This window comes from Vipera berus (genome assembly GCF_964194415.1).
Source record: "Vipera berus genome assembly, chromosome: 1".
Taxonomy (NCBI): Eukaryota; Metazoa; Chordata; class Lepidosauria; order Squamata; family Viperidae; genus Vipera; species Vipera berus.
In genome coordinates, this window is record NC_138202.1 from 196,659,265 (window position 1) to 196,731,353 (window position 72,089).

General features: G+C 41.6%; 2 protein-coding genes and 1 long non-coding RNA gene across 3 annotated transcripts; 2 read left to right on the forward strand and 1 right to left on the reverse strand.

Moving 5' to 3' along the window:
- Positions 1-6,106: 6,106 nt before the first annotated feature.
- On the reverse strand, positions 6,107-41,390 carry SERTAD2 (SERTA domain containing 2). The gene is made up of 2 exons (XM_081313665.1): positions 41,283-41,390; positions 6,107-7,257 (listed from the first exon to the last, which is right to left on the reverse strand). The coding sequence occupies exon 2, from the start codon at positions 7,251-7,253 to the stop codon at positions 6,294-6,296; it is 960 nt and encodes a 319-aa protein (XP_081169791.1). The 5' UTR covers positions 7,254-7,257; positions 41,283-41,390; the 3' UTR covers positions 6,107-6,293.
- LOC308659735 (peptidyl-prolyl cis-trans isomerase A-like) lies at positions 30,798-31,634 on the forward strand. The gene has a single exon (XM_081313666.1). The coding sequence runs from the start codon at positions 30,943-30,945 to the stop codon at positions 31,435-31,437; it is 495 nt and encodes a 164-aa protein (XP_081169792.1). The 5' UTR covers positions 30,798-30,942; the 3' UTR covers positions 31,438-31,634.
- Positions 41,391-41,812: 422 nt separating the features above from the next.
- Positions 41,813-46,011, forward strand: LOC308659736. Its single transcript, XR_014024595.1, has 3 exons — positions 41,813-42,238; positions 42,696-42,964; positions 43,818-46,011. It is a non-coding gene; the product is annotated as an uncharacterized lncRNA (long non-coding RNA).
- The last annotated feature ends 26,078 nt before the right edge of the window (positions 46,012-72,089 follow it).

Sequence of the window (72,089 nt, forward strand, 5' to 3'; positions counted from 1 at the left end):
TTGCCCTTCATCTTCACTCATTCTTTTCCATTTCTGTGCAATTTGGAGTTGAGGACTCCTATTAAAAAAAAACTGAAGCAAGACAACTAGGCTTCTTTTTAAACTGTTTATTGTATAATATAAAACTACAAAAGTAAGACTGCTCATTTCCATGTAATTTGCCCATTTTTATTATTATTACAGCCCATACCTACAAGTGAATACAGTAATCTGGTTTCAGATGTATATGTCTGTAATATTGCATAGAAAAGGCACAGCTCTAAGGTCTGTCGCGGGATAGGAAGGGGGGGGGCACAGGGAGAAAATACCAGCGTTTGGGACAAAACAAGCCTTGTTTTAAAACAACCATGCACCAAATATATCCTCATTTTTACATCTTTCTCTTCCCCCTCCCCTGAAATCTCTGCTTTAAGAGAGTCTTGTCTGTTGTTACAATGTTAAGCATCTGCAAGGTTTTAGCTTACAAAAAAAACAACACCAAAATCAGCATTAGAATTATTTTTAACATTGAAAAAAAAGACTATAAAATGAGCGGAAGTCCTCCCCCCCCCCCACGCCAAAAAAAAATAAAAAAAATTCAGACACTTTTATAAGCATATTAATAAAAGCAAGGTCTTGGATTTTCTTCTTCTAACAATCAAAATTACATTCTAGATCCAATGAGCCATTATAGGAGGGCGCACGTCCATTTGCTCATGGTTGTTATCGAACTGTAAACTTTAGATTCACAAGTCAGGTTCTACAAGACAATCGGGCGGGGCGGGGGGGGGGTGAGAAAATCACATGGTACAATTTATTCTCATCCTGGCTTCTCTGAAAAGGCAGCCTTAATTCTGTCTCTCACTGTAAAGCAGAGCAACTAGCAGGAAGAGTAACGTTGGTGGCAACAATTTCCATGTGGGAAGTCTCTCTCCTGCAAGTAACAGAGAAGGAAGAGGGACTTCGGGGCACTTTCCTTGGCACCGTCTACAGAATGCCCACAATTCTGTCCGAGAATCCTAAACACTGCCTGCTGGAGAGTCTGCTCGCTGGAGCCATGGCCAGGCTAGACCTTCAGCCTTGCTTCCCAGCATAGTTGATGTTCTGAAGCAGGGTGGGAGAAGTGACTCCGGGGCTTCGAGTCAGTTCATCCAGCCTGTCAAACATTCTTCATTCCACCGACTGAAATGACTCCCCTGCAGCATTTTACCCAGGGTCTTAAGGTCCGTTTGCGCATGTCTAGAAACTCTTCCCTAGGAAAGGTGGAGGTTGTTAAGGTCAGATTTGCCTCTGTGCTGAAGAAACGATCTTAAAAAGCGGAAACAAGGATCTCTCTTTGAAACCAATAGGACAGTCTTCCTCAAAACTTGTTAGCGCTTTCAGCATGGCTCACTATACCTATTATGAGGCCCTTATTAATCCTTGGAAATTTGGGATAAGCATTTGCACCAACAAAGCTACATTTTGGTCACCTATCTGGGCATTCATAGTTGCAAAACCCAACAGAAATGTGAATGCAAATGCTTTGTTGATTTTCGATCAGATGAACATATTCTTTCACAGATTTTGTCCCACATTAACTTCTACAATGTTGCTCCTAGAGGCTTCCTTGTTCAATTTCATAAGTCTAGGACAGTTAATCTGAAAGCTATGTAGCAGCTAGCAGACAAGGAGTTATTGCAAATTGTGTCCTACAGCTAGCTCTACTCAGACCTAAAAAATCAACTTTGTCATGGAATTCCACACTTTCCCTCTTTTACTGTTTTCTGCACTGCTGTTTTCTCCTGAGAAGCCTCATCAGGACATGGTACTGGATGCACGTGTTAATGCATACAATAGTGCACTGTACATTTGCCATATTTGATCTACAACAGGTCACTTTCAACAGTGCTCTTTAAACAGCTACTTATGCATAATCATTTGAAGGGACAAATAGGGACAAATTATAAATATGCATTTTTGAAACAGGTTGTGTTATGCCACTTTACACTCTGCCTCTGCAGAAGAAAAGGCACACTTCTGTGTAAAGGCTAATCTTACCTTAAGTTGGTTAAGTTGGCAGCCCCTCCCCCGCTTAAAAATTCCTGGTTTTAAGCACTAGCAACTCGAACTGAAACTCTGGGGGGAAAAATAGATTGCTGTGATGTGAAGCTCAGGTTGCCAAAGCAATTGAACTGTTCGGTCAGGAAGCTGCTTTCACCTTACATCATTCTTCCATTGCAAGAAGCCAGCTTGCTCTGCCCAGTCTCTCTAGGATGAATCTTGTGTGGTGCACGCTGCTTCTGTGCAATTTTGAAGGAAGAGAAATCTTAAACACTCTTCCTTTATCCATCAGCAAACATATATACTTAGGCTAACATGAAACCTTATTCAGTTCCAGCCACCAGAGTGAGAATATACCACTTTAGGCCTTTTAAGACTGAAATTCTGTACGGGCTTATTCAGGAGTAAGTTTAAACTCAGTGAAGCTTACTCCTGAGTAGACATTATGCAACAAAGTCCCACTGAAACCAAAGCTGTATATGGCTGTCTGAACTAGGATCTGGCCCATTTGAAATACCCAGCGATAACAAAGTTTGATTTGTATAACAAAAGTTTGTAGTTCTTTTTTTTCTTTTTCTTTTTTGCATGTCCTATAGAATCAAAGTGACTCTCAGTAGAGAAAAGCAGGAGAGGCGGGAGAGAGATCTGATGAATGACATGTATTCTTGAACAGAACCCAGATAATACATCACCAAATCTAACTTTCAGTTCCCTCTTGTATGGATTTCACATTCCTACAAGAGAATACATTCCTACCATACATTCTGTACATGTTACAACCCAGATGCTGTTAGCTTCACAATAAAATAAATATATTTACAAAAGAAAAATAAAATGGAATAAATAACTTACGAGAAACAAAATGGAAAAAAATCACTTCAAATTCAAACAGCTCTTTTTAATTCTGCTCTCTTCTTGTCACTTCATTGCATGCTTTCTATCGTTAAAAACGTCCCCAGCATTCAAGATGGAATTTGGAGAGTGGGGAAAAGAATAATTTGTAGTCCGGTGAGTTCTGATCCTTTATGGGGGGGGGGGCAGGGGGAAGGTTATATTATAGAGACAGAAGTGTTTAAAATTGGTATATCTGTGAGGCACTCATCATACTGGGGTATCTAATTCTATTGGGTGGATGCACTATCTGCCACAATCATACTCATTTGCATCATATAATGTTGCGTAGGACTGATTTCTGCTCAACATTTCAAATGCCTTTGCTCTGTATGGCAAGGTTAGCATTTGGAAAACAAGCCTACTGTTTTTTTCTAAAATGGTGTTAATTTGAACTTCTGCCCAACATGTGGAACTTGTTTACATACTCTATTACCTCGTCCAAAAAGGAAAGTATTGTTTCTGGATTACGTGTAAAATCAGATTTTGACAATGGTAAATCTTGTTTGCTTTTTTCCTTGACATTTTAATTTTACTCTAAACCTAGACTGTTCCAGCAAAGGCTTGGGATGCTGCCATCCTGATTAAGTGATTAAAACTAAATTGAGTGTTTTCTAGCATTGCAGATATCTATACCCAAGATTATCCTCCTTGGCTAGTAGCACATCAGCAAGCATCTTATTTCATCTTTTCTACCATATCTGACCACCGTATCTAGTTCTGCAAAGATCTGGACAACCAAAAGGTGGAAGCAAATAATTTTTTGCGATGTGTTTGCTACAGTTTAGTGGCATTTTGGATTTCTGCAGCCCAGATTTGAAAGACCTCATCTTCTCAAATCCACAAATTCCTAATGAAATTGTAATCGTTGTTTTATACAGTACCAGCGATATTCCTAGTGATTACCAGACTAACAAAAGAGAAGAGATCTTTGTTCAGGGCATTTTGCATTTAAATGAAATAAACTTTTTCAAGAAAGATAGCAAAATCTGATTAACATATTAGGATTTAGTTGATAATTTGGCATGGCATATTTAGTGGAGGCATGCAGCACCCTAATTACTCAGATAGTTTGAACACAAATGAAACACTTTGTGTGTGGATTATATATAATAAATTACATGCATTTTAAATAAATATATATGGCCCGTTCTAAAGTGCCAGTTTATAAAGCTGCCATCTTAAAGGCAGAAAAGACCCAATTTTTAAGAAATCCATGACAAGAAGTAAGCAGAACCAACTGAATATTGCCAAATTACATAAACATAATTTAAATTTTCTTAAATAAATATAAACGTTATTCCTAAAGAAGCCATATGCATATCAACAGTATAGTTTGTAACCTGCACTCAATTAAGTACCATTTAAAATTAATACGCCATAGCAATCTCGGCAACAGGCATGATAACATTGCAAGTTTTCTTTAACACAAATGTACATCACAATGAACAGAGAGAGAAAGAGAGAAAATTGCAACAGGTGCAGAAATGAGACGACTTAAGTGGGGAGGAAACATGCATAGAAGACTGCAGTTTCAATACATTGTCAAACAGGCCATTATAAAGTATAAAGCAAGGAACAGAGTTGAATCAGGAAACCAACCCCACCCCACCACAAAAGATACCAAGTGTTCAAAGCACAACTAGCTCCAGTTTTAAGAGCAATGGATACTTGAGTGAGTCCATCCAGTGCTGATAAGAGATGATTTCACTGCGGTAATACTGAAGTTAGACTTTTTTTTTCAGCACTTGCCAACAGAGTGAATAAGAATATTAACGTTCCAAGCAAAGGGCAAGAATAATCATAAGAATGATTAGAAGAACTCAGGTACATTAGAATTACTACACTGTCACAGAGACAAAGGGCCTTTTCCCACTCCTGATCCTAAACTCAAGTTTCTTGGAAGGAATCTCCACTGATTTCAACACAACTTACTCTCAAGGCTTTAAACAAAATAAAAACCCAAAACAATCAAACAAAACAATCTGCTACAGCCACAGCATGCTTCTCCTTAAAACTGGTAACTGCCTAAAATTGTGACTCTCTAAAACTAGATGCCATTACTATGGTAATACCTCAAGACAGAGTAAAGTACACCGATGCTCACCCATTTCTATGGTTTCGAATCTGAACGGGGCACTCTTGTCAACTGCACTCACCCAAAAGAAAGCTATTTCCAGGAACACAACTTTCTCACTAGGAAAGCTGTAAAATATTAGAAAGTTGAGCTCAACAGACGTAAGGACACTCTACTCTGTCAGAGGAAGAATGGAATCTGTTTTCAAGTTTTAAGAAAGCTTGGTTTGAGGGAATATATTTTTATTTCTTGATCCTTTCGGAGTGAGGGAAGGGAGAACAAGGGAGTTTCATCAGAATAAAGTTTCACAGCTATTTCTTGCCAACTGTTTGACATCAGTGTTGGAATATACATGGCTCTAAGGTTTTTGTTAATCACAGTAGTAGGCAGCAGGGAGTAAATATCTGTGAAACTTTTAAGGGAAGAGCCCTTGGTCTTTTCCTTCAAGCATGGGTGTCTGGATTCAGGGAGGCCAGCTGCAGACTGATTTGATCCAAACTTCTCTTTGCACCATTATATGCATATAAAACACTACAAGTCTGTATAAAACTACAAGCAGTTCTTGTACAACAGAAGGTATATGCAGGAATGGGGTGAGCAAATCCTACCAAAATAACTATTTCCTTTTTTGTGTGTATGTGAGTACAAACAGCATTTTGTTTTGTTTCTTTTTCTTTTTTTCTAAGAAAAAAACCCAATATCATAAATTGCAGAATCTATACAAAAATATAAAATAAATTTGGGTAGCAGTTTCTAAAGAGCCATGTAAATGCAACATTTAAAGAGGAATCGTTAATACCTCTAAAAAGGCTGGATTGCTAAGTCAACCTAGACAGTGCTAAAATGCCAAAAAGGTACTGCAATTATCTAAATAATATTTTAACCTCTTGCAATAAAACTTATAGAAAAAATAGACAAATATGCACATGCAATTTACAGCTTTTTCCCAACATAATCCTTGTGCTTAGCTTTTACATTTTTTGTCAAACATATTTATGTTTTACAATATGCATTTTCTTCCTATATTAGGATTTCAGGTCTCCCTTGAGGAACCACTTTCAGTAATACATTAAAAGTGGTCATACGTGAATGAAGGCACTCCAACTCTGCTTGAAGCAAAAACAAGTATGATCCTTAAAAAAAAAGACAAGCAAAGACGCATGCACAGTGATGTGTGTATTTGCGTGCGTGCATATTTGTGTGTGTCTATGTGTTTCTTGGTAGGCTTGGAAGGAGAGGGGGCCTTGTGAAAATACTACCAAGGGTTTATACTGGTGCATTTAAAAAGTTGCTATCTATCTATCTATGACCCAACAAGCACCTCCATAATGTGATCCAGTTCTGTAAGGTCCATTTTGAAAGGCTGATTGGGGGTTACTGGCTGGGTACTGTAGGGTGCCAGAGTTTTGAGGAGGTCATCTGCGGAGACAGGAGCCATTTTTGAGGCAGCCCCTGTAGAGGATGTGCAAGGGTCAAAATCATACATAGACGTATCAATGTCTGCAAAGAGAATATCATCCAGGGTCAAGTCTGTAAGAAAACCTGTAGAAGTTGTGATCTCAAAATTGCCAGGTAACGAGTCCATGAGTTTAGGCTCACTCATTCTGTTCTCCTGTATACCCTCAGGCTTTTGAATGCTGGATTCACTGGAATTCTCCTTAGAGTTATCTGGTGCATTTGTATCTGCTGCTGCTGTAGTTACTACTGCCTCAGCGGAGGTAGGTGTTGGACAGAGTTCCTCAATTTCATCCAAGGCTGAGGAGAAGCTGTCCTTTACTGGTTGGATCGTTGGAGGTGGTAATTTTGGAGGACCATCTAATGAGATAGTCTGGGAAGTGCAAAAAGTGTCATCCTCAAGCAGAGAGGCAGGGGTGAGGCAAGACTCCAGTGGTGTAGGGCTTGCTAAGTCAGTGGGGTGGACTGGCGGAGAGGCCAGATGGCTAAAGGCAGGCTGAGCTTCTCGAAAGTTATCTCCAAGAGGATCTGTAGGCTGTGATGGGGTGAGGAACATAGGCCTCAAGCTGCCTTCCTGTTTGAGCTCCTCTTGGATCCGCCTCAACATGTTGTTGATTAAAACGGTCTTTTGCAGGCTTGGCTCTGTTAAGGGCCTGTGGTTATAAAGTTTCATAAGGGAAATGTTGAAGATAGTCTGGCGCTGTAAGGTGTAAGACACCTTAGATGGACCATCGGTAGGAGACACCACTTTGCCTTCCAGCCCATCTTCATGCTCATCAAACTTCCGTTTTCCTCCTTTCCCCAACATATATCTGAAAAAAGAAGAGAAATATTGACTAGTACTCTCCCCCAGAATTATAGGCACTCTAGTTCAGTCTATTACAAAGTGAAGCCTTTAGATATTTTTCGCTTGAGCTGTAGCCCCAACATATTGGAGAAAACCAGATATAGGAAGTTGGCTCGCAATCATCTTGAGAAGACACAAAGAAAACAAATCCAAGTATTGTCAATCTATTTATCTTGCCTTCAAAAAAAGTCATTGACTATTTAATCTACCTGTCAACTGCAACCAAATAGTGAACTGGAAACTGAACCAAGATTGTAATCTCACAAAAACTGGTTGATGATATAGATGCAAAAGCATCATATTATTAACAGAGTAACAGTAATCCTGCACATTTTTATCTCAGACCAGTCCTAAGACTTTATATTCCAATTCATCAGGACTCTTATTCTAACTCATAGCACATTAAAAAAAAAGGATCACATGGTCAGAGATGGGTAACTCACCCTGCATTTCAGATCCCTTCGCTACCAAGCAATTTAACAAAAGCTGATCTTTTTTTTCTGAAAGCCTGCCAAGCAGGAAGAAATAGGAATATATGAAAGGTATGTAGAGAAGAAGGTGTAAATGGGATGTCGAAGAAAAAGAAAATGTATAACTGCTTCCTTTTTGGGCTTTAGTATGAAAATTCATTATTATTATTATTTATTTAAATTAGTGTTTAAACTTGGCTTTTGAATGATGTATTGAAGGCTGCACTCCAAAACCACAGAAAGGGCCATGACAAAAAAATAAGACTTGGTTTCCTATGAAGATTACTTCCTAACCCAGTTAATAATTGTCCTCTTTAAATTAAATAACATTAAACATTAAAGTAGCCATTTAGCAACATGTTTTGAAGGTGACAACCCATATTTTCAAGGGCTACTTATAACTTTAGGGCTCCTTCTCTACCATTTGCTTTAGCTTCTCCTTCCTTACCATATCCTCCCTCTCCCCAATAAATTGCCTTCAAGGGGTAAGTAGAAAAGACACACCCATCCAGGAGGTCACTAAATATACTAGCAACCATAATAGCACTTAGACTTATATATCGCTTCACAGCCCTCTCTAAGTGGTTTACAGAGTCAGCATATTCACCCCAACAATCTGGGTCCCCATTTTACTAACCTCAGAAGGATGGAAGGCTGAGTCGACTTTAAGCTGGCAAGGATCAAACTCCTGGCAGTGAGCTGAATTAGTCTGCAATACTGCATTCTAACCCCTGCGCCGCCACAGCTTTAATACAATGGCACTCTTAACTATTGTATCAGTCAGTGATGTCAATGTATTAATAAATAATTTGCTAATTAAAAACCACACTCCTGTGACCCTCGCAAGAGCAGAAACGCTCAAGCAGTTCAAATCCTGAAATGCAAATGAAATTTGAGAGTCCATCTGAATTGGTGGTTTTCTGGAAGATCACACAAGAGCAAGAGCAGGAAATGCCTTTCACATTATGGCCACATGTCAGAGCCAGCTACAGTGTGAGTGTAAAATAGCCTTGAAGGTTCCAGGCCTGGCCCGTTCTGTATTCCTCCCATCAAGTCTTTAACAAATTGCTCGTATAAAGTGAAGGAATTTTCCAGCTCCGAGAGTTACAGAGAGAATGCTGGGCTGAACCTGGTTTCTATTAAGACAGCTGGAGTTTCTCTCTGATGATTGTGGAATGGGGTTTCTTTTTCTAGCCTGGCTCTGCTAAAACTGCCTATCAATGTCCCGTGATATCGAAGGACTGACTCCCTATGCCCCTCCCTAGCCCGTAACTCAGGACGTCGAATACTGGGGGAAATGGCAAGGATGTCGCATGAAACAATAGGCACCTCAAAAACAATCCGTGTGAACGCCCATCGCTGAATTCTAAACTATTACTGGACACGCAGGTTACCACACTAGGAGTTACCTGGGGATTTTAGGTTCTTCATGTTCTTTTGTATATAGCGCACAAAAAGAGGACTGTGTTGTAGTCTGTTAAAAGCTTAAAGGGACCGGTAAGCAGGTGCCTCTATCTGCTTTGTACCACAACACCCATAACCAGCAGGTGTTTAATAGTAGGTTTATAAAAGTACACAATGCCTAATGACTTAAAAGGCTGTGGAGTCCTTGGTATTCTTTGAGTTTGGTTGTTGAGTTTTGTACATACATTTCATCATCCAGCTAGGTAGCATTTTCAGTGCTAGAAGTTGGGGTAACACCCCAGAACCAATGAAAGAATCCATAGCAGCAGTACCATGTAACATACCCAATCTAATCAAAAACAGTAAGATCTTAATACCCAGAATCATGGACCTTCTCATCCCCTGCTTCACTATCTACTTTCAGTTTGATATGCAAATATATCAATAAATCAGAGGAACACCTTAGGACAGGGGTAGGCAAACCTTGGCTCTTTTATGACTCCTGGACTTCAACTCCCAGAATTCCTGAGCCAGCCATGCTGGCTCAGGAATTCTGAGAGTTGAAGTCCACGCTACCCTTCCTGGATATCCTCATCAGCAGAGGAAATGGTGGCAAATTAGAAACACAAAAATCTATCATAAAACCACCCACCCTAACCAAGTGATCCACCTCAAAAATGCTAGAGCAGTGACAACATTTCCTAGCCAGGTAACGAACACAATCAAGCTCAGAAAGCATCAAGAACTTCACAGTTCTACCCTGTGCTACAGACATTCTTTTCTATTGGAACTTAAAAGGCATAAACCATGCATGATTCTGAATTACTTGCCTACCTGCCTAGGTGGACCCTGAGTTGCTTTCCCATCTCAAATACAGCTGCCTACTTCGTATGTGGTGGAATGTTTCTTAAGCTCCAACTATCACAGCTAGAACCCCTGGGCTATGAAGTTTCTTAAAAAAAAAACCTATCTCAACTGAATAAGGTACCTCAACCTTGGAACTGCAGCTGTAAAAGTTCTCTCTGGAATTATTCCAAAGCAGAAAATACAAGCACGCACAAAGCATTCCTTCAACTGCACACACCCACACGTAGAATAGAAATGAAAATAATTATGAAACTGCGAACCTGATAACATATAAGAAATACAAAAGGTATATTGCAAGTAGAGGGGAAAAATAATAAGGGTACTGTAACTCAACTGTAATATTTTTAGTACTGACTATTAACTTTGTTGAGACTGTCTATAGGCTTCTTTTCCATTAAAAACTCTTCACAAAGCAATTTATAAATTAAAACATGCAAAAAGCTGAGTCAGTACAATTGAAATAAGAAATAAAAAATTAACATCCATTCCAAAGATCTGGGCCCAACACAGAGAGAAGCTCTAGGTGTTGAACATATTTTACTACTCTTATGGTATATGAAAAAAAGTTCTCAAGATTCTATCATTTAAGCAAATTCATACAACATAATATTCCTACAATCTTAATATTTCTAGAAATCAAAAATAGTGTCAGTTATAGATATGGACTGGCTTGTTCATGCTCTGTTCACCCAGTAGAGTAATAACAAGCTTCACAGGTTAGAGAACCAAAAATCTACCGTACTTTATAAACCTAAGACATTTTAGACTAGGACGGCATTAAGATATGACAGTACTGATTTTCATATATTAGAAAAAATAAAATAAAAAAGGTAAAGTGGTCCCCACAGGTTTTACCCTTGTTTCCCTGACTTTAAGGTGCTGTGCTCATATCCATTCCTTAAGCCAAAGAGCCGGCAGAACATCACTTTGCAGCACAGAGCATATGGCGAAACATGGAATGCTGTTACCTTTCTATATGTTTTTATTAGAAATAATATTCCAATTTTACTTTGGGGCTAGATGTGCTCTAAGTAGTTCAGGGTGGAATTGATCTACTTTATAAATTTCTATTCTGCCTAAACAAATAAGATCCTGCCACGATCAGTTAAAGATGTTGGCTGTTATGTATCATTGCAACCAAGTTCTCAAGAGTCAAAGATTGGAATTTCTGTCATCCTATTCTACAAAAAACTTGTTACAAAGAAGCAACTGCAAAAATATCATAGGTCTCCTGCAGAACGTTGTGTAAATATATGAGGGTATAATAAATAAGGCATCAGTGTGTATTTAGCATGGTGGCACAGAAAATCTTTTTTGAGTTCCATAACTCTCTATAAAGGGACGCGGTGGCTCAGTGGGTTAGGACGATCAGAAGGTTGGCAGTTTGGCGGGTCGAATCCTGAGTGCCGCGTAACAGAGTGAGCGCCTGTTACTCTTCCCAGCTTCTGCCAACCTAGCAGTTCGAAAGTACGTAAAAATGCAAGTAGAAAAATAGGGACCACTACGGTGGGAAGGTAACAGCGTTCCGTGCGCCTTTGGCGTCTAGTCATGCCGGCCACATGACCACGGAGACGTCCTCAGACAAGCGCTGGCTCTTCGGCTTTGAAACGGAGATGAGCACCGGCCCTTAGAGTTGGAAACAACTAGCATGCATGTGCGGGGGAGCCTTTACCTTTACCTAACTCTCTATACCTACCCAAAACTTAATTGAATTCTTATTTAGGTCACAAAATGAACCACAATTTCATTCATTAATTAATTACATACTTGTTATGCCCAAAATGTTGTTTTCCTTTTCTTTTCCAAAGTAGTCAACTACTGCTTCCTTTGTTTGTTTCCTGAATATTCAACATCAGGACCATGCTTTTAAAGCTGGAGCTTTTTGCAAAGTTTGAGTTCATTCTTGGAGAAAAAGTAAAATGCATGAAATTGTCTTCCCTCACACATTAGAAATGCGATTTATAAGGAATGAATAGAGTGACTAAAGATAAGATGCTGGGCCCACAATCAAAATTCACTTGAGCCAGAAAAAAAATGTTGTAAAATAAGGGCATTTTTTTGTTTTAAAAGAGGACAAGGGTTTTCTTATAATTTACTCCCTGTCTCTTCACAGGATCATAGTAAATCGGGATGCTATAAAAATAACAGTTATGAGTTTATAAACAGGCTCAGCCAACCACCAAACACAATTGATATGGAATTTGGTAAACTGACAGATTGTCAGACTAAAAATGTTTTTCATCAGCTAGTAAAACAATGAGGAGGAACAACTCAACCTCATGGGACAATTAATTATGTAATGCAATCATAACCACTGAAATGGTCCTTTCTTTTATCCCTATGGAAAATCTGGTTCTGGGAGGCATTTATGGGCTTAATTGTTGTTTATCTGTAAGGATTTTCTCCTGCCCTCCTCTGAGGTTTCTGAGTGAGGCAGAGCCACATCTGACAATTATGGTGCAGAATTTGGACCACATATCAATCATCTGAGGAAAGATGATACAGGAGAAGAATGCATCTATTTCCCTATTTTAAATGCACAAAAAAGGTCTGATTCCAATGTCTGTTCTTCTAATACCCAAGGATAGTTTTTTGGGGAAAGAACTCAATGCTAGGAAAGAGAAGACATCTCGGGGGGGGGGGGGGGAAGAAGAGCCTGAAAAATAGCCTGTGAGGGGGGAAAATGGCTTGACACTCTGTGGGCATCAGAAGACCACAAGAACCAGTATAGCATAATGTCTGGTGGTGTCCCTCCTCTGACAGATGGGTAAGAGTCCCGAGGAAGCAACTCGAGGAATCGTAAAAGGGAGGCACAATTTATTCGGAGAGGGAGAAAACAATGTTGCATCTAAACTTTGGCTGAAGTATATGTAGGTCAGAAAGTAAAAATGCAGCTGTGGTGCAAGATTCTATACAGAATTTGGAGGGAAACCTGGATGGATCTTTCTGGCACATTACATATAATCAACTTCGTTCATTCATGTGGACATTGCATGAGGTTTGTATGTATGCATCTTTTTGCCTTTTGTGTCAGTATCCAAGCAAAAATACACTAAGATTACACAGCTTTACTTATTAAATGTATCAGTAATTCCAAAATTGAATTACTGAACCGTTGGAATCCCTGAATATGCCAACCTATATGCTAATATACTACTTGAGGAGGGAGGGAGGTTTATTCTCTGTTTTGCAACTGTTCTTGTTGGTTTGTTTAATCTTTCCTGAGGCAGAAACATGGAGAGAAGAAATACTCAGATTTAAAGGAAGATGTTTTAAATAAAGGAATAACATCTTTGGAAGATACATATGTAGATAAGTAGATATGTACATATTTACAATGGCATAAGTGCCACTTCATCGAGTTGACTGGTCTCTATATACAGTTCCTTGGTCAGGAAAGTCAAGAGAGGAATTAAAAATTCAGATTACAGCAACCACATCATAATTAAAAGCTTAACGTTGAAAAATCATTTCTGTGGCCTTTTATTCTCAGAAGGTCCTATACATCTTTAAATATTTTCTGATTAGGAGAAACAAAGGGCACTGTGGCACCCGAACAACCAACAAATTTATTATACCATACATTTTTGTGGGCTCATGTCCACTGCTTTAGATGCAATTAATAGACTGCTTTTCAAATTCTATTACAATTAATTCACAAAACAGCAAAAACTATCAACCTTCAGACAAATTCTCTACAGGAAGAAAAAGGTTGCTGTGGACTATATTAAGAATAAGAAAACTGCAATACTATTAGGTTTACTGACTTCATGAGAACATACTTTATCACATGCATAATTAGAATGAGGCTTACATTTTTCCCATTTAGTGAAAAAGAATAAATCTGGTGTGTTAATGCAAAGACAATCTGAAAACTGCTTTTAGCCAATGATGTCATGGAATGTGCCTTTAAAAAAAAAACTTCTTTCCTGCCTTTATGGTGAATCAAAATGTGGCAGATTTAACAGTGGCCTCTAATGTATGATTTATTCCTTCCTTCCTTGTTCTAATAGCAAGAGATGCTCCCTTCCCCCAATGGCACACTTCTTCCTTTGGCTTCAAATGGGTGTACTGACAACAAAAAACACAAAGCACAGAGATACCAAGAAACGACGTTGATCCTTGTTATTTTATACTGGGGTGAAAAAATGGGTAAGCTGGCAGGAAATTTTTAAAACATTCTGATGCGAATTTAAATGCTCGATGACAACAACTTGCACTTCTTGACAATGGTACAGTACGAACATTACACCACCCCATAATATTGGGAGTGACACTGAATATATACTGGTGGAAGGTTAAGGGAGTGACTTCTCACCCCCACATTCTCTTACAAAAAAAGTCTCTTTTGAAATGCCACCAGCTTTTCTTACAGGATCCCCTCATGCAACAGCTGCAAATCCCAATGAAGCATTTTCAAGAGCCGCAGCTTGGAACAGCTGGATAGACTGGAGATCGTCAGTTTTCTGTGAGTTCACCTTAGCTATTGCTCTGATTTTTCACATTTAATAGATTATGTAGATTGTTTCATCATTAGAAAAACAAATACTTTGCAAAAGTAAACAATTTCTACATAGCCATTAAAGTAGATACTCTTAATGTCATATGGACATACTGTACAGCCAATGCAGGTAGCTTTATAATGGCAGCTCTGCCCTTAATTTTTAGTTGAGCTGGTTTTTAAATAGGACATAAAGAGTGCAGTAGTTAAAGAGTTATTATATTCCTCTTCCTACTCCCTCCCTCCCTCTCTCCCTTCCTTTCTTTGTCTTGGAAGTTTTGATGGAAGGGAATAATGCACTTCCAGTTTACGAGGCTATTTGCTTTTAACTATCTATTTTTATTAAAATAAAAAGATACCATGCTGAAAAGTATTCCTTTATCACAACTGAGACAAAATAGAATAAAAAGCCCTTTGCTTTTTGACATACAATTACAGTCACTGCAACTCCAAATGTTGCTTATAGAATTATATAGAAATAAGATATGGAGGTATCCAGAAAAACACACTGAACAGGGAAATCTTAATTAAGACTCGTCTGAATTGTCCCCACTGCAAAAGGCCCTTTTGGGAAATTAGTCAAAGCATATCTAATTATCTTTTAGCAAAAATATTCCTTTAAATTCCTTTTCAGTATCCAAAGAACTACCCCAAGTCTCAAAACTTTGGGCTTATCTTAAGGGATTTCTCTCCTCTTTTTTCTCTGAACAGCAGAACTTCTGTTTCCTATGCTATAATCACATCCTGATTTTAAAAGCTGTCTGTCCATTTAAGTTTGTTAAAAGTTCTTTCATCTAAGTTGTGTTATTCCTATTGTCACATAAGGCAACTGTTCCTTCCTCTCCCTGTAGCATGTCTCCAGAGTGACTACTACTATCCATGTACAGTAGTTTTCTTGGCAAGAAAATTTGTTTTCCCCCCACCCCCCAATTTATATTCCTAGAATTCTGCTAGTCTCCTATTCAAGAATTAACCAGCTCTGATCCTTTTTAGATTCCAAGCTCAGATGAGACTGTCAGGTGCAGCCAGCTGTTAAGATCCCTTCCAAATATTATAGGGTTAATTTGAGATATACATAGGGGGTGGTAAAAGAAGAAAATGAAGAAGAAGGAATCTGAGAAGTACTGCTCCATGAAGCAGAACCATTAAAAATTTAAATGAAATTTGCTAAAAATAAAGAACAAATAAGCTAGTCTTGAGTAAAGTCATAGTACATTTATAATAAAGGAGTGTACTATAGAAAAAGAAATGCAGCATAATCTCATGATGCTCCAAAATTATTTATGGAGGAAAAAGTAAATATTGATAAATACTAAACTGTATGAAAAGCTGGTTTTTAATGTTAGATGGAAACTTTTACACAAGGAAGATTTTTTTTAAAAAAAGGTTTCTTCTGGAGTGAATTTAAATTCAGAGTAGGCGGTCCATTTGCAAACACAATTGCATGAGAAATTCCCTATCAGTTCAACATCTTGACAGAGAGGAAATAGGATTGAAAAGCAACCCCAAACCTTCCAACAATTAAATACATTTTTGTCTTATTTCAGTTGGAATGGAGGGTGTGATGGGCACCCTAGTTAGAGCATCAAAAATCAGCAAGAAATATTTCACAGAGGAAGAGAAAAAGATGTAGTTAATGGTCTGGACTTTCCCAGCATGCCAAGCCATAGTGTAGCAACTCTGAGGAAGCAACAGAGCTGAGTTACTTACTTCCTTACTTTACATTCAGATAAGGTGTATGGGGAGCAATGCTTCAATCTACTGAAGGATCTTACCAGGTACAGCAAAATATCAAATCGTGCTAAGGATTTCCCAGATTTTGCTGGGAAGAAGTTGCAAATAAATATTTGTAGACTCCTCATTTGGGGGAATTTAAAGTAAATTATAAATTGGTCCATCCCACCTGAGCCACATGGCCCAGAATTTAATTTTCTGACGTCTCCAGCAAGTAGAAGCTGAATATTTTGCCAGTTTCTCTTTTTTTTAAAAAACGGCCGGCCTTTATACCTATGAGGCCATATGAACTGCTTTCTGATTCATCCATCACATTCCTGCCATCCTTCTCCTTGACTGGCTGAGCAGGAACTGGCATAAACATTTTTTTAAAAAACCCTTCTGACTTCCTGCTTCTTTTTTATTGCACCATTTCTGCAAGACTGTTCTTCCTTTCCAACTCAACGTTTTTTTCTTTGGACTTGCCCTCTGGGAAAAAAGTAAACTGAAAGACAGCTGGGTGGCTTTCTCTGGTTTCTGTTTCTATTTCTCAGGAAAAAGAAAACAATTTTACACCAACTCCTTCGTACGGCCTTTCTGCCTTCTCTTTTACGTGACCCAGGCAAAGCAAATTATTACAGTGCCAGCTAGCTAGATTTCTCATAGTGAGCCCATTCACAGGTCACCCAAGCTAGCTTGAGTGGCTTTTTTATTTGATGGAGGTTTCACTTGTAACATTGGGTCAATTTCAATTAAACAGCCCGGTTTTTCTATTTTGAACCATTATTCTCTAATGTGGTAGTTTTCCTAGCTTGATTTTATGTTTATGCCCCACATTATTTGGAAGTAATTCCAGAAAACATTTATTACATTGATGAATTTATCCCATTAAAGTTCCATACATTTAAGGATATAAAAACCACCCTATCAAAGTTTGGCAAGAGATTTTTAAAATGCAAAATGGTCATTAAAATGCTTAAAATATACCAAATGAGGTCAGATTAAATTCTCAGGTATAATTTTTCACTATTAAAAAATAGGAAAAAGAAAAAAAGAAAAAGAAAAAAAAACCTTTAAAATTGGGCCTTTATGTTCCATAGTTTATGTTCTATAGTTTAGGAGCAACAACTTTCCCTGTTATTTCTTGACTACCATTGTCAGATATTTGAATAAAAAGGACAGTACAAATAGTTACTTCAAAAAGGACAGTCCTAACTCTAATGGAAAAAAATATAGCAATTTAAAATTTCTATAAACAAAGCAATTAAATCTCAGTCAAAACACCAAATACCTATTCAGTTTGCAACACACTTGGAGGGCACTAGCTGAAGCAGGCTTTAGTTTGCAGCCAACTAGGAACAAGGCAATAAATAGTAAAATAAGGGTTAAAACCACTATTCACTCCCCAACCCCGCCCTTTTTTTTACAATCTTTATATGTCTATGTAGAAATAAATCCTATTAAACTGAATGGAACCTAATCCCAGGTAGGTGAATATAGAACTGTAACCAGAAATACTGCCTCATTTTTTAAGCATCACTAGAAAACAGGTGTTGTTGTTGTTAGCTGCGAAGTCGTGTCCGACCCATCGCGACCCCATGGACAACGTTCTTCCAGGCCTTCCTGTCCTCTACCATCTTCTGGAGTCCATTTAAGCTCACACCTACTGCTTCAGTGACTCCATCCAGCCACGTCATTCTCTGTCGTCCCCTTCTTCTATTGCCCTCGATCTTTCCCAGCATTAGGCTCTTCTCCAGTGAGTCCTTCCTTCTCATTAGGTGGCCAAAGTATTTGAGTTTCAGCTTCAGGATCTGGCCTTCTAAAGAGCAGCCAGGGTTGATCTCCTCTAAGACTGACCGGTTTGATCGCCTTGCAGTCCAAGGGACTCGCAGGAGTCTTCTCCTGCACCATAGTTCAAAGGCCTCAATTCTTTGGCGCTCAGCCTTTCTTATGGTAGAAAACAGGTATTAGAGCTCAAAAAAGATGCAAAAGAAATAAAAAACACAGAAAAATTCACATGATTGAGCAGCTGGAGGAGCTCCCTCCAGTAAATAAATGAGGGGGGGGGAGAGAGAGAGAGAGAGAGAGAGAGAGAGAGAGAGAGAGAGAGAGAGAGAGAGAGAGAGAGAGAGAGAGAGAGAGAGAGAGAGAGAGAGAGAACTAACTTTTTCTCTCAGTGTGAGAATGTAATGGTACTGAGAAAGAAGGCAAAGAGATGCTGCCTGGGGAATGGTCAGATAAGGGAGGGCATAGCCTACAGTTGCATAATGGGCTGAGGAAGAGGCTGAGGAGCGTCCTCCCCCAACTTCTCAGCTGTAAAGGAGCCCACTAGGAGATCTGTACTTTCGGACTTGCAAGATTCTATTAATGGAGACTTAAAATAAAGTAGAATTAGTTCATCTAGTCATATCTTCTATCTGGCATACCTGGGGAATTTATGGTAGGTCATCCCTTAAAACTGACTGGGGGGAGATTCAGACTGATAAAGGGAAGACAGCGCAGCATCTCTCTCTGTCATCTATCGTATTTTTATGCTGCCCTTATCACTTTAAAAGTAATAAGGTAGCAAACACGCAATACTCTTCCCTCCTATTTTCCCCACAACAACCACCCTGTGAGGTGGGTTGGATGGAGACAAGACTAACTGGTCCAAAGTCACTATCTCTTTATATCGTTTTGAAAGGGGACTGAACAAATTCATGGAGGTAGGGGCTGTCAGTGATTATTGTTCTTGCTGACTCTGGAATCGCAGGCAGAATGCCTTGAGTTCCAGCGGCTAAACAGCAAAAGTGGGGGAGAGCACAATTAGTCCTTGATTTACAAACATTTGCTTAGTGACTGTTTGAAGTTACAACAGCGCTGGGAAAAGTGATTTGTTACCGTTTTTCACATTGACAACCGTGGCAGCATCCCCGTGGTCACATGACTGGCAATTGGCATGTATTTATGACAGCTGCACTGCCCCGGGGTCGTTTTCCAGCCTTCTGACAAGAAAAAGCAATGGGGAAGCCAAATTCACTTAACAACCATGTTACTAACTTAACAACTGCAGTGATTCACTTAACAACTGGGGTAAGAAAGGTCTAAAATAGGGCAAACCTCGCTTAAAACTGTCTTGCCTGCCAACAGAAAATTTTGGCTCAATGGTGGTCATCCGCTGAGGCCTACCCATATTGCTTTTCTCTTTATGCCTGTGAGCTTCCTGAAGGCATCTGGTCGCTAAGGACGATGCAGAATGTTGAACAAATCCAGCAGAACTCATTTTATGTTCCTATGTTCCCGTGGCACCTCACACTGAAGACAGCAGACTATAATAGAGGAAGTACATTACGACCACAAGGGAGCCCAAAATTTTTGTTGGCAAGCAAGACTTGCCAAGCCTTGGCAAGTGACTTTTGCCCCAGTTTACAGCCTATTTTTTGGCGCAGTTATTAAGTGCGGCACTGCAGTTGTTAAGTTAGTAACACGGTTGTTAAGTGAATCTGGCTTCTCCCATTGACTTTACTTGTCAGAAATTTGCAAAAGGTAATCACATGGCCCTGGGACATCATAAATGTGAGACAGTTCCCGAGTGTCTGAATTTTGATCATGTGACCATGGGGATGCTGCAAGGGTCGTGAGGTGTGAAAAACAGTCATAAGTCACTTTTTTCAGTGCTGTTGTAACTTTGAATGGTCACTAAATGAACTGTTTTAAGTCGAGGACGACCTGTAGTTCCCAAAATGAACCTAACTAGCAGAACTGGCTGGTACCAGCTGAAGATTTCCGGCCCCTTTACTTGTGTTTGCCAAAAGCAGTTCTCGAATTCAACTGGACCGCCCTGAAAGCTGGGAGATAGAAAACTACTGTCTGAGAGAGAGCAAAGAGCATAATGCCAGTTCCAAGTCACCAACTAACCCAGGGGTGTCAAAGTCAATTTCATTGAGGGCCGCATCAGCATTGCGGTTGCCCTCAGGGGGCCGGGTGGTTATGGCCAGGGTGGGTGTGGCCTACTGGGTGGGCGTGGCTAGAGTGCGTATGGCCTACTGGGTGGGCGTGGCCAGCTCTACATCGTTCGCATCAAGGCTGCCTATGGGGGCCTGGGCAGGAGTGGGACAGATCTGAGGGTCTCTGGCAGGAGGAGGGTCTCTGGGCCAGGGCCAAGGCAGTGGGGGCTGTTCCCTCACTGTTTCCAGGATGGCTTCGCAAGCCACATGAAACCACTTCGCGGGCCGGATCTGGCCCCCGGGCCTTGTGTTTGACATGTCTGAACTAACCAAAAGGGGTTTGGGGGATGGTGAGTTAACCATATAATATTGAAATAATAGGCAAGCTCCACTAAGAAGATTAATTCTCTTCAAATAAGAGGCAGCACAACAATTGAGGAATAAAAGAAAAGCAGAATAAATAGGAGCAGCATCACTGCCCAGGAAGTGAAAGTTGGAATAAACTTATGTTTTTGCTTCATTTCTTAGCATTAAAAAGTTATAAGGTTAAGCTCACAAACAATATTTATTTTGTGGACTGCACTGACAATAAAACTGAATCTGTTAGTTCAAAGGGCTTCGCAGAAAGCTGGCGTGCTAACAGCTTACTACTTGTAAGTCTGCTGCACGTAAACCTGTGATCAATTTTTTTTTTTTTGAAGTGCTGCAAAAATTCTGGGAGCTCAACCTTCGCGAGGCCCTAGCTGTACCAGTACAAAACTCCATCAGCGCACTGTCCGACCGGTTGGGCTTGCCAAGCTTTTGGCTAAAGCCATTCTTCTCCTTGCATTTTTGTTTGCTTTAAGCCGTATCCTACGGAGACCAAATGAGAATGAGTTTCCAAATACGTAACTCTGCAACATTTAACGTATCTGACCATGTGTAGATTTCTCGCCAATGAATAATTATTCCTGGATATGCCTTCTTGGTAGCAGTTTCAGAGGACATGATTACTAATCTTGAGACGACAGTGAGGTGAGTCAGATACCCACTATTTGCCAGACATAGTTGCCTTCTGAGGACAAAATAAACAGAAAAGAGACTTTTAGGCAGGAAACACGTTTGCCAGCGAACATGGACCAGGTTCCACTTTTACTCCATGAAATTATTCACTCCAGGAGGGTGGAGTATGCAGAGGAATTGTACTACTGTTCCCAAATATAGCCCTTTATATGGAAATAGAGTCACTCAAGGTCAAGACCAGGGTTTGATTAATACCTTCAGTTTATGGCTGAAAGTGACTTTCCACTATTTCCAGTTGTTTTACAGCTACTTGGAAATGTGAAATCAAAGAGAAGTCAAAGGAAGCAGTGATGAATCAGTGTTTTGCTGTAGTTATGGATTGGATACAGAGAAGTAACCTTGAGTTCGAACTACATATTTACTTTTATGTTGCCAGGGGATGAAGTATCATTAGTATGCTGATGATACCCAATTATACATCTCGGCCCCTGGCAAATTAAGTGATGGTGGGGCTGTCTTTCCCCAATGTCAGGAGGCTGTGAGTGTCTGGATGGGAAATAGCAAGCTTCTGTTGAACTGTGACAAGTGTAAGCGGCTTTCCCAGCTTTCTCAGTTCTAGAATTATTCCATTGTTGGTGCTGGATGGTGTTGTAATGTCCTAGACCAGGGGTAGGCAACCTCGGCTCTTTTATGACTCATGGACTTCAGCTCCCAGAATTCCTCAGGAATTCTGGGAGCTGAAGTCCATGAGTCATAAAAGAGCCGAGGTTGCCTACTCCTGTCCTAGACAGACCCAGTGTGCAATCTGGACATCCTCCTGGATTCACAGTACCTGCTTGAAGAGCAGATGGCGGTCATAGCTAGGAGGAGGGCCTTTGCATCTCCCCAGTGGTTGAGCATTGTCTAATGGCCTGGATTAATACTGTTCTCCTGCACTAGACTACTCCTTCTATATAGGTGGTTCTTGACCCACTCTTCCCATGGAAGCCTAAGTTGCTTTTACGGCATAGAGGACCATTGTTTCTACATCTAATGAATATATTAGTTACATCCCCACATAAAACATTCCAGAGAGAAATGGCCTTGTGTGTCTTAAGTTATTCATATTCTAATAATACTGTATGCAAGTTACACTACTATAATGAAGCTGTCTTTCAAAAGTTAAAAAATGGTAATTATTGCAAATTGAAATTATTGTAACACGATATATTGTAATGCCAATCCATATTATGCCAGTAGCTCAACAGGAGTACTCACCAAGGATGTCCATGGTGTACGTTGTCCCAAAATGTTGACTGCAAATAGGGACTGCAACTAAAGTGATTAAAGCCACATCTCCCTTTTACTTGTGTCATGTTTGTAACACATGTAAAAAGAGTCCAGTATTCACATGCAATTACTACCTTTATTTTTTTTACCATCCAGAGATCATACAGAGGACACTTCTTTAGCCGACCAATAACCTGGACACTTTTTAGTAGCTCAATAACCTAAAATTGTTACTAAGGAGAATGCCCTTTCAGCCATGATGCCTATTTTTTTTAAAAAAAAATATCATTCCATTTATACTCATTTTTATGTCCTTTCAGCATTAGTTGGTTTGCCAGAAGTTTAAAATTTCTCTAGATTTCTTCATCTTTTTTGGGGCTTGGATTGCTTCTTTATTATGCTGCTCACATTTTAATTTATTAGATCATTGATTTTTAAAAGCTGCTGTGACAACTTGATAGGAGCACAGAGTAGGAAAAAATAATGCAGTTCAGAAATATTAAAATAAAATATGTATATTTGAACCACATGCACATATGCAGTATTTCAAGGTTTCAGCAATATGTAAAGAGAAGGATATTTGATTCAAAGGTTTTTGCAACAGTCAAAAAGTCCAGAGATTTAAAGGTGTTCAGGGGTTGCTGAGGTTATCATTAGGCAATCAATCATATAAAACTGGCCCTATATATGAACTATTGAGTATCTGTCCAAATTAGACATTTTAATGTTTTTTTAGTGCTTTTGTGTGTCAAATATTTAATTTTCTACATAATCCCCTCCAAAGTCTCTCTCAAGAACTGTGAGAAACTGCATTATTTATCAAGCTTATGTTTTTCTGAATGACAAAATTAGCTCTTTTCTCAGTTTAGCAAAATAGCTAAACAGAGAAGCAGGGAGCAAAAGCTTGCAGAATTTCCTTTATACGAGGGATCCTCACTACAAAGATTTTGATGATGCCAAAAACTACCCATTGGAGAGTCTGCCGTTTTATATTTTTAAAACAAGCTGATTTTCCTCATTTTCTTCAGTATGGATGATAGGTGGAGTCAGAGGTTAATCCATCTCTGAAGCCAGAGCTCACACAACGACAGAGAGCAAGCTTATAATCCCTAAAGAATACTTTGCGCTGGCGGAAATTCAATTCGCAAATATTGCTTTCAGAAGCCTTTTGAGGACTGGCCAGTAAGTGTATATGAGCTACAGACTTGTCAAAGAGTTATTTACTGTTGTGAAAAATCAGGAGTAATCAGTGACCAAAGACACAAATTCACTAACGGGACACCAGAGCATAAGATGGGGAAACAAGCTGTGCTGATCCTTTGTACCCTCTGAAACTCTGCAGAAAGGGCTGCCCTAGGAGGAGATGAACAGGCCAAAATAGATTCTCTTCTGTTATGGGACGGTCGCGCACAGTCTCACTTCTATTCATGATCAAGCCACAACTTCCAGGACTTTTAAAACGTGCTTTGTTTACTTGAAATTGGGTATCCAGTTTAAGGAGCTGGAAAACTAACACACTGTAAAATAAATTAAAGATATTTTATCTAAAGTAAGGATCACAACATTTTCAGCTGATGGGCAGCATGTCTTGATTTGGTGTGATATTGCAGTTTGGAAATAAAACTAAAAGGGCCCAAATTCTCAACAAATCTCATTCAAGAAGCCAAAAATGGGGGGCATTTAACACACATATTTTTTAAAAGAAGTTTTTAGAAGTAAATAGAGACTACCAAATGGTGCTATGGCCAAATGGGACCCATGGGCCTTGTGTTGCTGATCCCCATTCTAAATACAATAATCACAGATGATAATACTAATATAATTTATTGGGGAGAGGAGTATTAACTGAACTGCAAAGACATTTAAAGTGCCTTGCTTCTGAATCCTCATTGATTGAGCTTTGTACCTACATGGTATTTTTTCCCCCAGAATAATTGTTTCTGCTTGTATGTATTGAACATCACCACGCTTGCACCCTGAGTTCAAATGCAAAGAAGGAATTAAACATAACTGTGCAGAAATAAATTAAAATACTAGTGTACACGGCTCTTTTAGTTTGCTTATTTTTTAAAAAAAACTCATTTAGAAGAGAGAAATTCAACTTAGATTTTTACCATATGCAGTTGGATAATAATAATAATAATAATAATAATAATAATAATAATAATAATAATAATAATAATAATAATAATAATAGCAGCAGCAGCTACTGCTAGGTGACTATCATGATTTCTGCAAGCCAACCCAGGAGTTCCAAGGTCTTAATAACAACATCCATATTAATTGGGAAGGAAAGGGAAGCCTTTTCCAACAAATAAGCAACACAATTATGCGGCAAGTCAATAGCTGTAAGCCAGCTAACACACTCCAGTTATATTTTGAAACTGTAATCTGATACTACTGTTTCCATCCTTGTGCCTTGCCCGCACTCCCTTGTTGCACACTGTACTATTTGAGGCCCAGAGGGCGAAGTGAGTGCTTGCTGTTTATTAATGATCAGACATTGCACTGCAAAGCTGGGCAATGGGGGGGGGGGGAGAGAAGAGGATGAATACCACATTACTTTCTCCAGAGTTGATGAGCCTAGACTCAGAAGCTCTCATAATAAAACAATTCCAGGCATGCTTCCTTCTCTCTGGTGTCCCCAACAAGATTTTGCTGCATTAAAAAAAAGAAAGGGGGGTGGTGGATAGGAGAAGCCACAATCTACATAGGCCAAGATGTGGCTTATTAAAGATTTTGCAGGAAGAATATTTAAGATGTAGTCTGTAGTGCCGCCTGTTTGTTTAGGGCAGGGGTAGGCAACCTCGGCTCTTTTATGACTCATGGACTTCAACTCCCAGAATTCCTGAGCCAGCCAAGCTGGCTCAGGAATTCTGGGAGTTGAAGTCCATGAGTCATAAAAGAGCCGAGGTTGCCTACCCCTGGTTTAGGGTAACTCTCCTTTCACCTCAAAGAAGAGGTCCTTGCTTAATGGTTTTGACAAATTGCAGTCAGTTGACAGGACTATGTCAAATAAAGCAGAGAAGCCCTTCACTAAATATACCCTTTGGAATAAATTACCACCTCATTAACTAATCCCCTCAAAAGAGGACCAGGACGTGTACACTACAAGAGTGATTATATATCTTGAAATACTAAATCCACAGTTCAGCAATAACTATTAGAAGGAACTAAAATGGAATGGAAGAGTAAAGAAGCTTTGTATATACAGGATGCAGGAGTGTACATGTATCTGGACTAACCAGGCTGTCATTGAAATACACATCGCTTTGATGAAAATGTTACAAACTAAACTGAATTGAATCTAATGTGGCAGTAGTGCAGTGACATCTGCTTGCCAAACATAAATCAAAATTATACCACACTGTTTACACAGAATTCAGACTTCTATGAAATTATATACCACATTTTATGGAAATTCCATTGTTTCTGAAGGACTAGCAATGATAGTTACCGAACTATTATTTGACTATGTGGGCACACACCACCAATTAAAACATACTTACTATGAAACTAAAGAGATAAATATGATCACAAGACACACCCAATTTTGCCCTGCAGTTGCTACAGAGAAACAATAAAGACAGTCTTCAACTTACAACCATTCGTTTAACGACCACTCAAAGTTACAACAGCACTGAAAAAAATGACTTAGGACTAGTCTTACAATGTACTTACAATCACCGAAGCATCCCCAGTTACATGATCAAAATTCGCAACTGACATCTATTTGCAACAGCTGCGGTGTCCCAGGGTTGTGTGATTGCCACTTATGACCTTCAAATGGGGGAAGCCGGATTTGCCTAACACAGCACGATTGAGTTGTTTAACAACTGTGGCAAAAAAAGGCTGTACAATCAGGCAAGGCTCACTTAACAACCAGCTTCAAGCTTATAAACAGAAATTCTGTTCCCAACTGTAGTTGTAAGTCGAGAACTACCTGTTATCACTGCTGGAATGTACAGTACAGCTTGAATGTGGTTCCTCAAATGGCTCAGCCCCCCTCTTCCAAACACTGTAATCAAATTATATAGCTTTTAATTCAAAGTAAGTGAAAAATTATTAAATGCATGCTGGAGAACCCTAGTATTGCTGAATTTCAATGTGAATCAAATCACATTTTCTTCTAACCCAACACATAACTCTTCCAGCCAAAATCTACCCCAAAATATCTCTTAAAGTGTGATCTTCAGCCTTAGAAAAGTTGTGCATTCTTGCTCTGAGGGATGGAGGAGTCACATAAAGCAAGGACTGTTTAAACTATCAATAGAAAGAAAAGCCTTTACCAAAGAAGCTTCTAGCCCTGAAGATGCATAGCTGACCCTTACAAACACCACACCGATGGAAAAACAATAGCTGTGTACCTTTAAGACATCTAAATGGTATAGAAAACGTTATCTGCTCTTAATTAATTAAACAACCTTAGCTGAAACAAAGAACCATGACTCTAAATTTTAAAAAGGTAAAGGTTCCCCCGCACATGCGTGCTAGTCGTTTCCAACTCTAGGGGCCGGTGCTCATCTCCGTTTCAAAGCCGAAGAGCCAGCGCTTGTCCGAGGACGTCTCCGTGGTCATGTGGCCGGCATGACTAGATGCCAAAGGCGCACGGAACGCTGTTACCTTCCCACCGTAGTGGTCCCTGTTTTTCTACTTGCATTTTTACGTGCTTTCGAACTGCTAGGTTGGCAGAAGCTGGGACGAGTAACAGGCGCTCACTCTGTTACGCGGCACTCGGGATTCGGCCTGCCAAACTGCCGACCTTCTGATCGACAATCTCAGCGTCCTAACCCACTGAGCCACCGCGTCCCTGACTCTAAATTAAGTAGACAATATTTTAAAATCCGTACAAAACATGAGCAAATCATGAGCAAAACCATTACTATCCTCTTTTAAAACTTTATACCTGAAAAATATTTGAGGAAAATATAGTAAATAAATAAAGCTGGATAATCTTTTAACCCTTTGCTAGTCTCAGTGTAGGAAGGATGTTAATTATTGATGTATGTCACTGTCTAGACAATGTAATTTGTGCATTCAAAATCTCTTGAATCTTCGGGCTCTCTTCTCCAGTGCAGATATCCATTTTACATTAAAAAAAAACAACTAATGAGTTTTGAACCTCCATTCCAAATCACTTGGCATTATACTAGTTGGTTTCCCTCCACCCATATTAATAATTACTTGGCTGGAGCCTTTATTTTTAATCCTGGCGAAAAGTCTTTTCCCTAAAGATGCCTTGTTTTTCTCCTCACAGCAGACCCTTAATAAAATGCACTAGGGGAGATGAGGTGAGGTGAAACAACAATATTTAGTCTGAAAGCTCAAAACTTTGCTCCTATCACTGCATCAGAGCTTTGGTGGTGGTGGGGGGGATTATTTGATCAAATTTAGAAGCCAAATCAGCTAGCAGGAGAAAAAGTTCCACTGATAGACATATGTGATTTACTTTTAAATAAATGCATAAGGGATTGGTGAACCAGTATTGTAAAGTATAACACCAGAAAAGTTACATGACTCCCTCACCTCCTCCGGTCAAAGGTAAATAGGGACAACTGTAACACTCTAATAAATTAGAGTAGTGATGGGGGGGGGGAAACGAGGCACTTTCATCCCTAATAACATTCTGAGACTTAACATTATAGGCAGTCCTTGACTTACAACAGTTCATTTAGCAACTGTTCAAAGTTACAATGGCACTAAAAAGTGACTTGTGACCATCTCCCACACTTAAGACAGTTGCAGCATCCCCCATGGTAACATGAACAAAATTTGGATGCTTGGCAACTGGTTCACACGTATTGCGGTGTCCCGGGTGTTAGAATATGTTGTTGAAAAAATGGTTTGTTTAACAGAGTATTATTAATACACAGTGGAAGTTGTACTGGGACTTTTAGGCAAACAGTAATGCACTAACACGAGTTTTATAACTTATTTTTACTCAGACAACAAAAAGAAACACAGTAAGAAATAGTCCAAGTATCAATCCAGTATCATGCACATAAAAGTCAGTCCATAAAAACATAGTATCAAAATACAAAAGCTGCTTACCAATATCAAAAACAATATACACTGTAGCAAGCAGTTGATTCTTGAGAGAATAAATATCAAGTTAGCAAACAAGAGAACAAGAGGTATCCAAACACTAACATCAAACACATATACAAGAGCAACTACGTGTAACATCTAACTCTCTTTTATGTGGAATAATTACAGCCACACCCTTAGGCCGTTTAACTCCTTAAAGGTGCTTTTACTCCATTATATAATATTGTCACCCAAATCAAGTTTAATCTCTAACACCGGGGTCACGCGATCTCCTTTTGCGACTTTCTGACAAGCCAAGTCAGATTCACTTAACAACCGTGTTCCTAACTTAACAACTGCCGTGATTCACTTAATAAATGTGGCAAGAAAAGTTGTAAAATGGGGCAAAATTCCCTTAACAAATGTCTTACTCAGCAACAGAAATGCTGGGCTCAATCGTGGTCCTAAGTTGAGGACTACCTGTAGTTGACCTGAAAGTCTCTTTCTGAAGCACTTTTTATTTTAGGGGTAGTTTTCAACGTTGCTGTCAGCCAAAGTTTATACTTTAGTACAGGGTTGTCAAACTGCCGGCCCATGGGCCAGATGCGTCACGCCAAAACTGCACCCACCCGATTGCCGGCAATGGGGAAAAAGTCATGTGACATCATGAGTTTGACATGCCTGCTTTAGTATAACTCCTGGGGAGGGGGGAAGAGGAGCCTTTTGAATCAACGTATGTACAGCCATTTGATCATTTTGAATGCTACTTTTAAAACATCTGAAATGCTCCATTCGTTTGTTGCAGGTCTTAGAACCACCTTGTAAGGAGTAGCATGCTCACAGAACAAATGGGGTAAAAGCAACGTGGATCTGAAGATCACTTTGCTAACTTTTCACTTGTTTGGTCAGGAGGGAAAAACTGGATGGGTTTTTCAGTGGTCAGCAATCAGATTAGTGCCTTATGCCCACAAGGGGTTGGGATCGCTGTTCTTTTTCTTTGCAAGAGCTATATTCTCTGTTAAGGACAATTAAGAGTACACAAGGGGCAATTCGGATGAGGACAATGTTTTGTTGGAAATGAATTTGGGGGAAAAAAACATATGGCAGTAATTAAAGGTTCTACATGAACTGCAATAATTCAGTCATACAATTGATTCTGAAAATACAGACTTCCTTGATTCTATGACCATTTACACACATTATAAACCACTCAGAGCCAGATATGACCAGAGTGGCATATAAGCCTTAGCAATTAATTGCCCCTGAACTTAACTGAATGTGGAATGACTTGAATGCTGGAGATACTCATAGGCCAGAACTAACTAGGATAAAATTACTTAACCTTTCCCCCTAATTCTTTTCCTGCAAATGGCCCTGACTTACTTTCTATTTCATAGAGCATGAAAAAACTGATTTGAAGATATTCACCCTAGAGGATACAATAAAATTAAATGTCCCTTGTTTTCTTTTTGTTTGTTTCTCGTTTTCCTTCTACAAATGCTGTCCCACTCTCCAAACAGATATCCTTTTGATTTTCCCCACAATTTGCACGTGCGTTCTCTCTCATACACACCAGCTTTAGTTTAATAACATCTTTTCAATATCAGTTCTGCTATATTTGGCCAGCCTTAAATTTAAAAAAGTTGAAAGCTGAGGCCACCAGACATAATCTGTAGCTACTAAAATGGAAGATCCACTCCAGGATCTGTTTTCATAGATTTTATTGAGCCATAACTTGCTTGGTTTGCTTGCTTTTGACCTAGTCATTGTGGCATGTAAACTATGCTTTATAGCTTTAATGTCATGCATGACTCAAACTCTTATACTTTGTTAAAGCAAAATATGGTTAAAACAAATCTTGGCTGAGAATGATGTGTGAAGCCAACTAATTCTATTTTTTTTCTCTCCTGACAATATTTTTCTCTTCTGACACCAGATTCTCAAATACGCAGGGAGGCTGGAAGATCAAACTTTAATATACTGCTAAGCACCCACCATGTGAAAGGCTAATATGTTAAAGCAATGCTTCCCAAACTTTTTCCTTCACTACCCACTGTCACTTATCAGAAAGTCATTATTTAGATGTCCATGTTGTTTGTGACTGGATAATGGATAATGGACCATAAGAAAGGCTGAGCGCCAAAGAATTAAGGCCTTTGAACTATGGTGCTGGAGAAGACTCCTGCGAGTCCCTTGGACTGCAAGGCGATCAAACCGGTCAGTCCTAGAGGAGATCAACCCGGACTGCGCAGTCCTAGAGAAGATCAACCCTGACTGCTCTTCAGATCCTGAAGCTGAAACTCAAATACTTTGGCCACCTAATGAGAAGGAAGGACTGGCTGCGCCGCGCTCGCTGGTGTGGAGTTGTGGTCGCTGGTCCCGATCTGTGGCTGGCGCCACTTTTTTTTGGTGTGTGTGTATAATTTAAAACTTTTACATTTCGCTCACGCGGTGCGTTCCCTCCCCCAGCTATGCCTAACCCTCTCGTGTTTTTCGATGTCGCCGCCGACGGACAGGCCCTCGGGCGCATCACCTTCGAGCTGTTTGCAGATACAGTTCCAAAGACAGCAGAAAATTTCCGTGTGTTGAGCACTGGAGAGAAAGGTTTCAGTTACAAGGGATCATGCTTTCACAGAGTCATTCCTGGATTCATGTGTCAGGGTGGTGACTTTACCCGCCATAATGGAACAGGCGGCAAATCTATTTATGGCGAGAAGTTTGCCGATGAGAACTTCATTCTCAAGCACACAGGCCCTGGCATTTTATCTATGGCGAATGCTGGTCCCAATACAAATGGGTCTCAGTTCTTCATCTGCACTGAGAAAACTGAATGGTTGGATGGGAAACACGTGGTCTTTGGCCAAGTCAGAGAGGGAATGGACATTGTGAGGAAAATAGAGAGTTTTGGCTCAAAGAATGGCAAACCGAGCAAGAAGATCATCATCTCTGATTGCGGAGATATGTAATAACATTCTTGTTGTCTTAACAAATCGACCATTCCTTCTGTAGTTGGGGTTAGTCCCCTCTGAATCTTTATGCTCCTGACTTACTGCTGCGTTTCTATTGGGTTTTGATTTCTTGTCCCTCACAAGTCCAGCTGGACTGAAGACAAATTTGTTTTCAAAATGAAATAAAACAAGTTAAACCAGAAAAAAAAAGAGAAGGAAGGACTCACTAGAGAAGAGCCTAATGCTGGGAAAGGTTGAGGGCAAGAGAAGAAGGGGACGACAGAGAATGAGGTGGCTGGATGGAGTCACTGAAGCAGTAGGCGTGAGCTTAAATGGACTCTAGAAGATGGTAGAGGACAGGAAGGCCTGGAGGAACGTTGTCCATGGGGTCGCAATGGGTCAGACACGACTTCGCAACAACAACAATGGATTTGTTGTCATTAACACCCCTCCCCCAAAAAACACTTTTACCCAATTCTGGGTAATTTACCCAGGTTTGGGAAACACCATATTATTAAACCATTTACTTTTCTAGATTTGACTAGTTTCACCCATCTCTCTTCCCATTGCCTGTGGAACACTACAAGCTCAACCATATTCTAAGTCCAGATCTGGAGAAGACCCTGCTAGGCCTTGGAAGAAATGGCCGTTTCCACAGACACTGCACTCCCTTCACAGAACTGAAGCTATCACAGAAGCTGCCTCTGGTTCACATCTCGAGTCTACTTGGGTTTAGGTTCCTGGATTTCTGAAGCAGAGCGCTTCAGCTTTCAAATTTACCTTTATAGAGATGGCTTGATAAAGAGATTTTTAAAAGGTGATAATGTTTTAGCAGGGGAATAATGAGATGAGTAAAGCTTCGTTTTGAGTAATTTCTTCAGGGTGGATGCGTGTGGGAGGGGGAAAAAAATAACAAATTCTCTACCTGTGAGTCCTTAGGATACAGAGGCTTAGTATTTTTTAAATCCATGTTTAGGGTTGCCATCATTGACTATAGCTGAGTTTGAATGCTTTCATGCGGTTATGATACTTTGAGAATGGCCATCCTGGCCTTGCGTAAAATTTGCCTCTAATTTTTTGCTTGGTACATTTCAACTCTGTGCTTCCGCCATCTACAGAGAGGTGTACGGTCCTTGAGTCTTTGGGTTATAATAAAGCTATTAGTCTTATAACACCTTGAAAACCCACTAATGTGGCTAACCCTCTGGAAGGTGTCTCCTTAGGTCTCTCACTTTTTTCCTGCTATTGAATTGGTTCTACTTCCTCCAGGCTGCTGGCAACCGGCCAATATGCTTTACTGCTCAGCCTTATTTATCACTCCACCCTGCTTCCTGCCAACAACACACACTCTCTGCAGAAGCTTTTTTCTACACCCACGCATCTTGCAGCCCCTTCCCATGCCTCATCTTCTCAGTAGTCTTCTAAGTTCCCCTTGTTCCCTGTATCCTTTGATCTGAGTTTTTTTTAATCTCCATTCAGTCCAAGTACCTCTCTTTCTTTCTCTGGCCTCACAGGGACCATTACCAGTTCTGCATTCCTTTGCCTTTCATTAGCTTGCTTACCAACTTTTCCAACTATATAGCTAAAACAGTGTTTTAGTTTAAGCTTGCAAGTCCCCTCAATTCACTCAGAGGCGTCCGTAAACATAATATACCTCCTTCTATTTATCAATATCACATTAGTTTGGCCATCTTGAAGAAGGAATGCAAGATCATTAAGTAAATGATAAATCAATCCTGGGAAACAGAAGGGGTGAGAAAGAAACTCAAGATAGCCCACTTTGATTCTCTTTGGTATAAGAGAGGCCAGAGGGACACTCTGGCAGGTTTTCAAGGTTCTGTTCATATGTCCTATAGCAGGGGTAGGCAACCTAAAAGAGCCAAGGTTGCCTACCCCTGTCCTATAGCAACAGAGTTCCAGTAGTCCTTGTCTCGTCTGTTCTCTGACCTAGCCTACTTCAAAGGGCTGACAAAGATAGCCTGTGATCAAGTCTAGAAAAAGGAGATTAGAGATCTTCTAAGCAAGAATGCCCAGGCAAGAAGTGTCTGAAGGCTCAGGGAGGGGGGAAAAACTAAAGAAATAAAAAAAGGTGCCAAACTGAGTTTCACACTATTTGGTCACAGGTTCTATTTGCCAGTCAGACAACTAAATTGGCTTGAAAAAAAATCTAGGTTGAGTTTCTAAGCCAGCCATAGATTCTACAGAGAGAGCTGCCTGCTTCCATGCATGCTGTTGCTGGCATGCAAACCCTGTGTTCTCTCTCACAAGGTTGTCCCAAGTGTGATGGGGAATATCATCACTGTATCTTCCTTAATCGCTAACCAACTATCCTAATTTGAAATAGCCTTTCACACTGAATTGGATTTTGCTTCACAGGAATAGTAAGCTTTGCACTGACTGCTGAGTGAAGCCTAGATGAGAAGGCATCATTGTATTAGGGGGTGGGGACCTATAATGAGAATGAACATTAGAAAAGAAACTTTCTTACATAATCAACAGAAGAACAAATGGAACTTTCTCCATTATGACATACTTAAAACAGCGGCACCATGGTGGTTCACTTTTTTTTTCCTGGTTCCTTTCTTGAGGCCATTTAAATCTGTCTTTTCTTTTTTACTGCAGTTAAAGGGAAGAGGAAGAAAGTAAGAGTATAGTATTGTGAGATTGCATCACACATATCAAGTTTCATTCACACTTGGAACAGAAGGCAGCTATGTAAGATTTAGAAAAAAAAGAAGAAAAAAGGAGAAGTGGGGAACATATTCTGGCAGGAGGATTTTGTGCAACAATAAGTTGATCTGGATTCTGCTTCTCAGACAGATGGAGAGGCAAACACAGCAGCCAGAGATCAATAAAAGGAAACACCAGTTGGGGAAATCAAGAAACCAAAGAAAAGTTTGTGCCATGGCAGAAAGTTCAGTTATCTGGAATACAAAGTGTCCCAAAGTCAAAACACTGATGCCATTCAAAATAAGGATCTCCATTTTGCAGATGATTCAAAAGACAATGTCGTAACCTTCCACGTGCACGTTTCAGCTTTCTGCAATCTCTGTCTTATAAATAAACCTACCTTTATATTTTATTCTAAAGACTTCCATCCTAGAGTCCTTTGGAATAGACATTTAAAAATCACCATTCAAAGTCAGCAAATACTGTAAAGGTGAAAGAAAAGCAAGGCAAATTGTATCTCACGTAGCTTTCTTTTTAATTTGAGGGGGGGGGGGAGGAGAGAAAATGTTAGCATGGTGCTATACAGACTAAATTTGCTTTTTAAGAACTTTGTTGCATAGCTACCTGCATTTCATTAAATCCAAGCTACCCCAGGGCATTTCAAAACTAGTTGGACCTGCTGACTGACTAGCTGTACAATCTGATTTAAATAGGCTCTTTTTTTCAACAACCCCCCCCCCACTTCAACATATCTGCATAGTTTACCTACCATTGTGGGTGTTTCTTCCTATATTGTTGCTCACTTTGCAGAAGCTTGAACATGGGAAACGAAAATACTCTGCATCTGACACAGGAGCCACCTCTATTTGTCAATAGTACTGAGAAAACAAAACTGAAAGCAAAAAACCCGAAGAATTCCTTCTCTTTTCATAAAATCGTAGAAGCTAAAATAAGTTTCTGTAGCCTGCATATGAAATAATTTATAAACTGAACTGCGCTACTAGTGCCTCGGTTATTCGCTATCCAGAAACACAAGTATTACTTTCCCCTTCGAGCTCTTTCCGTATTTCAGCAGTTAAAATGGGGCACACAATTTCTGATGGTTTGATACCTCCTATGGCTTTGTGCATTTCAAATGTGTGGCTCTCATTTTTGGAAACTTTGTGATTTTTCTTTTTTAAAAAAACAGCAACTGCATCCATTCCACACTTTCAAACTTTCTAAATTCAGTCACAAAGCAGAAAACTGTTTGCTGTTGAAATTAATTAATCTGCTACTTTATTTGGTCCCACCATTCTCTGGATCTACTCAAGCAGGGGTGTCGAACCGCTGGCCTGCGGGCCGGACGCATCATCCAAAAGCTGCGCCCACCCCATTGCCGGCAATGGCAAAACCGTCCCAATACGTTGCACGACGTCACGTGATACTAAAGGAACACCTTTTCCCAAACCTTATTTAAGTCAAAGAACCTTATTTAACTAGCTTTTAGCAAAAAACCCCATATAACTAATCTTCTCCACGTAAGTAACAAAACACTTCATTCTCTGTCCATTTTTAAATGGACTTAGAATGGGAATGAGAAATACAATTTTACATTGTACTGTATATTTTAATTTGTAATGCTTAGCAGAGAGATCTGCTTTGGATCTCCCAAAACAATTCCCAATCCCATTACAGATGTACAAAATGATTAACAACAGACCTAGATTACTAGAAAGTTCCTTAGCACTCTAAATAACTTTCTGGCATACAGGGATACTCAAAATTTCAATAAAACTTCTCAGTAACACCGAGTTAATATTACACTTCTTTTGTGTCCTCAATGTTATATAATAAGGACTGGATCGGGGAAAGTATAAATCAGCCACTATCATCCATCTCTATGAAATAAAAAGGGGACTGGGTTACTTGCAGAATCAGATTTTCTTAGAAAAACTCATGGAAAAATATGAAGGCAACAAGCTAGTTTTGCATCATTATGGGCTGAAAACAGAACTGGTTGTGTAACAAGCAACTTTTGTGTCACCTGGTCAGCAATAATGGCTGAACTTACCAAAACCTCACTCTGACCTTTAGTCATGTGACTGAGCCATGAGTGTTCAGAAAGTAAGCTATTCTCATAAATGTTAATAAGAATATTTGGATTTTTCTTATCTAAATCCCTAAATCTAGTACTACTAGGCCTGAGTGGCAAAGAATTCAGACAATCATTATATAATAGCAAAGATCTGATTATATTCCACGTCACTTTACTGCCAACTAGTGGTTGCCTGGTTTTTGGCAGCCTAGATTTCCTTGCCCTGCTTAAAATGTTAACTTTCATGGCATTTAAATAGGATTAATTTCACAGATTAGCAATTTAACTTAAGTAAAATGGAGTGTCAGGTTAAGGCTACCCTCCTTAGATATTGACAGATTATCTGCCTCTTTTAAGACAGAAATTAATCAGGCCCTCTTTTAACGAATGCTGATTTGGAGTCAGTAATTTGCCACAGCAATAGACTGTCAAAAGGTGGCCATCTAATTTTTTTTATCTCCTTCATATCTTTAAAGAGTTTTGCCGAGGTGGGGAAGAGTTATTAAAACACATCTTATGGTTTTAACCATTCTTTGAATTCAAGGCAGATTATCAAATTAAGCATGTTTGAAATAGGAATCCATGCTATTCCTAGTAATTTCTGCACCAAAAAACTGCACAACCCAACATGGAAAGCAAAATCTGTCAACTCAGTTTCAACTCTAACAAACCACATGCATTGGAATAACAAGTTGGGAAAAGCACTGGAGATAGTATGGCACACATAAAATAGCCTTTTAGGCTGCAATATCTTCTCAACTCCACCAAAGTTAAAAGGAACTAATTCCATTTAAGGGTTAGGATTACGCCATCAATGCCCAAGCTTATAATCATCAGCTCTATCATAATGACTGCATTTTATGATTGATGCCCTCCTGAAGCAAGTTGATGGAACAGATTAGCCACCATGAAACTATACCACACCATGGTCTAGTGCAGGGGTCTTCAAACTTGGCCCTTTTATGATTTGTGGACTTCAACTCCCAGAGGTCCTCAGCCAGCATGCCTGCCTGAGGAATTCTGGGAGTTGAAGTCCACAAGTCATAAAAGGGCCAAGTTTGAAGACCCCTGGTCTAGTGGTTAAAGCACCAAGGCTAGAAACCAGGAGACTGAGTTCTCATACCACCTTAGGCACGAAAGCCAGCTGGGTGGTTTTGAGCAACTTCACTCTGTCTCATCCCAACCCACCTCGCAAAGTTGTTGTGAGGAAAATAGGAGGAATAGGAATTATTAGATATATTCACCACCTTGAGTTATTTATAAAAATAATAAGGGTGGGATTAAAGAAACTATAAAATAAAAAAAATAAAACTGCATTGCTGAAAGTTGGGTGATCATTTATCTTGACCAGGCATGCCCAACTCGCAGCCGTGGACAGCTAGTAATGCAGGCCCCAAAGATCATGAACTGTTAATATTATTGTGTGATTTATATACATTAACTATGAAATATATATTTTATATCCAGACCAAGACAATTCCTCTTCACTCAGTGTGGCCCAGGCTAATCAAAAAGTTGGGCACCCATGATCTAGATGAGGAGACAGAATACCAGAGCCTCATTCACACCATAGCATGCTCTCCTCCCTTGCCCGTTCAATTCTTTGCTTCTGTTCAAACGTCAGCCTAAATAAAGGGTTTTTGCTCTGGGTAATAACGGAACAATTAGCAAAAATCTTGCTGATTATGGGAAAAATAGATCAGCTGTTCTTATGCCCTAGACTTATTCCCTCCCTGCAGTCATTTACACTGGACCTTGCACTCACTCACTGGCTTTCCTTTAGTGCATAAAATGATCTTTGGACTCTGTAATCAGAGCCTGCTGTTTCTGGCATAGTTTCTTTTCTCTTTCCCTCTCCCCCCCCCCCCCCCCGCCCCATTTTGGCCAAGAAGCTGTTGCAACTGGCGCTGTCTCCATTTGTGTTATCTTTTAGACAAAAACTGTACTTCCAAAGGAGGCACTAAAGAGCCCTTATGAGAGGGACAGAAGAACACAGCTACATTTTAGAAATGTTAGTCTCACTTCTGATATAGTGCATTCTCTAATAGAGATGAGGCGAATGTAAAATTCACAAACCTCACTCCATTTAAAATGTGCAAAATATCAAATGAAGCTCTGTTGTACTTTTCACACTGATGTGTCATACCAAGAGTGAAGAATGAAGATTTGTCAGCAAAGTAGCTCAACTGACTATTATTATGTAAGATCCTTCAGAAGTTTTAAATTCAGGGGCAAACTCTTTTGGTACGTGCACAAAATCAGTATCGTCATTAAGGTAGGTTTTAAAAATCTGGTATCTAGATGACTAAAGTAGTTTTCCTCAATATAAGCTTTTTTACCTGTTTTTTTATGTTGGAAGAGCCATACTGTATTTTTTTTAAAAAAAGGGGAAAGAAACATTTTTAAAAAGCTAAACTTGTGATACAGTGTGAAGACAGTATATCAGTGAAGTTTTTGTACTTTTAGACGACTCTACTTGTACAAGCCGTCTTATTCAGAATAAAAATCATTGTATTAGAGAACAGGTTTTCCTATCTATTTTAGGTAACATATGAGAAAAAAAATGTAGCACAGAACATTTTAGGAAATGTTCTATTGTACACTTGGTACAAATCTCAATAAACATAATTACAATATTGGAAAATTCTTATCTCCTCCTCCTGCTGAAGACAAACCTCTTTTATTAAATGATGCAGATAAAGCCCCCAAAGGAAGAAACTCATTGCAGCTACAATTCCTGTTTGAACAATGGAAGTGTTCCCTAGGATACAGACTCATATATACCTGTCTGGCATCAAAGCTGTTAATCCCTTCTTCTTCCCCAATACACACTGTCAGTCGGAAAATACTTCCTCTTAAACTTAAAATTGGTTTCCTTCAATGGACACCAGTTTGATTTATTACTTCAAGAAGAAAGAACGTAGCAGGGCACTGCAGAGTTTCAGATTCGATTCTAAAAGATGCCCCCTAAAGTGCAAGGAACACAAATGTAGCACCTGCCTACACAATCTACAATTCTTGGGGAAAGGATATGGCTGCTTTAAAGAGTTGCCCTAAAAAAAGGCAAAACAACCGAATTTTCTTCAAGAAGCTTTTGCAAAGAAAGGTAAGGGGGTGGGGAGAACGGGGATGAGAGAAGGCAGTGCCCCTTTCCTTGCTTTGCAATACATGTATCATATATACTCCAGTAAAATAAATACTACTAAAAAATATTTCCTACTGCATCAGACAATTGATAAAACAGAATAAATAACTGAACGGTTTCTTCCTGCCATCTTTTCTGTATCCCTAATAAAGATACCCGATTTGCCACAAATTTTTAGGGAACGTGTGAGGCTGCAAGAGACAAAAAGCTGAAATCAAGGGCAAGAAGTCTCTTTGAGTAGCACAGGCCATAGCCCAATTGAATCACATGGTCCATATAGCAACACAGTAGCCTTGCTCAACACCTAACCTCCAAAAAGACTACAGATCCCATCTTCTCCACTCGGCACAGCTGTTGGCTATGGAAGCAGAATTTGTAATCTAATGTGCCTGGAGGCCAGTACAGTATAAAGGCTGATTTACAGTGTCATGGGCTAGGTGGGAGGGGGAGTGGTTAACACAAGGTTGATCTTTGAGCCAACACCTGGATGGATACAAAGTCTAGGGCTAACTCAACACTATTTTTCTGCCACTTTCAACCCAAAAAACCCCCAAAGTCAGTCACGGAATAAACCTAATTGTGTATACTTGATATGGCAGTGGAATCGGGCCCTTTACTCCAAGCATTTACAAAACTTCACAGAAGCCAAAAAAAGAAGCATGTTTCTTTGGAACAGCATGCTATGGGATCTCAAGGGAGCAAACTGGAGGGGCTGACTCTGATTAAGAATTCTGAATGGTCACTATTGCCATTTATTTATTTATTTATTTATTTTGCATGAACTTTCAGTCAAGTGAAACAAAGTTGGAGAGCCGTTTCAATTAGTCTTGCCAACTTCTGCTCGGTGGTGCCCCTGCTCTATGCGATTCAAGGAATGAAACTCAGCATTTCATATTCAAGAGCTGCTTTTAAAACCCACTGCAGCTTTTAGGGTGCCAAAATTATAACTATGATTTTCCATTTATATCAATGCTTCTGTCCCATACCAAGACACAGAAGATTAACCCAGCTCTTTAATAACCAATTGGAATATACATACTTACAACCAGGCTAAAATGTTACATTGTACAACCCAAGAGACAGCTCTTTAAACTTCCTCCTCCGCGGGCCATCGTGTCCTAATCAAACGAACAAATAATGCACAAATGCTCTGAGAATTGGGTTTTGCTCACTTAGAACCCCAGTTTAAGGTTCCGTTCCGCCCCCGCCCCCCCCCACCGGTCTGCTTTTTTGTCCAACATCAGAGAAACCCGGTAAGCAGCTTCTGCATCTCCAACTCCACACAGCAGACGTTGAAAATGGTCAAAGCAAAAAATGCAAAGTTGCGCTGTAAAGATGGCTCTGAAAAACTCTCCCGACATATCACCCTCGGGAAGAGCGAGGAAGAGAGAGCGACAAAACGTGCACAGTTACATTCCTGCCGTAAGCCACCCGCGAGTAGGCACGCACACACACACACACACACACACACACACCTGCTTCGAGGCACATCGGGCCACCTCCGACCCCTCTCTCGCACGTTTCGGGATTCGGCGGTTTTGTGGGCAGAAAAGTAAACTCAGCCAGCCTCTTCTGACTGCCCCATCGGGTCCTCCCGGGAGGCGAGGGAAGATCTCTATCCGAAGGGTTTACTACAGGGGAGGGGGGGGGGAAATCCAGTCAAGACACAAGAAGAGCCGAGTTTCCCCGAGCTTTTTCTCGCCGACGTCTTTCGCCCCATCCGGCTTACGAGGACGGCATTTCTTAAGCCAGGCGCCCCCCACCCCCCGAGATTTGCCTAGAGTCCGTCTCGCCGCCCCCGCGGACCTCTAATTCCCCCCCCGTTTGCTGACCCGAGTCAATTACATCCCCCCGTCGGATCGTGCGTGACTCCCGGCGACGAGGAAAGATGGGGAGGGGGGGTGGCTCCCTCCCTCCCTCCCTCCCTCGCCCACTTTGGCCCGCTCCTCTTCGGCGGCGAGTTGAACTTACCACATGCAGTTTCCTCCCGAGAACTAAAGCATCGGGGTCTGCCTGCCCGCTGCCCGCTCCTAATCTTCCACTCGCTCCATATGTCACTCTCCTGGCCCGAGGGAGGGGGGGCTGACGGTGGGACAGAGGAGGAGGAGGTGGAATAGGGTGTGGGGGGGGGGCGGGGAAGCGAATGCCGCTCGGGGAGGATTTAAGCCTCCGCTTTCCTGTGGCTGCGGCGATCACGAAGCATTATACAATGGTGGTGGTGGTGGAGGAGGAGGAGGAGGAGGAGGAGGGAGAGGGCAGGCAGGCAGGCAGGCAGGCGAGCGCTGGAAGAGCAGCAGCCTGCGCTTCCAGCACTTGCCAGGCGGAGAGAGTGACGCGAGGAAAAGGCTTCTTCTGCAAGCTCCTTGCCCTTTGGCTCACGTCGGAAGCCCCGCCTATGTCCCTAAGGCAGGCAAGGCAGGCAAGCCGCTCCGTCCTCCCTCCCTCCCGCCTTCCTTTCTCTCCTTCTGCCGCTGCTGCTGCTGCTGCTGCTGCTTGCTCGCTCTCCGCTCCCCTCCGCCCCACCTCCCTCCGAAGGCCTGGGAGGCAGGCGACACATGCCCTCCTTGCCGGGCCAGCTAAGGAGGGCGGGGCGTCGGGCCCCCTTCTCCCTTCCATGTGCCTTTGTCCCAAGAGATCAGCTGCTACGCTAATACAAATCTGCCGCTTGCCGCAGAAGACAAGACCGGCGCACGGTCACCCACCCACCCGCCCACCCCGGCCGCACACGCCAGGGAGAGAAAGAGGGGGGGGGGGTGGGAACAAGCAGGCGCAGCCAACCTGGCTTTTCGTTCCCCACCCTTTCCCGCCCGACTCGGGTGCGAGAGGGGCTCGGGAAGAGCGGATCGATTTAATGAGCGATCGGGTCAAAGAAATAAAAGGCGATTGAGCGGGCACCGGAGGGAAGGCTGTACCTTCGAAACGAAAAGGTAACCCAACGGGCTGGCTCCAGCCCTCATCTCGCAAGCCCCGGGATGGGAGAGCGGGGCTTCAGTCCCTCCGCTGAGCCGTCATGATTTGGGGCTGCCCTCTGCACATGCCCAGTGGCGGTTACAAGGGCTTACGACTCAGGGGTCTTCAAACTTGGCCCTTTTATGACTTGTGGACTTCAACTCCCAGAATTCCTCAGCCAGCTTTGCTGGGAGTTGAATTCTGGGAGTTGAATTCTGGGAGTTGAAGTCCACAAGTCATAAAAGGGCCAAGTTTGAAGACCCCTGGCTTACGTGGTACACCTTCCGGGTTCCGTACTCTTTAGTTCTGGAAGCCATCCGAAAGGCCGGCCAGTGGGTTTTGATGATAACTTTATTGATCTTGATTTTTATTTTGATTGATCTTGATTTTTATTTGTATTGATCTCGGACTCTTTTTTTCTCGTGCCGGTTCTAGAGAAAAGCGGAGAGGTTGCTTTGCCAGGATGGACGTTCCGGACCGAGGCTGGTTTTGGGTTTGAAGACCAAGCTAAAGAAAGCTTGCTCCGATCTTAGTTGGAGGAGCAGAGGAAGAAACCTGGATCCAGCCTTTCAAGCCTCCAGCACACGCCGCCTACATCACGCAGGCGACTCTTTTCAAAAACGGAAGGCGGCAAACCGAGCCAAAGCCACTCTCGTTTCCGAAAAAAGAAAAAGAGAAAGAAAAAAATCAGGCAGCCGAAAAAGGCAAAAGGGAGACGCCGCCGTACTTGAGACTCGCCGCTTCTGTGGCGCAGAATTGGCGCGGTTCTCGGGGGGGGGGGGCGGGAGAGGAACAAAAAACGAGCCCAACTCTGGAGTTCCTACGCCAGGGGTCTTCAAACTTGGCCCTTTTATGACTTGTGGACTTCAACTCCCAGAATTCCTCAGCCAGCCATGCTGGCTGAGGAATTCTGGGAGTTGAAGTCCACAAGTCATAAAAGGGCCAAGTTTGAAGACCCCTGTCCTACGCGGAGGACGCGCTGACCCTCCCGCTCTTCTCCCCCCCACACACACCTCCCTCCCCCCCCCCTCACACACACACACACACACACACAAGTCCCCGACGGCAGCGAGTCTGCAAGCTCGAAGCCAACCGCAACTATGATAAGCACGCGAGCTATTCAACAACTCGAAATTAGTCAACAAGTCAAACTGGAGCAGGGCTGCCGAGTTCCTGAAAGGAGCAGCCGCAGCGGGCGGCCTCCGCGGAAGGGACGACAGCTGGGCTCCCCTCGCCGGGCAGAGCCGCCCTGAAGAGAAGTGGGCGGGAAGCGCAGAGCGGGGGGGGGGGGGGCTTCGCTCCCGGGGCGGGGAGGCCTCTCTCTCTCCCAGGCATGTGTGCGGGGAGGGGGGAGGGGAGGCTTCTTTCGTCCCTCAACTTTGGGCAGGACTTTTTTCCTCAGGCTTCCCAGGAGATCCTTGGGGGTTTTTTTGGGGGGGGGGGGTTTTCCCCCTCTCTCTTTCTTTCTCCCTCCCCTCTCCAAACGCGTAGGTGAGCAAGCCTAAAGCTCCCTCCTAAGCAAGCATTGCGTAACTCTTTCTTCTTCTTTTTTTTAAGAGGAGAGCCGGGGAGGAAAAAAACAACAACAAAAAACAAAACAACAACACGAAACGCCCGGGCGCGGCACGACGGTGCGAACGAGAAATGAAAGCTGGGCTTTCCTGCCTCACGAAGCCTGGGCGCTTAAGATTCGGTGTAGATCGAGTGGATCTTGGGCTGGGAAGGAGCCTCGAGAGATGCACTTTCACACACACACACCCACACCCACACACACCCTCCAAAGTCCTGGAATCAGTACCGAAAGGCCGAACCGACAAGCCACCCAAACCGAGTGGATCTTGGGCTGGGAAGGGGGAAGGAGCCTCAAAGAGATGCACTTCCCCCCCCCCCAAAGGCTTGGGATCAGTACCGAAAGGCCGAACCGACAAGCCACCCAAAACCGTCCCAGCTCGGATCGAGCCTGAGGACTGTGGATTCCGTTCCTGTGACACGCAACAACCAGGGCGCCAAAGAGAACGACAATGAAATGCCCCTCCCCCAACAAAATTCTAATTCGCAAAAAAACGAGTTACAGAGCGGGGGAGTCGATGGACGCATTCGGCGCGGTGATAGAAGCAACAGTGCTAACTAGCCGTCTTCAATAAGGTATATCTATCGGATCCACGGGTCTTCAAACTTGGCCCTTTTATGACTTGTGGACTTCAACTCCCAGAATTCCTCAGCCAGGCACGCTGGCTGAGGAATTCTGGGAGTTGAAGTCCACAAGTCATAAAAGAGCCAAGTTTGAAGTCCCAGTGGAAAAGAAATTATGGTGATTTAACAAGACAATGCCATGAGTTCTTCTTGGCAGCGTTAGGGAAGTGGATTTCCACTGCCTTCTGCCGAGATCTTTTTTAGGTTCCCTTTCTAGGACAGGCCAGAGAATCTCCCCAGTAAGTACTACTGGTAACCAGGATGATTCTTCTTAAGTTTCCAAGACGGACGAAATTATCGAGGTCCTGACACACAAATCATCGGTTTATGCAAGGGACAAAGAGAAACTCGGTAAACTGCCATCTTTCCTCCTCCTAGGGGCATTAAATCAGATAGGGTGACAGGTTTTCCTCTTCCCAACACAAAACCCAGCACTTCTGTGAAGGCACAACTTTGGTCACAGAGATGAGATCAATAATACATGCAGGAAGATTTGAAGGAAAGCTACGGAATTGGAACACTATATCAAAACTTTAAATGTGACACTTATTTCAAATAGTATCCTAAAACTTCATCCACACACATTCAAATGTTGGCTACCACTTAAAAATCATATTAAATAATCCTGGCTTTTAATTAACCAATATGTGCATTGAGAAAATAAAGTTTTAGGACTTACCATTGTAATATTATTAGTCGTTATTTTTTGAAAGCCAGATTGGTCGAGAGGTTGAGGCGTGGAGCTAGAAACCAGGAGATTGTGAGTTCTAGTCCTGCCTTAGGCACGAAAGCCGCCGTCTGAGTGACTTTGAGCCAGTCATTCTCTCTCAGCCCAACCCACCTCACAAGATTGTTGGGGGGTAAGTGGGAGGAGGAAGAACACATAGTCCTCGACTTACGACTGCAATTAAGCCCAACATTTCATTTTGTGCCATTTTACGATCTTATTTGCCACAGTTGTTAAGTGAATCATCGCAGTTTAAGTTAATAACATGATTGTTAAGTGAATCTGGCTTCCTCACTGCTTGTCAGAAGGTCGCAAAGGGTGATCACATGACCCCTGAACACTGCAATGATCATTATCAGTCAAGTATTTGAATTTTGATCATGTAACCATGGGGGATGCTTCAATGGTCAATTTTTTCAGTGCCATTGTAAATTCGAATGGTCACCAAATGACCTATTGTAAGCCAAGGACTACCTGTATTTAAGTATGTTTGGCACCTTGAGTTACTTATAAAAATAATTAAAGTAATGACTAAATAATATCAAGGCAATTGGTATCAATTATGTTCTTGTAATCGAATCATTTTAGAAGCACAGAAGGCATATCTGAAAAGTGAAATTCAGCTGGAAGTACATTCTTTTAATGTTCCATGCAATATAAGCTTTTCCAATTCAGGACTAAGCAATAGAAACCACACACCTATTCCCAATTTTAGATGTCCAACATGGTTGTGAGAATGGAGACTTTATCCAATATGTTCTGAAGAACTTGCATCCTACTGTAACCGTATTTTAATTATTTAGATTCCCATACTTTTGCAACTTAATATTTTCCTTGGAGCAAGCTTTTATATTTTTGTTTAAATCAAATCAATTACATTATTATTAAATATAAGTTTAATAAAATAAAGCATACTTTTATTAGTCTAAAGTATTACTGTAATCCACAATTGCAATCTTTAGTCTTCTCTTTCTCGTTAGAAAAACCAGAAGTCATCTTGATTTTTAATTAATCAAAACCTGGTCATGCCATCCAGCCTGGGGGCCCCAAGGGACTGGCAAGGTAGTGATGTGACTCCATTATTTTTAAGATCTGTTATCGTCTCTTAGCTTTGTAATTTTCATTTTTAAATAATAATTATTTTATATGATTACTGTCTTATATGTCATCAAGGGTGAGATGAGTAGCTATGTAAATTTTATGATGAATGATAAATAATCTGAAGTTAGTTTCTGTATTGGTGTTATCATGATCTGTAATCAGAACTGATTCTTCAAAAGAATGAAAGCCTTGTGCAGTTTATTCTCAGGATTGAGAATTACAGTTTGGGGGGGAGAATTTAGGTTTTTTTTTTTAAAATGGATTTTTTGGCGATAATAAGCAGATAGTATAAGCAATTTTAATTAAGTTCTCTTAAACATGTAGACACACAAATAGACATACATACAAACATTTAATCTGCATCACCAAATTTAGAAATAAATTCACTGCCAGAATTCAGTGTGAGAATGTCAGATCTGGACTCAACTCCCACTCCATTCTGCCCCATTAAATGTAAGTGCAAGGCCAGTTACAGTGAACACCACAGTAATTGCGCACTTCTTTCTCTTAAAAAAGTATTATTGTTCATAGTACTTACTACAACAAAAACCTGAATGAAATATTTCTAAAATTCTGTTCTACAGAGGTATGGCCAATAATGGCCAACTGTTTGTGGATGTTGGGCTAGTTGACTTCCAAGATACCTTTCTATTCTTACATTCTATGAGTCTATGAAATTCATCTAGGATTTAGAGCTTTATCAAATTGTTCACTTAAGTCGGGTAGGGAACGATGGCCCTTTTATGATTTCTGGACTTCGACTCCCAGAATTCCTAAGCCAGCCATGCTGGCTCAAGAATTCTAGGAGCTGAAGTCCACAATTTAATTTAATTTAATAATTTGATTTCTATACCGCCCTTCTCCCGAAGGACTCAGTCATAAAAGGGCCATCGTTCCCTACCCCTGACCTAAGTTCTTTTCATTCACCCTCCTCTCCAAAGCACAAGAAGTTGTTGCAAAAATGTCTTGAAGCTGGATGTACAATTCTGTTCCTGTGATGCCCCTAGACCCATTCTGCACTCGAGCAGACAAATGGTGGCTAACCAAGAGGCCATATCATTCCTGCATATTAAGACTGTGCAAAACACTTTTAAATCCTAAACTGTTTTAAAACAGTTGTTTTGAAAGGGACTGTCCTGACCCATTCTGGGTTGCTATATCTTACCAAGGGAAGCAATTGAACAAATATTAGTAGCCAACAAAAGCAATATTCTCAGATTATAAAAAGCATGTTATAACCCACAAGTCATCTCCTGGCATTGTGGAATTCCTGGGCAAGAAACTCATGGCAAACTGATAACTGAACACTCTATCTGGAAACAGTTCTGTCATCTCCATACCGTGTTTCCCCCAAAATAAAATCTACTCCAAAAATAAGCCCTAGCTTCATTTTCAGGGGTGGGCCTAATATAAACCCTACCCCCAAAATAGGCCCTAGTTTTGGGGATGAGTCGCACGCGTAAAAGTCAAGCTAGAGCGGTGGGGTGCAGCTACCCCATGCGCCCCACACCTACTTACTGTTGCAGCCAGGCCTCCCAAGCCCCGACACCTGCCTTGCCTTGCCAGCCCCCAGCCTCCATTTCGCCATCAGGGGCCTTCAGAAAATGTCTCTGCAGCCGATAATGGAGCTCTGGATTGACATGCATGTCATCCCAGGCTCCATTTCACCATTAGAGGCCTTCAGGAAAGGCCTCTGCAGCCGAGAGCCGAGCTCTGGATTGACGCCTGTGGCCACAGAAGTGAGCCGACTGGGCAGGGCTGTCGGTGCTGCCGCCATGAGGTGAGACCGCGGAAAAAACATCCCCTCCAAAATAAGATCTGGTGCCTCTTTTGGAGGCAAAACAAAACAAAAAAAGGGTCCTATTTTTGTGGAAACATGGTATTATCAAGCTGAAGCTTAAATTACAACTATGTTTAGGAGTCTTAAGTTTCTCTTCAATTTGTGCTACAGTGTCTTAACAACCACTAACAAGTGGATGGATCATCTGGAAGGCACTTGGTTATTTTCTAAGCAGAAGGAATAACTAAATAACATCTACAACCAAAAAGTGCCACAGGAAATGGCCTGAAGGGAGACGTTCTCTTTTTCAATGGAACAGTTAACCCCATCTTACCCCACCCCAATGAAGACAGACCCCCACTCTCGTGACCGCTTGGAAAGTTGTGAAAACATGGCTTCTTTGTGGGACCTTTTGGCATTGTTTCTGGAACCATCAAGATATATATTAGTTTTTATATTGCAATAATATTATTGTTGCTGTATTTTATTATACAGTGTAAACTGCCCAGAGCACGGGTGTCCAATCTTTCAGCTTACCTGGGCTGCGTTGAGTGAAAAGGAACTGCCTTGGGCCCCGTATAAAATATATAATACAGTTAATGTATATAAATCACACAATGTTTAAAATTTACAATCTTTTGGGGCCGCATTACTAGCTGTCCCAGGCCGCATGTAGCCTGCAAGCGATGGATTGGCCGCGCCTGGCCTAGAGTTTGGTTGCTTTGAGGTCATTTATGAATTTCATAATATTGTACTGTGTTATTAAGGCTTCAGCAAAGTTCTTCACTACAGGATTTCAAAAGTTTACAATCCAATGATGTAAACTGTTTATATAAATTGCATAGACAAATTTTACAGATTTTTTTTTTAGATATTGTTGGGAAAAGTTAAAATGTTATTAGAGAGCTTCAGCCCCTGTCATCACAAAGAACCAAAGCACTTATCAGAAAACAGCTGGGGGAACTGGAATTCAGGATGATATATAAAGCTCCCTGCCCCCCACAACTTACTCCCATCACCAAGGGAACTGGCCTCCTAGAAAACAAATCAGTGAGTTTCATATTGCATTTTCCTTCTGAACGAATGCTAACCTGAGCACCATTAAACCAAATGTTAAAGCAGATCAAAATCAATGGGACTTCACTGTGTCTAGTTTTGGAAGACAAAATCCCTAGAAAACATCCATCTGAATTTCCTAGTTATTTTGACCAGCGTGGAGGTAGTGACGATTATTGGGAGAATCAGTATGTATATCAAAATTCACCCCATTGCCCACAATATAATGTGCTAAATTTTCATTTTAGACTCGTATCTGAATTTCTTCCCCACTGGAGGTTGTGAATGAACATCTGCACTGACCGAAAGGGGTCTATTGCAATTCTTTGCAAGATTCTTCTTTCATCCTAAGTGTCAAAAAAGTGCTTATGGAAAAGCACAAGGATATTTGGGGGGGGGAGCAGGAGGCAGGAGTGTTGTGTGTGCTGCTTTGAGCTCCTGAAGGAAAAATGGGACATAAAGCTCATAATCCATACATCCATGCCTACAACAGGACTTTTGAAAAGTATGGCTGCTTGTTGAGATTCCCAGGTGAACCCCTGGGAGTGACTTCCTTAGCTGGCATCCAATGCAAAGGACTCTGCTACCATTGGGAGACAGAAAGTGCCTGAGCTTACATGGGTAAAAGGTAAAGGTAAAGGTTCCCCCGCACATGCATGCTAGTCGTTTCCGACTCTAGGGACCGGTGCTCATCTCCGTTTCAAAGCCAAAGAGCCAGCGCTTGTCCGAGGACGTCTCCGTGGTCATGTGGCTGGCATGACTAGACGCCAAAGGCGCACGGAACGCTGTTACCTTCCCACCACAGTGGTCCCTATTTTTCTACTTGCATTTTTACGTGCTTTCGAACTGCTAGGTTGTCAGAAGCTGGGACGAGTAACAGGCGCTCACTCTGCTACGCGGCACTCGGGATTCGACCCGCCAAACTGCCGACCTTCTGATCGACAAGCTCAGCGTCCTAACCCACTGAGCCACCGCGTCCCTTTCATGGGTAGCCTAAGTCTAAGAAACCCGAGTGTCAGCTAAAAAGAATAGCCTCCACAATCAGAAAATATACCAGTTGACGGCCTTTTCGTTCTTCTGGGCAGCTGATTTATAACTTTTACTTTTACAGCAGGGTGAAACTGTCCTTTGTAAAGCACAAAAGAAGCCTGTCATTTTTCTGTAGAGAAATCTCAGGCACTTTGCTTTCGATGTGATGAGAGCAAGCACCTCTGAAGCACAACTTACTTCTTCTTGGGTGTGTGGGAGGGTGGGGCTTGGCTCTCTGCTAAGTGTGGGTGGCACTATCAGAAGGAAATGCAGTTGTGTTGATGGGCAAAAGTTTCTTGTGTTCTACTAAGGAAAGCTGCTTGGTTTTAATGAAGCAAAGCCGGGCTATCTGTTTGAAAGGGACCTTTAGAAGTTGTAATCACGCTGCTGTTCCTCCCTCCAACCCCCTTCTCCAACTAGCAGTTGCTGAGTAGCTAAGGTGGTTCTAAATAAAGAACTGGAGTCAACAACAGGAAATAACTCCCACAGAAAAAGAGAGTGAGCGCACAGAACACAAACTCTCTCTCCAACTCTTGCATGCAAGCTGACAACAGCCTTTTTGTTCTTTGCATATTGCATCAAAAACCATAGCTTTTCAAAGCGTGCACTTGGCTTGTTCACCAAGGCCATTAAACTTGTGGTTTGTAGAAAAAGAACTGCCCCCGCCCCCGGGAGAGAAAACCCTCACCTCTCCAGCACCACCCTCAAACCCCTCCTGTTGCTATAATTCTGCCTGGGCCAGCCAAAACTGCATCTCTCAAGAGCCAATCCAGCAAGGCACAAAATGCCTTCTGAAAAAAAAAGCTTTTTAAAAAATGCCCTCCTCCTCCTCCCCCCCACATATACATATACATCCTTGAAAAATAAAATTGGGGAAGGCGGTGAGTGAGAAAGAGCAAGTGACTAGTGCAGGGGTAGGCAACCTTGGCATAGCTGACTCAGGAATTCTGGGAATTGAAGTCCATGAGTCATAAAAGAGCCAAGGTTGCCTACCCCTGGACTAGTGGATAGACCTGGGGCAAATGTTGTTGTCTTTGTTGTTGCATGCAGCATCAGTTCTGAAATTAGTGTCAACCTCAGCTTTCCACTCACAGTTTTAGATGTAAAACCCATAAGCTTATCCTCAGACAGAAAGCATTAAAAAAACGCTGCATCTATTGGGCAGTAAAGGGAATTCTGGGCAGAGCCATCAGAATTAATAAAAATGAATTTGGTTCATTTATTTTCAGAATCGCCGAATGGACGTATATCATTCTGTGCAATAGAAGCTGTGGTCTACATCTTCAGTAAGATTACGGATACCTCTGTGTGACTGCCAGTGCACAAATAATGAGTGTTCTCGAAAGATACGTTTAGCCCTTAATTTTGAAGACTGCTAGGTGAACAGTTTCTCAAGATGCTTGAGATAAATTCTGGGAAAATTAAGGCACTCCAAAGCCATCCACTCCCACGGGCTAATATAATTTCTTACACTATACTACTCACATTGAGGTGATGTACTCTTTGAACAACATGGCTGCTCTTTTTTGCAATATCTCCTCAAATTAGGCCAAAATGCTATTGCTATTTCCCAGACCAGCTCCTCTGGCCTGTAAATTAGAATCTTGATCCCCATTTGTATTAAGGTAAAGGTAAAGGTAAAGGTTCCCCCACACATGTGTGCTAGTCGTTTCCGACTCTAGGGGCCGGTGCTCATCTCCGTTTCAAAGCCGAAAAGCCAGCGCTTGTCCGAGGACGTCTCTGTGGCCGGCATGTTGTTGTTGTTGTTGTTAGCTGCGAAGTCGTGTCCGACCCATCGCGACCCTATGGACAACATTCCTCCAGGCCTTCCTGTCCTCTACCATCTTCTGGAGTCCATTTAAGCTCACGCCTAATGCTTCAGTGACTCCATCCAGCCACCTCATTCTCTGTCGTCCCCTTCTTCTATTGCCCTCGATCTTTCCCAGCATTAGGCTCTTCTCCAGTGAGTCCTTCCTTCTCATTAGGTGGCCAAAGTACTTGAGTTTTAGCTCCAGGATCTGGCCTTCTAAAGAGCAGTCAGGATTGATCTCCTCTAGGACTGACCGGTTTGATCGCCTTGCAGTCCAAGGGACTCGCAGGAGTCTTCTCCAGCACCACAGTTCAAAGGCCTCAATTCTTTGGCGCTCAGCCTTTCTTATGGTCCAACTTTCACTGCCATACATTGCAACTGGGAAGACCATAGCCTTGACTATACGCACTTTTGTTGACAGGGTGATGTCTCTGCTTTTTAGTGTGCTGTCTAGATTTGCCATGGCTTTCCTCCCAAGGAGCAAGCGTCTTTTAATTTCTTGGCTACAGTCCCCATCTGCAGTGATCTTGGAGCCCAGGAAAATAAAATCTGTCACTACCTCAATTTCTTCCCCATCTATTTGCCAGGAATTGACAGGGCCGGATGCCATGATCTTGGTTTTCTTAATGTTAAGTTTCAACCCAAGTTTTGCACTCTCCTTCTTCACCTGCAACAAGAGGCTCTTTAGTTCTTCTTCACTTTCTGCCATTAGAGTGGTATCATCTGCGTATCTTAGGTTGTTGATATTTCTTCCGGCAATCTTAATTCCAACTTTTGATTCATCTAGCCCTGCCTTTCTCATGATGTGCTCTGCATATAAGTTAAATAGGCAGGGCGACAGTATACAGCCTTGCCGGACTCCTTTCCCAATTTTGAACCAATCAGTGGTTCCGTGTCCAGTTCTCACTGTTGCTTCTTGACCCGCATATAGGTTTCTCAAGAGACAAATAAGATGGTCTGGTACTCCTATCTCTTTAAGAACTTGCCACAGTTTGTTATGATCCACACAATCAAAGGCTTTAGCATAGTCAATGAAGCAGAAGTAGATGTTTTTCTGGAACTCCCTAGCTTTCTCCATGATCCAGCGTATGTTGGCAATTTGATCTCTAGTTCCTCTGCCTCTTCGAAATCCTGCCTGTACTTCTGGTAGTTCTCGATCCACATACTGCTGAAGTCTAGCTTGTAGGATTTTAAGCATGACTTTACTAGCATGAGAAATGAGTGCAATGGTGCGATAGTTTGAACATTCTTTGGCATTGCCTTTCTTTGCAATTGGAATGTAAACTGATCTTTTCCAATCCTGAGGCCACTGTTGAGTTTTCCAAATTTGCTGGCAAATTGAGTGTAGCACTTTTACTGCATTGTCTTTTAAGATTTTGAATAGCTCAGCTGGAATACTGTCACTTCCACTAGCTTTGTTGTTGCTCAGCTTTTCTAGGGCCCACTTCACTTCACATTCTAGGATGTCTGGCTCGAGGTCAGTGACCACCTCATTGTGATTATCAGGGACGTTAAGCTCATTCTTGTATAGTTCTTCTGTGTAATTTTGCCACCTCTTCTTAATCTCTTCTGCCTCTGTTAGGTCCCTGCCATTTTGGTCCTTTATCATGCCCATTTTTGCATTAAACGTTCCCTTCATTTCTCCAATTTTCTTGAAAAGATCTCTGGTCCTCCCTATTCTATTGTTTTCTTCTATTTCTTTGCACTGTTCATTTAAGAAGGCATTCTTATCTCTTCTAGCTATTCTCTGGAATTCTGCATTCAATTGGGTGTATCTTTCTTTTTCTCCCTTGCCTTTCGCTTCCCTCTTTTCCTCAGCTATTTGCAAAGCTTCCTCAGACAGCCATTTTGCTTTCTTGCATTTCTTTTTCTTTGGGATGGTTTTGGTTGCTACCTGTTGTACAATGTCGCGAACCTCTGTCCATAGTTCGTCAGGCACTCTGTCTATCAGATCTAATTCCTTAAATCTATTTGTCACCTCTACTGTATATTCAACAGGGATATGATTTAATTCATACCTGAGTGGCCTAGTGCTTTTCCCTACTTTCTTCAGTTTAAGCCTAAACTTTGCAAGGAGAAGCTCATGGTCTGAGCCACAGTCAGCTCCTGGTCTTGTTTTTACTGACTGTATAGAGCTTCTCCATCTTTGGCTGCAGAGCATATAGTCAATCTGATTTCTGTGTTGACCATCTGGTGATGTCCATGTGTAGAGCCGTCTCTTGGGTTGTTGGAAAAGAGTGTTTGCTATGACCATCGTATTCTCTTGACAGAATTCTATCAGCCTGTGCCCTGCTTCATTTTGCACTCCAAGGCCAAACTTGCCTGTTATTCCAGTTATCTTTTGGCTTCCTACTTTAGCATTCCAATCCCCCATGATGATAAGAACATCATTTTTTGGTATTAGTTCTATAAGGTGCTGTAGTGCTTCATAGAACTGGTCAATTTCATCCTCTTCAGCACTGGTGGTTGGGGCATAGACTTGGACTACTGTGATATTGAATGGTTTGCCTTGGATTCGAACTGAGATCATTCTGTCATTTTGAGGATTGTATCCCAGTATTGCTTTTCCTACTCTTTTATTGACTATGAAGGCTACTCCATTTCTTCTGAGGGATTCTTGCCCGCAGTAGTATACCTGATGGTCATCTGAATTAAATTCACCCATTCCTGTCCATTTTAGTTCGCTGATACCTAAGATGTCGATGTTCAGTCTTGTCATCTCTTGTTTGACCACATCCAGCTTGCCTTGATTCATGGATCTTACATTCCAGGTTCCTATGGAGAAAAAATCTTTACAGCATCAGACTTTCCTTTCACCACCAGACATATCCACAGCTGAGCGTCCTTTCGGCTTTGGCCCAGTCGCTTCATTCTTTCTGGCGCTACTAGTACTAGCCCTCTGCTCTTCCCCAGTAGCATATTGGACGCCTTCTGACCTGAGGGGCTCATCTTCCGGCGTCATATCGTTTTGCCTTTTGGTACTGTCCATAGGGTTTTCATGGCAAAGATACTGGAGTGGTTTGCCATTTCCTTCTCCAGTGGATCACGTTTTGTCAGAACTCTCTGCTATGACCTGTCCGTCTTGGGTGGCCCTGCACGGCATAGCTCATAGCTTCATTGAATTACGCAAGCCCCTTCGCCACGACAAGGCAGTAATCCATGAAGGGGGTGGCCGGCATGACTAGATGCCAAAGGTGCACGGAACGCTGTTACCTTCCCACCGTAGTGGTCCCTATTTTTCTACTTGCATTTTTACGTGCTTTCGAACTGCTAGGTTGGCAGAAGCTGGGACGAGTAACAGGCGCTCACTCTGTTATGCGGCACTCGCGATTCGACCCGCCAAACTGCCGACCTTCTGATCAACAAGCTCAGCATCCTAACCCACTGAGCCACCGCATCCCTTCCCATTTGTATTAGTGAGTGACTAATACTTGAAAATTCAGTGATCCAGTTCTCAGCTCACCCACCTAGACACCCGTTTCCAATGCTAACTGTAACCTGAATCATCCTTTTAGCACATATTAGCACATCTGCATTGGCCAAAATCACAAACTGCTCTGAGGAAGACCTGGTGAATAATCTATTGCCAGGAGGGTCTTTCTGATGCAAATGGGGCCTAGATAATAGGAAGAGGGAGCAGGAAGTCAATCCTCAAGCACTTGAAGGAGACTCCAACAAAAGGAAGCTAGTTCACTCTGCAGCTGGGAGAGATTCCTGTCCATCAGAGCTGATTGATGAGTCATTTAGCATTGCCCATTTAGGCAAGAATGGAAAATGTACAAAAATGAAGTCATGATCAGCAAGAATGTTAGACACCAAAGAACCAAGATTGGCATCATGTTTTTAGCGAGATGTGGCTTTTCATAGACCAAGGACAGCCCCACTCAAAATATATACATGGAATATTTAAATAGAAATTGTACTTTACACATTCTCACATGCAGGATTTTTAATAAACAATGAGAATATTAGATGCTACATCCTGAGAGATCCAGACTTTTCTTTTTGACGCCCCCCCCCAAGATTACTGGTGTGTGTATGTGTGTGTGTGTGTGTGTGTGTGTGTGTGTAAAGGGAGAAGAAAGGTTATTACGTGATTAAAAAAAGACACAATTCCGAGTATTGTTCGCGCCGTTTCCAAAACTGCAACTTCCATAGTACTTTATCGCCTATATAAACCTTTGTCTTTAGACATAACTGCATTGTGCCCCCTCCCAGGACAACTGAAACTGCAGCTGTGAGGGGACAGAAATGGAACAAGTGGCAGGAAGTGAAGAAGGAGGCTAATTCCACAGCAAAAAGAAAGGGCAACAAGATCAGGTGGGAAGAGATTTTAAAAAGTTATTCCGGCAGGCAAGTTCAGAGGTCCAGGATGGTGGAATGTTGCAGCCCTGGACAGAAAAGCAGGCGAGACCTTGCAAGGCCTGGTGTGTGACCTCCCTTTTCCTGTCCAGAAGTAGTTCTGGCAAAGTTGACCAGCGCGCACGCACACACACACACACACACACAGATCCCCATTTTTGTCATTGTGTGCAGTTGCCATCTTGATAAGCTCTAGTACAGAAATCCAGCTCTGTGAAAATACAGCCACCACCACACCCCGGGGCATGTTTCCTTTTGACAGCTGTTCTGACAGTTAGGCTGTCTTTACAGCAGCAGGATCGAGTCCGGCCAGCGGTTTGTAGTGGGTAGAACTGGGAAGAAAAAAATGAAGAAAGGATAAGCAAACTATTGACGAATGCAAACAGGAGGAAGGTAAAGATATACATGCGTTTCACCCTTTTTTTTTCCAGCATTCATTTATGAGCAACTTTATGGACCCTGCCAAAGTGCAAATGGAAAAAAAAATGTTGGGTGGGTTAAGTGAAACAATTTTCCACTAGGATAGCTTACCTATGTACTGTAGCATATTATAATCAGTCCACGCTGCAACAGAAATGTGAAATTTCAACATTGCTGAGCTAGACTTGGTAGTAGTATCCCTCACCATTTTCCGTGCTGGTGAGATTTACTGAGGATGGTAATTCAACAACATCTGGAAGAATATGGCTTCCTCACACCTGCGCGCAACGGTCACCTGAGTGCATGTTTAAATATGTTCTTACTAATAAACAACTGACTATATTATTGCAGGAGGTGGGGTTGTTTTTCCCCCCAGAATATATGACTGTGCCAGGTTATCTATCATCCTTCGCCGTCCATCCCTACTTATTACCATTTTGGGGACAAAAGCCTGTTTTAAACCATGCTAAGTGAGAGAAGCAGTTTTTTACTTATACGCTTGAAAAATCTACAAAGGAGACCAAGCCAATTTTATTTGGTAAACAGGAATTGGCTGCCAGGAGAAGAGCAAAACCCAGCAAAAACAACATAGATATTTGGGAGTAAAACCTGGTAGCTGTTTGAGCAAATCCCAGTGGAAAACTTTGGCACGCAAGCCAAAATCCTGACTCAGTCTTTGCCACAATTGCAAGCAATTGTATCTACTGCTCTCTGAAGCTGAGTTTTTCTTACTGAAGTGAGATTTTTTAAAGTTGTTAACCATTGGTATTTTTCTCTCCTTTTAGCAGCTAAAAATCTTCAGAGACACAGTGGCAAGTCTTGACCTTGTTCTCTGAAAAAGTAACCGGAGGAGGGAAAAGAGAGAGAGAGAGAGAAAGACTGAATACAAGGATCTGTGAAATTGCAATGTTTACAAGCTCACAGCTCATTAGCTTCAACCTTACATTTGAAAAAGCACCCTGTTTCTGCCCACTTGAACTGATACACAAAGCTTTAACAACAGCCATGATTCACATCGGCTCCAGTCATGCTCATAAGTGATGTGGCACATTCTCAGTGCCTCCAGTATTTGCGTAATTGAGCTTCATTTGCTCTGCCCCTAGCTTGCGTGGAGTGCTGAAAGCAGCAGTGTCATCCGCCCCCAACTCCTCCTCCTCCTCCTCCTCCTTCTCTTCCTACCTGGCCCTGCAGCACGACTCAGTGTGAATAAGAGAGAAAACTAAGGATGACAAAAAGGTACTCTAAGGGATCGGGAAGAGCTTTCTGTCCTATCCTCTGAATCAAAAGGCACAGAACGAAACTCTTAATATGGTTTAAACTGTATCACAATTTCAGAGAAAAAATTATTTATTTGGAGTGCATTGTTTGGAATGCAAAGCCAGTTTGTTGCAGTCGCTAAGGAATCAGGCTAGAAACCGGGAGAGCGTGAGTTCTAGTCCTGCCTTAAGCACGAAGCCAGCTCTATCTCTCTCTCTCTCTCCCTCCCTCCCTCCCTCCCTCCCTCTCTCTCTCTCTCTCTCTCTCTCTCTCTCTCTCTCTCTCTCTCTCTCTCTTTCTCTTTCTCTCTCTCAACATTAGGAAGAAGGCAAGGATAAGCCACCTCTGAAAAACTTTGCCAAGAAGACTATCTTATTAGAGCTTCAGGCCTGATGGCAGAAACAAGTTGCTAATGCCTTGTGAAAAACCAATAAGGTCAGGGCAAATCTGGTCCTGGGAGAAATGAGGTTCCAATGAGTGAGTGCCCAGAAGAAAAGGCCCTTTTCCTGGGTCCTGCCAGATGGCACTCTCTAATGGAATGGAATGGTATGTAGGGATGACTTTGGGAGACAGGAAGAAGAGCCTCAGACTAGACAGCATTCGGATAAGAGCAGCTCAGCCCACAGAAGCAATAGAGGTGCTTCAGAAGAGACCCTCCCCTAGTTTCTTGCACTGTAAAGGGAAGGGGGGGCAGGCGAGATGTTCTTTCAGACTTTGTATGATTCTGTTAAAGCTAAGCTTACAAGTAATTTAGAACGAATACTTCTAAATTGTCTGGACTACTCCGCAAGGTTGAAATGGATGGGACCAGAGCATAATACTTCTGTCCAATGTAACAGACACTATTGGGGACAGACAGTCCTATCCATAATCTGGTTCCAAGCCATGAAAGGTTTTAAAGGTGACCTGCAACACTTTGAATTGTACTCAGAAGCACATGGTAGCCAATGCAGCCTGTGGAGCAGAACTGTCATATGTTCCAACCATCAACATCCACAAATGCTGAGGCTTCTGAATACTTGTCAGAAGCAGCCCCATGTGACGCATCTTGCAGTAGTCCAACCAGGAAGTGACTAAAGGTGTGAGTGACCATGAGTAGGGACTCCCAGTATGGGAACAGGTGCAACTGGTACACAACAAGGAGCTGTGCAAAGGCACTCCTGGCCATGGTGTCATCCTCTCTTCAGGCAGATTAGTCACTTTAAGCATGATTAGCTCCATCAGTTTTATCTCATGTGGCTTGTGTTGCCAATACACTGTTCCGATACATGAAATGCATTCGTAAAGTTACAAAAGTATATGAAAGGACAGCCACATCTCACAAACTTGTTTTTTTAGACTGGTTAACACTTGAATGGCTAGGTATCTGCAATATGTTCCCCCAGAGGCTGTCAAGAAGAATCAACCCATCCAATAAGAACATGTTGGGGGAAAATTACTTGTACCTCCCCTGTACCATGAAATCAGAGGGAGGACAGAAGGAAGTGATGGTCTTCTCCATGATGGCCCTCATATTATCAGATAGGTTTCCTAGCAAAGTAAATGATCAGGGGACTGGAGGCTAAAACATATAAGGAACAGTTGCTGGAACTGGGTATGTCTAGTTCAATGAAGAGAAGGACGAGGGGGGACACGATAGCAGTCTTCCAATATCTCAGGGGCTGCCACAAAGAAGAGGCAGTCAAGCTATTCTCCAAAGCGCCTGAAGGCAGGACAAGAAGCAACGGATAGAAACTAATCAAGGAGAGAAGCAACCTAGAACTAAGGAGAAACTTCCTGACAGAACAATTAACCAGTGGAACAACCTGCCTCCAGAAGCTGTGGATAATCCAACACTGAAAGTTTTTAAGAAGAGGCTGGACAGCCATTTGTCTGAAATGGTATAGGGTTTCCTGCCTGAGCAGGGGGTTGGACTAGATGACCTCCAAGGTCCCTTCCACCACCACCACCATCATCATCATCAAATTACTCCTAACATTGTGGGCTCTTCTTTCTTTTTTAATTAATTAAAAGTCACAGGAACATTTATATTGCTCCAATTAGATTGTTGCTTTTAATTTTTGTATTACCATACTAGCCATTGTTACCCTATTGGCATTTTATGTTTGTTTATCCAATCACCCACCAAGAAGCATGTGATTAAGGCTGCCTACAGATCTTAAAAACATTGTTAAACTATGGCATTAATTTACTGCATCATAAAGACACTCAGTTCTTCAAACATAAATACTATTTTTTTTAAAAAACAAAAACCAAAACAGAACTATTTTTATAGTTTCACTTTTATTATTCTCTTGACACTTCCTGCAGTGGATAAGGTAGTAGAGTTGAGAAAAGACAGAGGCAAACTTCAAGGACCAAGAAGTACATTACACAGAGCGAATGCAACAATAATGTTGACATATGACAACAGGAGCTTTGTAAACCTCCCATTCTAAGGACAATCAAATTCCCACCTCTAGCCAGCCCTATAAGTTACAGGGAATAGTTTCTACTTATTGTACCTTGTATTTATTTATTCCTACAAATGTTTGCTCTATACTTAATTCTGAAGTGGGATATTAGCAAACCTATAAACACTCTCAATATCTCTGACTGTACTTGCAGCCAAAATTGAGATGCAGTTATTGACATCTACTAGCTAAACAAATATTTGGAATAGATGGAAGGAAAGAAATAATGTATGTATCTGTGTAGTTTGGAAGAAGGATTTATTTTATATATGTATACTAATACTAATACTAAAACAAATACTAATACTACACATGTACACTACTGTATAATGCAATCCTTCCAGGCTTCTTGGATACTTAAAATTCAGCAAAAGAAGGGAAATAAAACTGAAGCGCCCTGGTCTCCATTTGGATATGCCCAGTTAATTATGCATTTTATAAAGCATCTCCTACACATCTCAAAAAATATACAGTAAGAGAACACGTTTCACTAGTGAAGAATCAGAAAATCAGCCCTGTCTCCCCAAGAATATGGGAATCCCATTTTTGGACTTTAATACTGGAAAAGATTTTAAGAATACCATGCATAGCCAAGAAATCAAACAAACGGCTCACAGAACCAATCAATTCAAAGTTCTCACTCAAGACACAAATGACAAAGTTCATATTATTATATTTATGCAAATATATGCAGGTTGAGGACAGATCATCCTGAAAACGTCTTTGTGGTTGCTAGGAGTCGATACTGACTTTAAGACACATAATCAGTTAACCAAAAAAATTGTGTACCAGAGCAAGGTACTATGGAATCAAATAAGACTACTTAAAATATGAAATTGTGTGTAGTTAGGAGCCGCAAGAGTTGGAGAACCAGCACAGGGATGCTAACTCTGGCTCAGAAAATACTTTCTCCTCATCCTCCACCATATTGTGCACCAACTCTCTGCTTATTTCAACTAAATTATCACAGCAAAAAGCCTTTCGGGAATTTGAAGGAGATAAGAGCAGAGCAGGAAAGAGGACAACATATAAATATAATGAAGGATTTTCATTTATGCCTGATATCTAGATTGGGGGCAAAGTTCCAAGAGCAGTAAATTGCTTAGGTCTGCAGGCTTTCAAGAGAATGCATTAGTTTGGAAAAACAAAAGCAAAAGTGCAGAGCCTCTAGTCAGCCTGAAAACAACCCAAATGGATGGAAAACCCAACCAGTTTAATCTAACACCATAGAACAGTGCTGACAGCAAAAGATATACCAACGGCAGGTTGGTGAAAGGGTCTTCTATTGGCAGAAGGCTGCAAAGAAACATATTTTAGCACCAGCTTCCTACTGGAAGAAGTTCTTTCAACAGATTGCTTCACAAGTAGTGGACTTGCTTCAACTTGAGAGACGGAATGTATCAAAGATACTAAGATGCTAGTTTTTATGCACTGGTAAAGACTAATGAATCACGAACAACTTTCCCTTCACCCAATTTGTGGCAGAGGAAGAGCTTCTAGCAGAATATGCAAGGGATCTTTAAGAAAGGGAAACAATTGATCTTTCTCGTGTGTGTGTGTGTGTGTGTGTGTGTGTGTGTGTGTGTGTATGTCTGTGTGTTTTCTGTCTGTCTGTGTGTAGTAAGCTAGCCAGCCAGCCTAGCTGGCTAGATGATTTAGGCCAGTCACGTTCATCCAACCTTAACCCATAAAGTCATCAAACATCTATCCATCAATCTATCCATCAAGCCAGCAGGACAGATCATGGTCCTAACCTTCAGTGAAGAGATCTTGGCCCTGAGTGGATTGATATGGGAATAATAATAATAATAATAATAATAATAATAATAATAATAATAATAATAATAATAATAATAATAATAATAATAATAATAGTAATTGTAATAAGTAGTAGTAGTAGTAGCAGTAGTAGTAGTAGTAGTAGTAGTAGTTGGAAGGGACCTTGGAGGTCTCCTAGTTCAACCACCTGCGCAGGCAGGAAACCCTATAGTATCATTTCAGACAAATGGTTGTCCAGTCTCTTCTTAAAAACTTCCAGTGTTGGAGCATTCACAACCTTTGGAGGCAGGTTGTTCACATACATTATATGGCAATCTTTGCCCTATATGACCTCTCGGCATGTTTCGAGATCATTAACCATGGTGTCCTTCTGAATTGCTCAGAGAACTGGGGTGGATGGGAGAATGTTAATGTTGGTTCACCTTCCTTCAGGGTTGATTCCGATCTGTGATGATTGGGGGGGGGATCTTTCCTTGGCCCCTGCTATGTGGGGTGCTTGGTGCTTTCTCCTCTCCTTTTCAACATCTACATGAAGCCACTGGGTGACCTCATCCATTACCATGGGATGAGGGTATAAATATGTTGATGATAACCAATTATTTATTTCTGGCCCTGTTGACTCAAGTGATGTCATGGGCTTCTTATTATAAAGTCTTGGAGGCTGGGAGAATCTGGTTGGGGTACAACAGGCTTCAGCTAAACCCTGGCAAAACTGAATGGCTTTGGTTTTGGGGGTTTGTGATTCTAAGACTGTGCCATCTTTCATGCTAGATGGGATTGCACTACTCCAGACAGACCTAATGTACAATCTAGAGGTCCTTCTAGACTCACAACTCCTGCTTCAATGAGCATACGGCACCCTTGGCTAGAAGGACCTTTGCACAGCTTTGTCTTATGTGCCAGATACATCTGTTCCTGGATCAGTAGGTCCTAACAGATATTCATGCCCTAGAGTCACCTCCAGACTGGACTACTGCAATGCGCTTTACATGGGTCAGCCCTCAAAGAGTATTCAGAAGCTTCAGCTGCTACAGAATGTGGCAGTGAAGGCAATTATGCGTGCTCTTAGGGCAGAGCAAGTTACCCCCTCAGCTCTGCAAACTGCATTGGTTGCCAGTTTGTTTCTGGATCTGATTCAGGGTGCTGCTTTTAACCTAGAAACTCCTCATGGCATGGAACAGGCTATTTGAGGGACTACCTCTCCTGAACTTTTTCCACCGTTTGTGGTTTATTACAGTCTTTTAAAAGGCCACAAAAGTGGCAAAGTTTATCATTACATGCATCACATGATTGTACTACCATTTGCTCTGCATTTACTACTACCAATAATAATAATAGTTAAGTTTTAGCAGTCCCAAACTGTGAATAAAATTGAAGAAGAGGAGAAGGAGAAGAAGAGAAAGAAGAAGCAGCTTACTAGATCTTAGGCCCTTGATTAGGACTTCAACTGTTAGGTTTTTATCAGTCCCAGACTGTGAATCAAATTGAAGATTAAATCTTAAATAATAATAATATCATCTGCAAAAACGGGTTTGGTGGTCAACAAATGTTACAATTAACCTGCAAGAGAAACAGAGTCAAGATTTCCAAGGTCCACATTTTCTGTCACAATGCACTTCGTATGATGCTGAATCTGCTAATAATCTGGATTAGAATGTGTAGGACATCAGTGCAGAGTATTCTTTTCATCACAAAGCACTGTTTTAATTAAAAATCCACAACAGATTAATTAAGGCAATAAACACAACATGATGGTGAATGTTTGGTAGTTACTGTTTCCCCTGAAGAGCTCTCCAGCTCCCGGGAAAGATTTTTAGGGCAATCAATGGGAATCAGTTAAAAAAATAAATAAAAAACTTCCCCTCTTCTATGAAAAGCAACTTCTTGGGACCTAATAACGGCTGGAAACTGATCAAAGAAAGAAGCAACCTGGAATTAAGGAGAAACTTCCTAACAGTGAGGACAATCAACCAGTGGAACATCTTGCCTTCAGACATTGTGGGTGCTTCATCACTCAAGGCTTTAAAAAAAGAGACTGGACAGCCTCTTGTCTGAAATGATATAGTGACTTCTGCTTGAGCAGGGGGCTGGACTAGAAGTCCTCCAAGTTCCCTTCCAGCTCTATTCTATTCTATTCTTATTTGCTCTACAACACAACCTCCTTCCATAGACTTTGAAGCAGCTTTTGATTCCATGCTATAGGAAAAACTGTAGGCTGATGGCTGTTTACTTCATTTAATATGTGTGCTACACGAAGGACCTCACTCAAAAGAAGATGCAGCCCCCAGGACCATCTCACCAGTGCCACTGGAACTGAAAAAGATGTCACGCAAGGCTACATGTCGGCCCCATCCTCATTCCATTTCTAAATCAGCTCCATGGTAGGCCATATCTGCAACACGGACTTTCATTCCCCAAATGAAGACTGGAAGACCTGTCTTCTACTCTATGCAAACAAGGCAGCAATACTTTCAAGAATACCTATTGAGCACTAACACAGTATTACAAGGAAGACCAGCTAATAGTCAAGTATCAGAAAGCAGAAATCACGGCATTCGCCAAAGGCCCAAGACACACTCCTGGAGGATAGCTGGTCACAAGACTGCCAACAGTAGTAAACCCCATGGGAACTACATTGCTGAAAATGGATAGGGGAGGTCATCTGACATCTTTAAATTCCTCAAGACAAGTGGTAGTCATCATATACACCCAGCACTGAAATTATTTGAAGCTAAGCCAATAGCACAAATTCTTTATGTTGCCCACTGGGCTCCTTCAGCAATTTTGCATTATTAGAGCTTGTTCTATCCAAGATCAGTCCTTTCAATCCCCAAATGTGTCTCTAATGCCACCCTGAGTCTAGAAACAAGCCTCATGAATGTGAAGACTAGAGTGTGAGTGATCATACCCAAACTGGCTCAAACTATCCTTTTTCCCCTTGGCCTTTCTCATTAACTATGAGGGATATCTTTCAAACCACATGGAAGAAGGCAGCGGCAATGAAAATCTCATCCTTGGGCTTCTCTACAGGTCTTCTAATCAGCATGGGATGTAATCAAGCCAAAGCACTCATTAAATAGCAGACACAGAGCACCAACTGGATCTAGCCAGGTTGCCAATTTTTCTTTGCCCACGAATCCAGGTACTCTCCCCTCCCCCATGGCATACTTAACTAATTTCAAAATACCTAACTCCCAGAGGGCCTTTATTCTAGCATGATGTTCCCTTGGCTGTCCTTGGAGGCCAATGCAGGAAAGTTCCCTACCCGGAGAGACAATACCCCGGTGACTCTGGACACGGAAGCAAAAGAGCATGTCCTCCTCCAATGCCTGTAGATTGCAGAGACATTCGTAATAGCTTCTTCTCACTATTACTGCATAAATACCCAGGTCGCACAGGACAATTCTATACCTCCCTCCCTACTTTCAGATATCAACCCTGCTACAACATATAAAGTTGCCAGGTTCTGCAAAGTAGTCCTCAAAATCCTCAGATAATTACCTGTGCTATAAACTGGTCTTAATGAGTATCGAGTTTGTCATTCTAGAGTGCTCCGTACTGGAATTTAGTTTATTGTAATTTAGTTTGCTGTATACTAACCTTTTTGAAACTAAACATTAAGAAAACTAAGATCATGGCATCCGGCCCTCTCAATTCCTGGCAAATAGATGGGGAAGAAATGGAAGTAGTGACGGATTTTATTTTCCTGGGCTCCAAGATCACCGCAGATGGGGACTGCAGCCAAGAAATTAAAAGACCCTTGCTCCTGGGGAGGAAAGCTATGGCAAATCTAGACAGCACACTAAAAAGCAGAGACATCACCCTGCCAACAAAAGTGCGTATAGTCAAGGCTATGGTCTTCCCAGTTGCAATGTATGGCTGTGAAAGTTGGACCATAAAAAAGGCTGAGCGCCAAAGAATTGAGGCCTTTGAACTATGGTGCTGGAGAAGACTCCTGCGAGTCCCTTGGACTGCAAGGCGATCAAACCGGTCAGTCCTAGAGGAGATCAACCCTGACTGCTCTTTAGAAGGCCAGATCCTGAAGTTGAAACTTAAATACTTTGGCCACCTAATGAGAAGGAAGGACTCACTGGAGAAGACCCTAATGCTGGGAAAGGTTGAGGGCAAGAGAAGAAGGGGACGACAGAGAATGAGGTGGCTGGATGGAGTCATTGAAGGAGTAGGCGTGAGCCTAAATGGACTCCAGAAGATGGTGGAGGACAGGAAGGACTGGAGGAATGTTGTCCATGGGGTAGCGAAGGGTCAGACAACAACATACTAATCTTTATGTTCTCCTACACCCAGCTAATGCTTCTATCCTCCTTTTAGATTCCTTTTAGGCTTTTACTTTGTATACACTTTTGTTTTATATCTTTTGGCTTTTTATAAAAATTATGTTTTAGACTTTGATGTATTTTATGTGCTTTTTAATTGACTGTAACCCATCCTCCTTATGCTGGTCTCTGATAGTAATAAAGATTTGATTTGATGTATAATTTGCTCACATTCCATTGTATGCAACTGCATTAATAATAGAAGGCCATTCTGTATCTTATACATGATTTAGCCAAACACATTTTGCATGGTAGCTCATATTTCCTACCTCACACAAACAAAAAAGACAGCTTAGGAATATCCCAAACAAATTCATTTACCACCAAAAAGACTTTTTTTTCATTAATCAAACAGAATCAAATGCTAACATTCTTTATGCAGAGCATCTCTGCAATGTCTGAACAGCAAGTTATACACTTCAAGTGAATTTATAATGTCGGCAGCATTCAGAGGCAGTGGAATTATTAAAAATCTACATGTTGTATGGGGTAAAAAAAAAGTCCTGGGTTACAAATAGTCTTAATGATCTATCATAGTGGGTAGTGTGGGGCCATTCCAGATATATTTCACAGGATTTTTACTACTGCAAAGATCTCGACAAAAGGATACTTGGTAGTATTCCTTGAAAACACAATGCAACAGAAATGGCAGTGCTAAACAAAGAAAAGATCTGTTTGCATTCCCATCTGGGTTCAAGGATGGGAATAGCCTAAATGCACAATGAGAAAAAAGAAAAATTATATGTCTCTGTCCAGTAGAATGAACAGTTGGACCTTACATTCATAACCATACTGATATTTGTAACACAGATTGTTACACTTTGAAACTCATTACTTTCCCCATCTTCCGAATTCTTAATTTGATTAACCAGTTCATTCATGAAAAAAATGTGGATTGATTCCCCCATCTCCTCCCACGTTTGCTACTTACTATAAGGCTTACATCTCTAGATGATTAGATCGCAACTCGCTTTTGAAAAAACAATGTAAAGATATGTTTACCTGGCTAAATAAAATCATCAGCTCCACAGCATAAGATTTAAGTTAACTAGAATCTTGCTTGAGGGCCCAGAAGATATTTGCTAAAATTTCTACACACATACATCTAGAAATGCAGAATTTAGCAGTTAAAGATATTTTAAAAAACAATATTTCTACATCAGTAATGATATTTAATATGCACCGAAGATCTCACTTAAAATCCATGATGGTTTTTCTACATTGAACTTTATTTTTTTTAATTACACTTCTAACCTACATGATTTTGCAATGCATATATAAGGTGATCAGCATGAATCCCACAAGGTCAGGGGTAGGCAACCTCGGCTCTTTTATGACTCATGGACTTCAACTCCTAGAATTCCTGAGCCAGCTATGCTGGCTCAGGAATTCTGGGAGTTGAAGTCCATGAGTCATAAAAGAGCCGAGGTTGCCTACCCCTGCACAAGGTAAACCAGACCAGGAAATCAAGTTTCCCACAGACCAGAAGAAATTTGGAATTTAGTAAACATATGTAGAGTAGTCGCATAATACTCTGGCCGCTAGGTGAAGGCTTGCCTGATTACAAAATGGCTGCTTTAGTCACAAACCTGACCCATTTACCCTAAGGAAACTGGTGAGGCTACTCCCAACAATCCCAATTAATTTCTGCCACCAAATGCTCTTTAATATAACCTATATCTTCATGAACATCCCTGCCAAAAGCTCTGGTCTCATAGGGCTAAAAATTATTTTTGAAAAAAAGGATACAGGCTAGGATTTTCTTTTTTTTAGCAAATCAATTCATTTCATTAAACCATTTTAAAAATCTGTGGGGCAAGTTGTGTGGTGAGCGGCAAGGAATGGCCATAGGGTTCGAGTCTCTAGTTTGAAAACCTGTTTTGTAACTAGGATGTCAGGACAGAAGCAGCATGTGCTATGCTAGTTAAGGCCACCTTCTTTTGTATACTGCTTTTGTTCCCAGCAATATCAATTCAAGGAGGCTACTGAAAAATCATAAAACCCTTTCATACTTCAGCTGCACATGAGTGTGCAAAATGCAGGGCTTTTTTTCCTCATAGAACGCTCAGAACGGAGTTCCCGGCACCTTTTTTGGATGGAACCTTGTAGGGTAGGCAAGGCGGGTTGTATTTATTTATTTATTTATTTATTTATTTATTTAGTTACATTTATATACCGCCCTATTCCCTGAGGACTCAGGGCGGTTTACAGGAAATTAAAAAATCCACCATACAAAAGTTAAAAAAAACCAAATTAAAAAATATTAAATTGACCCTGTAAACTTAAAACCCCAATTAAAAATTTCTCCTCAGCCTGGGCCCGAGAGCTCAAAGAGCCAGGTCTTCAGGCCCCGGCGGAATGATCGGAGGTCGGGGGCAGTCCTCAGCTCCACCGGCAGCTGGTTCCAGAGGGCAGGCGCTCCCACTGAGAAGGCCCTATCCCTGGGTGTCACCCGCCGGCAATCTCTCACCGGCGGCACCCTGAGCAGACCCTCCCTGTGGGAGCGCACTGGGCGAAGGGCGTTTGATGCCGGCAGCAGGTGTTCCCTCAAATATGTATAACATGTGTGAGTTCCGGCACCTTTTTCTTTTACAAAAAAAGCACTGGCAAAATGTAATATAATCAAGTCTTATGTTCAAAAGGACCATGTTTAAAAATTGTACACGGATCCAGCTATTTTAAGGTTATATGAGAATGCCTAGTGCACAAAGACCACTGATCCTAAAGGGAGAAAAACAAAAGTACAATCTTTTTGAGTTATTCAGTAGAGCACCTACTGAATTGTAAATGTGGCAATGGGTAATAGAAAGAGTTCATACAAGTATGAACAAGTAAACTGTAAAGACAGAAGATGTTCAACAACAAAACAAGTTGCTACAGAAGTCAGGTGGGAAAGCAAACTCCCTGGAAGTGTTTACGGCAAAACCCGGTGCTTAGATAGTTCTGGTGTCGTGGCTAAGGTGTCTGACTAGAACTAGGCAGATCCACGTTCAAGGCTATTTCAGCCATTGAAAGTCACTGAGTGACTGAACCAACTGCCCTCTTTCAGCTGCACCAGGTTGTTGTGGGACAACTAAGAGGACAGAGTGCTAAGGGAAGGCAGCATAAAACCAACCCTACCAAAGTACTATCATACCAAATACAAGCAGCAGCATTCTGGATGACCACTTGATAGTAGCAAAAAGTCGTGTTTGGAGGTGAGTGTTGTTCCGTATTTCTCTTATTACCATCTAGTGACCATTTGGATTTTTTGCAGCTCAGTTCTGGTGTCCTTATAATATTTAGCTTCAGAAAAGAAAGGCAATTGGCTTGGATGATCCTCTTGCTCCAAGGCACCCGCAAATCTTCCCCAGAGTTACAAGAAGAAGAGAAGCAGGCAGGAAATGGCAACAACAATTTTACTCATCTTGGAAAATAATGACAAGAACATTAATCCATGTGCCTAGTGTTATAGCTCCCCTCAGGTAAACACATTAACACCTTACATACTCCAGACATACGTTTAAAACATTTCTTGTTGTTACTATGATGGTAACATTATTGCATGTCTTACAGTAAAACACTCTCTCTCTCTCTCCCTCCTCCCTCCCTCCCCCCTCTCATACACACACACACACACACACACACACACACACAAACACACACACAGAGAGAGAGAGAGAGAGAGAGAGAGAGAGAGAGAGAGACAGAGACAGAGACAGAGACAGAGACAGAGACAGAGAGAATGAACACTATCTGGGTTCTTCATCCTTCCTTAAATGCATGTATTACCATATTTAAAAGAACACAGAATCATATCCATACACTCACATACTAACGATAACCAAACAACTCTATTAGATTTAACTCTATTAATAGCCCTGTGCATTTTGTTTTTCAAAGCCTAGAATGTGAGCCTCAATGCCATTTAATCTTCAGGCTAGAATAAGAAGCCCAGACAGAATGCTGGACAATTTTCTTGTCCTTCCTTTACCCATTTCTGACTTCAGTTTCTTATTGCCAGCTTGCATGCTGATGAAACACCAAGCCCAGGAACAGCTGCCTGAGTCTATGTCAAACTGCATCTGGCACCCATCTATCTTCCACCAAGCTTCCTTCACTTCTGAAATCATTCCAAAGCAGCCACCTAGTTGTTGTTTTTTCCCCTCTTATGCCTCTGCAACACACCAGAATTTATTCCATCATTAGTCCTCCTGAAGCAATTTATCAGTTCCTTTGCCTGGTCTTTTATAGGTATAATTTTGTAAAGGTTGCATTAAAGCATATCAATCTATCCATATATCTGGCAACCTGGATGAAATGAATTAAAGTCTCCCTCCCACAGAGTCCTGTCAAATTCTCAGAGGCCCTCATTAAAACTAGTTTTGGCTAAAAGGGAACATTTAAGGGTTTTTCAGTACAGACATTCTGGTGCCTGCAACATTCAGGCCAGGAAAAGTCTGCTGCACAATTCTCAAATTGTTGTCATAGTCATGTTGAAATATCCAACAAGACTGAAAGTTTGCTACATGCTGGCTCCAGAAGGTTATGGGGAGGAAAAAGGCCTCACATTAAGGAAACAAATTACTCTTGCTAAAATAGTAATCTCAAAAAATTAATTCCAAAGTATGGTATTAAAATCATCTCTGGATACATTTTTTAAAGTAAATACTGTTGACTCTTTATCATTCCCATCCGGTAGACTTGTCTTTCCCAAATAGCTTCACCTCCCCCAAATATGCTCAAATGGTACAATCAGACACTGTACAGTCCTCACCTTACAACCATTTGTTCGAAGTTACAACAGCAGCTGAATGACTTATGACCCACGATCGCTGCAGCATCGCTGCGGCCCCATGATTAAAGTTCAGGCACTTGGCATCCCGCCCACACTTAAAATCGCAAAGGTGGTTCATCTCCTCCCACCTGCCTATCTTCTCCCCCATCTATACCCTTTTGGATCCCTGCTGCCCTGTGCTCCCCTGCCCCAGCTGAGCTTCACGGTCTTCTTGCTCTGGCTGCTTATGAGATATGGAATATAGAGTGGAATGGAACTGGAAGGGACCTTGGAGGTCTTCTAGTCTAGCCCCCTGCTCAAGCAGGAGAGCCTAGACCATTTCAGACAAGTGACTGTCTAGTCTCTCAGCCTGGCTGCTGGGTTGGGCTTAAGTAGGCTTCAGCTTTAAAAAAAGAAGTGCCAAAAATAGCTCCAGAGCCATGGCATGCCAGAAAATTCTTTTGCAAAAAGCTTTGGCTGTGGGGAAAAAAAAGAAAAGGGAAAAGCAGCCATAGGTTCGGTGCACCACGGCAGGAGTCTTGGAGTGCTGGGTGGTAAGGGTGGAACTGGCCTGGGACAGGTGTGGTTTCCTGGAACATGGCAACCAGCCTCAGAGTCGTGTGGTTCTGGGGCTACTTACCATCCCACAAAGCAGGGTGCAGGGTGGTCAAAGGGCAGAGGTGGGGCGGTGGGAAGAGATTGGCCGCCTGGGGGAGTCGGAGGCAATCCCTAAGTGAGGTTCAAGGCTGGGAGGGATCATGAGAATGGCTTG

Excerpts from the sequence above, each read along its gene's own strand:
- LOC308659735 (XM_081313666.1), top strand. The coding sequence starts at position 30,943 with ATGCCTAACCCTCTCGTGTTTTTCGATGTCGCCGCCGACGGACAGGCC.
- SERTAD2 (XM_081313665.1), bottom strand. The coding sequence starts at position 7,253 with ATGTTGGGGAAAGGAGGAAAACGGAAGTTTGATGAGCATGAAGATGGG.